Source organism: Sarcophilus harrisii, chromosome 5 (genome assembly GCF_902635505.1).
Source record: "Sarcophilus harrisii chromosome 5, mSarHar1.11, whole genome shotgun sequence".
Classification (NCBI taxonomy): Eukaryota; Metazoa; Chordata; class Mammalia; order Dasyuromorphia; family Dasyuridae; genus Sarcophilus; species Sarcophilus harrisii.
Window position 1 is genome coordinate 273,691,576 of NC_045430.1, and position 72,089 is coordinate 273,763,664.

A 72,089-nucleotide genomic window follows, 5' to 3' on the forward strand; every position below is an offset into this window, starting at 1 on the left:
AGGGGCAACAACTCAGCTCATTTGAAAAGGATGGGCTGCAAAAGTTATGCTAAAAAGTAGGATTTCATCTATTCATTAAGTATGCATTTTTTAAGTCCTATTGTGAGTCAGGTACTATACTAGCTGCTGGGGATACACATACAAAAATGAAAACGATCCACCTCTTCAAAGAGTTTATATTTTATGAGAAAAAGCTGTGTTTTAATAAATACAAATATTTTTTCATAGGTAAGTAAATACAAAATTTGTGAGACATCAAATACATAAGGTTGTAAGGTGGGATATCAACTGGAGGAACCATTATTATATTATATATAAATATATATATATATATATATATATATATTACTGAAAATGATGGTCCTTGAGCTGGGCCCTGAAGAGAGTTGGGACTCTAAGGGGCAAGAAGACATTTTACTCATGGACTTTGTAAAGGTATAGAGTCCAGAACATGGGTCAGTTTGCCTGGAAGTTGGGAAGCAGAGAAAGGCATAATCATTGTGTATTCCAGCTATTCTGGAGCTAGACCAGGAAGATCATTAATGCCAACAGAGGAGACTTGTTTAACAGTGATATTTTTGGGGGAGTGGGGAAAAGAAGAACCCCAGTTCAGTTGTTTAAAGAATACCAAGGTTTAGGAATGGAACAGGAGAAAAGAGAAGGCCTACTTCAAAAACTCAGGCAAACATATTGGTCAGAAGGAGAGAATATGGCACAGAGGAGAGCTTGGGGTTTGGATTTAGAAGACCTGGATTCGAATCTTGTCTGTGTGGTTCACTAGCTGGATGAATCGCTTGTCCTCTGGCCTGGGTTTCCTCATTTATAGATGGTTGGAGGTAGATTAGAGGCCCTAAGGAGTTGCTTTCAGTTCTAGATCTGTGGTCCTGAGACTTCCTGACTTTAAATGGATTTTGTTCATCAGTTGTTACCTGGGCCATATTCAGCAACAACTTGCTCCTAGATGAAGTGAAGATGAGCAAAATACAGTGATAGCTAATGACTTTAGGGATGGAGGGAGTCCAGAGAGCACCATTGAATCCAAGTCAGGAATTTTACAGATGAGAAAACTGAATGAGAAAATTCTGGGCTTAAGTGAAATGAGGTTATGCAGCTAATTAAGTGGAAAAGGCTGAGATTTGAATCCAGGTTTTTTAATTCCTAGTTGTTGCTATTCAGTCATTTAGTCATAACTGACTCTTTGTGATCCCATGGACCTTAGTGTGCCAGGCCCTTCTATCCTTCACTATATCCAAAAGTCTTCTAGACGCTCTCTATCTCTCCATCTCATCTTCTGCCATCCCCTTTTCCTTTTGCCTTCAACCTTTCTTAATATCAGATTTTTTCCAACAACAGTGCACCCATCTGTCTTAAAGGGTTGATTCAGCTTAATTTTATAAGACTTAATTCTTGGATCATAAGAATTCCTTCTCCATTGCTGGGTTAATGGTCAGGCCAATTCCTTTGGAAATCATTTTCCTCCCTTCCTTCAGTCTATCAACTGATGACCATTATTGAGCACTTGCCAAGTGCCAGTCACTGCATAAGTTGACGAAATAGTCTCTGCCTTCAAGGGGATAAAATTCTACTAGGGAAAAGAGTCTGATAGACAATGTCAGCAGATAATCTTATATTAAAGCTCTCTCTCTCTCCCTCCCTCCCTTAATGGTCTTTCTGGTTTCGCTGATGTTCTCTGGCAAAATGCTATATCTTTGGCTCTCTTCTTTGCATCTCATTGCTGGGTCAGAGAAGCCTGACAGTCCTGATGTTGAGTGCTGGCAATCTCCCAAGTTCCAGATCTTGTTGATAATTTTTGTACATCTGTGGTGACTAATGCTAGTGTGGTAACATCAGCCTCCAGATTGTTATCTCTTAGCAACGGAACGACCCTGGCTCAGTCTCATGAGAGGCCCAGGAATGTGGCCTTATGGTCCATCATGACACACCATCATGACAGACTCTTTTCTCCTGTTCCATTCTTGAACCTTGGTATTCCTTAAACAACTGAACTGGGGTTCTTCTCTTCACTCACTAGCACATTAGCAGGTAGTCAAGGTCACCTTTGGGTCAGAGATAGTGTTGTTGTTGCTGTTCAGTCCTTCAGAGATACTAATAAAATTTAAATCAAAAAACATTTATGAAGCATCCATTATATGGCAACTTCTGAGACAATGAGGTGGATCAGTGGATAGAGCACCAGGTCTGGAATCAGGAAAACCTGAATTCAGATCCACTTTTAGACACTCCCTAGCTGTGGGACTCTGGGAAAGTTACTTAGTCTCTGTTTGCCTTAATTTACTGAAGAAGAAAATGGTAACTATTCCAGTATCTTTGCCAAGAAAACCCCATGGTGTGCTATGGTTCACAGAGTCATGAAATCAGACATGACTGAATGACTGAACAGCTACAAGAAGTATGACAGCTACAAAGACAAAAGGGAACTGGTCCTTGGCCTCTGGAAAGAGTCTTGGGGAACATTTAGTGCTCAAGACCTGAGTGATACCATCAAAAAAAAGTCCCGAAGTTGCCTCTTTCATTTTACAGATTGGAACACAGAGGCTGAGAGAGTTCAGTGATTTGCTTAAGATCATCTGGGGTAAGACGTGACACTGGAAGAATCTGAATCCAGGAACTCAGAGCCCAGAGATAGTATTCTTTCCATATATGGTCCCATGGAGATGCTGGGGGCCCCGTCGCTGCATTTGTGTCATTTCCTGAAATCTTGGCAGATGGTCCTAACCCAAGAGGGAGACCTATTTAGGACCATCATCAAGAACTGAAGTGTCAACAGTTGTTGAAAAGGGTCATTAATAATCCAGATGTCAAGTGAGCTTTGACTTGGATTTAACTGGTAAACCAAATAATAAACTCATTAGAAAACACTTGCAATACTTTCGAACTTGTAGGACTTTGAGTGGTTTGGAAGACAACAGAATTGCTTCCTATTGGGCCAAAGATTTGCTTACCATTTCTAAAACTAATAAACTTGTCCAATAAACTTGTGATGGAGGGAGCCATCTGCATCCAAAAAGAGGACTATGGGGAATGAACGTGGATCCCAGCATAACGTTTCCACCTTTTATTTGTTGTTTGCTTACTTTTTTCTTTCTCTTTTTTCCTTTTTGATCCGATTTTTCTTATGCAACACAATAATTGTGGAAATATGTATAGGATAATTGTACATGTTTAACCTGTTACTTGCTATCTAGGGGTGGGAGATGGGGGACAGGGAGGGAGAAAAATTTGGAAAACAAGGTTTTATAAGGGTGGATGTTGAAAATTATCTTTGCCTAGATTTTGAAAATAAAAAGCTATTATTAAAATTTTTTAAAAGAAAAAAAGTCTTTTAAAAATCCCCTCCCAAAAAAAGAAAAAAAAATAAAACTAATGGCTTTGCTCGGACCTAAAATTTCCCTGCTCTTAGGCCCATGGACCGTACGTCTAAATGATCAGATTTCTTGGCATGTCCTGTAAACTAAACAACTCATCTGACAGGGTCAAGAGTAAGGGCATTTGGAATGAGCACCCTCTCTAAAACTAACGAGGCCTTTAATGGGTCATTAATTCTTCTCAAGCTGCACTGGCTTAGATTGTTCCAACTTTTGAAAAAGTTGGACATTACAATCAGAGGCATGAACAGGGAAAGAGTCCAAAAACTCATCAGTGTATTGACCAAGATTTCAAGGAGTGCAGGCAGTTGATCCTCAGGTGGCTACATGGTGTTTTCTTCTTTTTCTTCTCTCCTTAAATCCTCTCTATCTTCCCATTCCCCTAATTTCTCAGCCTGGGTCTTTGCTTCTTAATTTCCTGGGAACATTGATGGCATTTGCCACATTCCGCCTCTTCTCCCCTTTTCATCTCAAAACCTCTTGACGTCATGCCCAATCCTCTGACCGAGACATGCTGAGGTCAGCCCCTGTGCAAGTGCTTTTGATCCCCTTCTCTCCTGATTTTTTTGTCCCCCCCACCCTCACCCTCCACTCTTAATCTTCAACCTCTCATTATCTCCTGGTTCCTTCCTAATTGTCCTCAGACATGTACAAACCTTTCCCTATCATTAAAACAACAATAAGAACTAGTCACTTTTCATGAATCCCCACCACCCCCTCAAGTTACCATTCTCTCTCTCTCCTCCATTTCTAAGCCAATTCCTAGAAAACTCTGTCTATCCTCATTGTTTACTCCCCCTCATTCACTCCTCAGCCCTCTTGCCATCAAGTTTACAGCCTCATCTTTCCATGGAACATCTCTGTCCAAAGTTTCCAATACTCTCTGACAGCCTTTCCCCAGCCCTCATCCTTACCCTCTCTATTGCACCATCCTTTCCTGCTGGATGCTTTCTCCTTTCTGAGCTTCCATGACATTACTCCCTTTTGATTGTCCTAACTTCATGTTCATTACTCTTTAAAGAAAAACTAGAAAAAAGACAGTTGAAAATCATTCAAAAATTCATACATGCTCACCCCAGAAAGGAGACAATATTGGATAATGGCTAAGAGACTAGTGTGAACTCTGGAATTACTGGATTCAAATCTTCTTCTTGGGCCTCATCTATAAAACAAAAGGATTGTGTTAGAGGACCGACCACCTGTGATTCAATGAGTCCATCTTTGGGTTTGTTCTGAGCTCAGAAGTCAAGAGTGAAGCTGGGAAAAGCTTCCTTTCTTTAATTGTGGACCACACCCTTGCAACGAGAATTGGTGAAGACATCCTGGGGGGGGGGGCCTTATAGTGCATCTCCCAGATGGAAAGTAATCTTCTTAAAGTGGGAAAAGGGGATATCCTGCTTTTGTCTTTGTATCCTCAGTACCTGGAATATGGTAGGAATATGATTAATCAGACTGATTAATCTTCTGAGTAGGAGCTATGAGTCAGGTGAGAAATCCTGTACCCAGGCTTTTTGTACCTGATAAAAGGGTTATACTCATATGACTGAAGACTGAAGATATTTCAAGGTAGATAAATGCCCTTTAAAATTTATAGAAAAATTTTAAAGACTTTCTCCAGAAAAAAAAATCAAAGTTCTTTCTAAAACTACCCTTTCATTCTATCTCTACTGTACCTTGGAGCTATGAACTTTCATAGAAAAATATATCACCAGGAAATTTGATTAAAATCACAACTTGTGTGTAAGTATTTTTAAAATTTGAATGTGGCTTTTAAAGGTCAAGTGTGCATTATGTTAACCTTTTCAGGAAATGGGCAGGTTGGACAGCTTGGTGATACACATCTGCTCCAGCTCCCCTCAGGTAAAGAAAAGTGCACTTTTCAATCCCAGAATACTCCCTTTTAGAGTGTTCATGTCTTAAAGTCTATGGTGTGTGCCATATTTAAGTTGTCCATGTAAGCACCAAGAGAAGGGGGAAGAGAAAAGAGAGGTCAGTCAGGTTAGTGATGGAGAATAGGTTACTTTTGTGTAACATAGGTGTGGTACCAATTCCCTTTCAACTCCTTTTTTCTCTCTATTCATTCACCCAACTTTCATTCATAGACAGATTGGGGGATACCAGAAAATAGGCTTCTGCTCCAACTCCCTCTCAGGGCTCCCCACTCTGGTAGAAAAGCATACTCTTACTATTGTGTACCACAGCCTTTGAACCCCCGTTGATATGGTTCCCATTTATCAAGTCAATGTGCTGAACTCCATTAAATAAAAAAAAACACTGTTTTTATTTCATTAAATATTTTCCAGTTGAAAACTTCCCACATGTACAAAAATGTTCATAACAGGGCTTTTTGTAGTGGCAAGGAACTGGAAACTTAGTGGATGCCCATCAGTTGGGGAATAGATGAATATGAATGTTATGGGATATTATTGTTCTATAAGAAATGACCAGCAGGATGATTTCAGAAAGGCCTGGAATGATTTACATGAACTAATGCTGAGTAAAGTGAATAGAACCAGGAGAACATTGCACACAGAAACAAAAAGATTATACCACGATCAATTCTGATAGACATGGCTCTTTTCAGCAGAGAAGTGATTCTGACCAATTCCAATAGACTTGTGATGGAGAGAGCCATCTGCTCGCAGAGAGAGAACTGTGGGAACTGAGTACAGATCACAACATAATATTTTCACTCTGATCTCCTTCACTTCTCTCCAAACTACACTTCTAATTCACAGGGCTTTCCCTACCATGCCATAGAAACCTCTTTATCCTAGAATTTTCTGCCACCCCAGACTTCCCATATTAAAAGTACTCTCTGCCATATGGTCTCTCAATCTCTTTCTCTTCCTCTCCTTCTCCTTTTTCCTCCTCCCCCTCCTTTTCCTTCTTCTTCTTCCTCTTCTTCTTCTCCTCCTCTTCCTCTCTCTGTCTCTCTTTTTCTGTTTGTCTCTCTCCTTTTCCCTCTTCCTCCTCTTCCTCTTTCTTTTTCCTTCTTCTTCCTCCTCCTCCTCTTCCTCTTCCTTCTTCTTCCTCCTTCTTTACCTTTTCTTCTTCTTTCTGTTTCTCTTCTTCTTTTCAGCTTCATTTTCCTGTTTCTTGTTAAAATACAAGCACCTTGAAGGCAGAGTTTATTTCCTTTTGTGCTTGGATTGATACTCCAGCTTTTAGCACCAAGCCTGGCACAAAGAAAGTGCTTCATAAATGCTTGTTGAATCAATCCTTACCACTAGCTTTCACGGTCGAAAATTCTGAGAGGGCTGTGGGAGGTCTTGCTACCAGATAGCACACATTTGCCAGACAGATGGGACCGTTGAGACTATCACATCGTTGGCACCTCCTTGAAGTAGGGACCCTCCCAGATCTTGTTAGTTAGCTTTGGTATTCACTTTTAACAGCATATTTACACTTGCCAATGACATCCAACAGATTGAAAATCAGATTAATGTTCTTTTAACATTGCTGGAAATTAAGGACCAGGTGCACAACAGTACATCAATGCTCCCCTGTTTGCCTAATCTTCTCGTACCCATCCTCTTGGGCTCCTAAAGAAATTCGTGGTTTGGGAGTAGGTTGGCAGTCTTAAGATGAAAAATGTCAGGCTGGAGGATTATTCTGAGCAGAAATTAACCACGTTACTTTGGTCAACAGAATTTCTTTGAATAGGGAATTCTCAAGAACACTAACATCTCATTTAAATTTTCGGGGTCCCCAAAGTCAGAGCGGGTTAATGTGCTGGGAAATCCATGGCCCAGTAACCCCACAGATATGCCCTCTATCCTCACTGAAGCATCAGGGGGGTTAAATTGGCAGTCTGGCTTATTCATTTCTGAGGGGTTATAGAAGATGCCCAACCAAAGAAATCTGCAGAAGGGTTATCTTTGTTGGAGGGAGAGGGGTGATCAACATGAAGGCATCCTTAAGAGCGAGATGTTTCAGGGAGGAGCTGTCACAGTTGGAAATAGCGATGGAAGGAACGAATGGGCAAAGGGATGAGCCGAAGAAAGACAAAGATGAAGAGCTGAGGAGCCAAGGATGGGAATTTAGAAAAGAAAAAGAAAGGCAGATTAATTTTTTATTGGCTTTTCTGCATGTATCAACTCCACAGATCAAAATGAGACAAACTGATCTCTGAGTTAAGTGGAATATGTTGTAAGTTCTAAGACCTCAACCAATACTTTACATTTGATTTCAGTTCCCACCCACTTCCTTAAAGGATGCTCTGACTATAGACAATCAAGGAGTTGTTTTTCTTTTTTCCATTTATTTTAGGACTGTTGGTCAATAATAATGGTTAGCATTTATATAGCACTTCAGAGTTTACAAAGTGCTTCACATATATTGTTTCATTCAGTCTTAGAAGTAGGTTTTATTTCCCCCATTTTTCAGATGAGAAGACTGAGGCCTGAACAAGTTCCTTGAATTGCATAGAGTTACACAATAGACACACAGCAAGCATCAGAGAGGCTGGATTTGACCCAAGATTTTCTTGACTCCCAGTGCAGCTCTTTAGCCACTACCCCAATATACTCATACTTATAAGTGACCTGAGAAAGCGACTCAGTCATTGTACCCAAGATCCTTTAGACCATCAGATTCCTCTTGTCCAACTCTTCACTTTATTCTCCCTGAATGTGGATACTACAAATTGAAAGATTTAAGTGCACTGGATATTGGTTATAATTTAAGGTATGAGAGAGGGAGCTAGAGCTAGAGTTAAGGAGACGAGTTCAAATCCCACTTTTGGTACTCACTGGTTGTGGGACCCTGGCTCAATTAATTTATTTTCTTAAGCCTTGATGACCTCTTCTGTAAAATGGGGATATAATAGTCCCCAATTCAGAGGTATTGTAAAGCTTGCGTGAGATCAGGCATTTACTAGAGAGCTTTGGAAGTTGGACAGTGCAATGTCAACTTCAGTTACTCTCCCGGATTATTAGAAAGAATTACATGCAGATATTTAGAAGGATGAGAAACCAAACCAAAGGAGAAAAAGAATGCTTCGCCATTGACTGAGAAAGGATCCTAAAAGCTACCTCATAGTATAGAGGAAGGGGGGCTGAAATCTCATACTTTTGTCACCTTGAGAAAATCACGGATCATTTCCCTTATATGCTTATGACTTTCTAGACTTTGTTGTCATGATTCATCTGCTTTCTCATTCTGGAATATTTCTCCACTAATCTATTTTTCTTCTCCCACTGTTAAGTTCCTTATAGAACATCCATTTTGGAGAAAAATCTGTAGAGGATCACAGATATTGGGGAACTGAGAAAAGTATACTTGAAGCAAAGATACTTACAGCAGGATGTTAACTCAGTGTGATTAATGAGGTGATGGTTCTCTAGTTCACAATCTTAGTACTTAGTATGATGATGTCATAGTTCTACAGTTGGCACATGCTCAGTATGCTGTAGTGATGTAATTGCACTAAGGTTTATAAGAGCTGAGAGGACTTGAAATGACTCGAGAGAGACTCAAGAGTGGATTGAAACTCAGTCTCAGACTCCAGAGAGATCCTCGAGAAAGCTAGCCCGTACATTACAAAAATCCATGTTGGGCATCCTTCATTTACCTCTTGAATCTTTGGACTTGACCATAATGCCCCTGGGTAGGTACTTCTTTTCTCCCCTCCATCATTTTCCAACTCTGTTATATTGTTATTAGATCCCTAAAAAATAGCAACAAAGACAGTACTACCCCCATTTTGTATCTGAGGAAACTGATGCAGAGGCAAAATTTGAAAGTGGACATTCCTAATTGCAGTTCTAGTGTCCCATCCAGTATCTCAGTCTGTGTTTGCCAAGGTATAAATTCATTTCCCAGGAAAACAGAGCATACTCAAAATAAATAAAGTATTCCCATTCCAGTGTTTAAGAGAGCAAGTAGTTATCAACCTTGATTTTTGAAAGTTCAAGAAAGAAGTTCAAGGAGAAAAAAACTTTGGGAAGTAGGTATGTATACCTAGAAGCAGATAAAACATTTCCCCTTTCTATCTATTGAACTCTTAGTTAGAAAGGCCAATAGGATTATAGCTTTTCTTCATTGTAGCAATTGTTCATGTCCCATTTGGGATTTTCTTGGCAGAGATACTGGGTTAGCTATTCCTTCACCCACCCATTTTACAGATGGAGAAACTGAAGCAAACAGGGTGAAGACTTGCCCAGGGTCACACAGTACATGACTGAGATTTGAACTCAGGAATAGTCTTGAATTTAAGCCAGATAATCATCCACTGCACCACCCAGCTACCCCTATTATATCAATAGAGATCACCTAGTTCAATACCTTCATTTTACTGATGTAGAAACTGAGGCCCACAAAGTATTACATTTAGGTAGTAAATAGCAACATTTGAACACATTTTTCTGACTTCAGAGGTAGAAACTACTTTGAAAACTGGTATTAAGCTGATTTTTTCTTCTCTGTCTTTCAGGGAAAAGTGAAGGTGAAGATGGGACAGAGACACCAGATTTAGTGGATAAGAGTGGAGACTCAGGGATCCTGAAGGGTCCTAGTTATGTGACCCTAAGCAAGTCACTTTACCTGTTTGTCTCATTTTTCTATCTGTAAAATTAGGATACCTACTTCCTAGAGACAGTTGAAGATTAAATGAGATATTTGCAGAACCCTTTGCAACTCTTAAAATGCTATACAAAAACTAGCTATTATTATTATTATCTTTCACAGTTGTGATATGGCAGCAAGAAACCTCCCAAGCTGACAGCTTTCACATTGAAGCAAGAGAGTCAGTGTCCAGAACAGAGGAAGTGATTGTCCTACTCTGTAGGTTGCCCCGGTCAGTTCTCATGTAGAACATGCCCAGAAATTAGTGAGCAAGCGGCTGAGGAGCCTTGAGTCAAAGTCCTACACGGATCCCCAGAGAAGAGATGACTCAGCCATGGATTGGCTTTTTTTTGACATTTCTTTAGTTGGACACTCAGTCTGATCACTAAGGAAAATGGAAGTCACAACCCAAAAAGTTGCTAGATTTTCATTCACCAAAATGGCACCAGAACCAGGGTCTGACCCACAAGCTGTTTGCTTTGCTTCCAACCATGTCAGGTTTGTGCTTTAATCCAACTATTGATGAATGAAGACGAAGGAGCCGGTTACCCACCTGGTTGGTATTTCAGCACCAGAGAAACCTTCAAAGGTGCAGAGGGATGGAGGCACCTTCATTTCTTGGGCTAGTATCCTGTGGAGGCTCTGCCCCATAGATTGGATACAACATATGCTCCCTATCACCTCAAAACAGAATTACCTGCAAGGTGATTGAAAACACATCAGGAATAGGTTCTGTGACTGTTATTTATCTACCCTCCTTCTAGGACTCATGGACATGTATAATTCCTAGGCAACACTACATATATACTATAAAGGGTGTAGCACCCTCCAAACTCTATAAAGAAATAAGGGGAGAGGGATGGGTGGAGAGGGAAGCAAAGAGAGGGGGAAGAAGACAAGGGAGAGATCTATGGGTGGTGTATTTATAGTTCTATATATGTACATATAAATATATCCTTTCTTAACTATGGCCTGTTTGGGGCTAGGGGGATGAAAGGAGGGAAAATAGAGTAAAGAAACTGTGCAGCAAAGAACAAAAGAACAATTTACAAGAAAGTAAAGATGGACACTCATGAATATAATTTCTTCTACTAATATATAGATGTGTGTGTATATATACATATTATATATATACTTTCTTGAACTGATATTTGTTGATATATATTTTGCATCCTTCCTGATGTTCTTCTGGACACATGATAATGTATTTTGTTTTGTGTTTCTTTTTTTTTATTCTTTTTCTTTAAATAAATTTTGGGGAGGAAAGGAATTAGGAGGTGGTATCCCACTGTATTATATCCTGGTCAGGGCACACTGGGAATTGTGTTCACTTCAGGGTATTACAGATCAGGAAAGATGCAGATGAGCTTTCATCTGTGCTGTGCCTGGAACCTCTCCCTCATCAGCTTTGTCTGCTGACTTCCCTGGCTTCCTTTAAATCCCAAATAAAATCTCATCTTTTACAGGAAGCCTTTCCCAACCCCTCTTAATTCTAATTAAATTGTAAATTATTTCCATGTAGGGTGTTTGTACAAGTTTTCTCCTTGTTTCTTACATTGATTTGTAAGCTCTCTGAGGGCAGGGACTACCCTTTTTCCTTTTTTGTATTCCTAGTATTTAGAATAGAAGCCGACACAAAATAATGCTTCATTATTGTTGTCCTTCCTTCTTGAAAAGGACCAAAATCACACCACTATGTTAGAATTCAGGGGAAAACTACATATTGTAGGTGCTTAATAAGTGTTGGTTGACTGGTTGACTTGATGAGCCTCAGGCTTTAAAGCACAGGTTAGTCACCTATCACCTGTAGGACCTGTTGTTATCCTTCAACATTTCTGGGTCTGTTTCTTCATCTGTAAGAGGGGGTTGGACTAAATGTATCCAAGGGAGTAGTGGGTGTGCTAACTCTCTGCATCTAAAGAAAGGTTGTCAAAAGGACTTGAAACCATGCTGTAGGAAGACCAGTTGAGAGTATTGGGAATAGTTAGCCTGGAAAAAGAAAGACTTAGGGCAGACACAAAGCTAACCTAAAGAAAATGAAGACCTGTCACATGGAAGAACACTTAATAATTACCTGGGACAGTTCCTTTCCCTTTCTACCTCTCCAAGTGCTCATGGGAGAAGAGGGACTTGGCTGGGCCAGTGGCCTCTTGGATCCCTTACATTTCTAAATCTGATTATTGCTGAGTGAGGCGCTCTGATGCCCGACTCCAGCCCAGCTCTGCCAACCTTCACTCCCTTCTCAGCTTTACTTCCAGCTTTCTAGGCCCCAGCAGCCTTGGCACAAGGAGCCACTTACCTACAATGTCCATTTGGTTCTATGACCTTCTCACCCTAAAACGCTCCATCGTGCCTTCCTTCTTGTCTCATTGATAAGCTCCTCTCTGGAATCCATTTTGTGGAGAGTCCAAGTCATGCCCTGGCTTTCATTCTGACTTCTGGACTTGATGTTCAGATACTTCCCTTGGGTCAGTTGGGTGGCCCAATGGATAGGGCACAGGCTTAAAGCCAGGAGGACCTGAATTCAAATCTGGCTTCATATTTAGTTGGGTGAGCCTGAGCAAGTCACTTCCCCCATTTGCCTCGGTTTCCTAATCTGTAAAATGAGCTGAAGAGGAAAATGGCAAATCACTCCAGTATCCTTGCCAAGAAAACCCCACACAGGGTCAGGGAGTAAGATATAACTCAACAACAACAACATGGATACTTCCCACTTCTCCCTAATACTCCCCACTTCTCATCTCCCTTTCACGAGCCATTTATTAGAGTGCAAGTACCTCAAGACCAAGGTCTCTCTTTTTGTTTGAATTTAATCATTTTCCTTTCACTCTGTATTCAGTGCCTGGGCCATCCATCTAATGTTTTTGAATCCCAGTTTCTTTATCTCTAAGGTGGGTCTGGGCTAGAGCTGCACCAAATGTCTTCTAAGTGCCAGGACTTTTATTTACAATTAACTATCATATTCTGGAAAAATCACATTTAAAAAAACAACCCAACAAATTTAACCATTCTGTCCGGGTCCCTAGGAGCTTGCTTTCTCTGTTTCTCCATATTTTCTCCGCAAGCTACCCCTTAATCCTTCCTTGAAGTCTGAGAAAGAACTATAAGCCAGGATAAGACTTCACCAATGAATCCACAAGGATATCACTATTTACAGCTCACAGCAGCCCACATTTTCTAAAAGTATTTCCATTGTGATGGAAATTTTCCTTCAGCCCTCACTTCTCTCCTTTTTATTTTTGTCCTGGGTTTTTCTTCCCCCTCCTTTCCCTGCTGTTGCTGCCTCTGTATTTTGCTGCCCTAAGGTCAGGTCAAAGGTACTGAAGGGTTGCCTCAGGCCTCCTTGATTGATCATCTTTCTAAACAGTGCAAGCCTTATGTTCTGGGATTCCAACTGAACCCAGGGCCCTGGAAGCAAGAGGGTCCTGGCGACTGGGGAAGCAGGCACAGACAGCTCTGAATGCCTGGCATGTCGGAGGGGAGTCTCCAATAGACTGGGAACCTTTTAGGTCTTTTCCCATAACCTCTGTGAATATCCCCTTTGCCATATGCCTTGGTAAATCCATCTCATCCCCAGTTTGTGCCTTATAATATTACAGGGGCTCCATTAAAAGATACCATAAAGCAGTTATGGACAGGGGGAGAGTTATTGGCCAAACAATACAGACAATCACAAAAAAGAAAGTAGATTATTTTGATTATTTGATACTTGAAAAGATTTGGAATGAATAAAATCAATGCAACTATGATAGGAAGAGAAACTGTCACCTGAAGGGGGGAGAAACCCTTTGTATTATTTTGATAGTCACATTTGTAGGACTCAGTTTATTCCTCTAATGGAAGAAATGGTTTTCTTTTTTAAAAAATTCATTTAGTATTTTTTCTTCAGTTACATGTACAAATAATTTTTAACATTTATTTTTAAAACTTTGAGTTTCTAATCCTCTCCTTTCCTCCTTCCCCCACTTCATTGAGAAGACAAGCAATTCTATATAGCAAAATATTTCCATATTTGTCACGTTGTATAAGAAAAATAGACCAAAAAAGTCCCTCAAGAAAATAAAAACATTATGCTTTGATCTGTATTCAGATATCATCAGTCTGGGGGAAGAATAGCATTTTTTATCATAAGTCCTTCAGTTTTGCTGGATTGTTGCATTGCTGAGAATAATTAAGACATTCACAACTGATCATCTTACAATATTGCTGTTACTTTACATACAGTACATGCCACTTTCTCCCCCATTTAGTCTTCCCAGGTTTTTCTGGGAGCATCCTACTCATCATTTCTCACAGTGTAATAATATCCCCTCATAATCCCACATCACAATTTGTTTGACCATTCCCCGATTAATGGGTCTCCCCTCAATTTCCAATTTTCTGTCCCCAGAAAAGAGTTATTATACATATTTTGTACATATAGGTCCTTTTCTTTTTTGTGTTTAATCTCTTTGGGAATACAGAGTTAGTAGTGGTATTGCTAGGCCAAAGGGTGTGCATGGTTTTACAATACTTTGGACAGAATTCCAATTGAACAATTGAATCTGTTCACAACTCCACCGATAGTACATTAATGTCTATTTTTTCTCCACATCCCCTCCCACATTTGTGATTTTCCTTTCCTGTCCTATTAGCCAATCTAATAGGTATGAGGTAGGACTTCAGAATTGTTTTAATTTGCATTTCTCTAATCAATAGCAAGTTAGAGCATTTTTATATGGTTATAGATGGCTTTGATTACTTTATCAGAAAACCATTCATATCTTTTTTTTTTTTGCTGAGGCAATTGGGGTTAAGTGACTATCACATAGTCAGGAAGTATTAAGTGTCTGAGGCCAGATTTGAACTCAGGTCCTCCTGACTTCAGGGCTGGTGCTCTATCCACTACACCAACTAGCTGCCATTCATATCTTTTGATCATTTATCAATTGAGGGAATAGGTCTTACTTTTATAAATATAACTCCATTATCTATATCTTTGGGAAATGAAGTTTTAACAGAAAAACTTGCTTCATTTTTTTCACAATTACTATTGCTAATTGTATTTCTTCTTCTGTTTATTGTATTCTCTTTATTTTTCACTTTGTCCTTCCACTAAAGTTTTCCTTCCACTAAAGTTTTTAACTTCTGACTATCTCTTCTACAAATCACCCTTCCCTTCTCTTATTTCCTTCCCCTCCTACTCTCATGTAGGACAAGATAAATTTCTATACCCAATTGAGTCGATCTGTTATTCCCTTTGAGCCAGTTCTGATAACAGTACTAAACTACTACTAAACTGTAATTTACTAAACTTTGATTCATTTTCCATGATTTCTTGCATTGCTTTCATTTCTCTTCCTAGTTTTTCAAAATCGTTTTTGAGCTATTCCATAGCTTGAGAGCAATTCATATCTTTCTTGGAGTCATTAGATGTAGGAACTTTGACTTTATTATCTTCTTCTGAGTGTATGTTTTGATCTTCCTTGTCACCACAGTAATTTTCTATGATCAGAATCTTTTTCTGTTGCTTGTTCACTTTCCCTATTACTTGATTTTAACTCTTTGTTAAATATAGGGCTCTGTTTCGGGGGGGAGGGCACACTATCCAAAGCTTCAGGGGTTTTGTGCAGCTGTTTTCAGAGCTCCTTCTAAAGACCTGTAAGTTTTCAGTTCTTTCAAGGTGATATGATCTAAGGAGAGATGTTTACTAACACTCCTAGCCTATGCTCTGGTCTGTGAGTGAACACAAGCAATCTTTTCTGCCCTGGACTTCTGAAGAGGTCCCCATTCCATTATGACTACAAGCTCTGCTATGTTCGTGTTCCTCCCCACCATGAGACTGCCACCCAGGACTCTATGACTTGGATCTGAGTATAGACAAAGCAACAGAATCCTACCTCAGTGCAGCAAAGAGAATCTTATGATCTTCTGAGCAGGTGTTCAATCCTCAGGCTGTGGGCTAAATGCTCTGGGAGGATTCTGCTGATTCAGAGGCCCATTCCTGGTTTGCTGGGGCCTGCTCTAATCTGGTGTGGCTTCCACTGGATTGTACTACACTCTTATCCATGTGTAACAGACTTTTCCTTTTGACTTTCTAAGTTGTCGTTGACTGGAAACTTGCTTTAGCCCATTCATTTGTGCCTTCTGCTGCTCCAGAAATTTTTATGGCATTATTTAAAGTTGTTCAGAAGAGTTTGGGGAGAACTCAGGCAAACTGTTGCCTTTTCTCCACCTTCTTGGTTTACAAGAAATGGTTTACAAGGAGGAATTGAAAACTATATGAAAGATCAGTCTAAATCACTGTAAAATAAATGTAAATCAGAAGAACTCAGAAATTTCATCTTGCATTCAACAAATTGGTAAAATGATAAAAGAAGGAAATAGTTAAAATTGGAGGATGTAGCAGAAAGATAATCACATTAATACATTTCTTATTCTGTTGTTATTGTTTTGTTTAAGGATTTTTGGTCTTCCTATCCATAGAATCTAGCCTGATAGTAAAGTTATTAAATGCTCATTTAATTTAATTCAATTACTATTTTCTCTCCCAAATTAGATTATTTTGGAGTTGGGTTAACCTCGGTCTTAGCAAATATTTTCAAAGACTCATTTTTTAAAGTCTGCCTTGTTGTGCACATGGAGATCATTAGATTGCCAGCCAGTTAACCACAGCCACGCATGTCTTTTTCTCTCAAGGCACAAAATGGTTGAGTGTAGAACACCAGCCATCTGCAAAAAAAAAAAAAAAAAAAAAAAAAAGAGCCAAGTCTTGTGGAGGTGGCTGGGAATAGCTCCCTAGAATAATAATCAGTGTTAATGGACAGGGCGCCTTCTGTTCTCCCATTACTTCTATAGGGCCCTCACTTGTACCTGGGAGGTTTCATCAGAATCTCACTTAATGAGACCCATTCACAGGTAGCAACTGCTCCCTGGAACAATTTCCAAAGCCGAGATGGAGTCATTATGTTGAAGGCCTTATGTCTCTCTCCCCCACCCCCATAATTAATTTGAAAAGCTAAAAGCATCCCAAGCCAATTCCACAAGGAGACTCAACAGCTCTGTGTCCTTGGGGAAAGTGCTCAGCAGCCCTGTTTGTGTACTCCCCTTCTGGAGGGTTCAAAAGACACCCCTTGCTATCCAAGGCTGCCAATTAAACAGTGACATCAAGAGTAGTCTTCAGGGTGTCGATTTGGTTAATATCTTTTCAAGCATTCTGCACCCCGTCTCCTCCTGATTTTTTTTTCTTATTCTTGCTTTTATCTAGGGCAGCTCTAGAGGGAGTCAAACATCCTATGGAAAGGAAATTGGAGCAGGCAGTGAGGGTTTGAGTAAACCCAAACCATGTGGATTCTAGAGCTCCTGGGTCTTAATTGATCTGTGTCTTTGGGAACGTGCAAGGTTTGAGAGAGTTTCAGACTGACAGTCTCCTGGCAGATACTTTATGACTTTATTATGCATCTGGGCTGCTGTTCCCGAGTCCTGTTATTTGATGTCATTTGGGGGTTTGATTTGTCTCTTCCAAATACTTTCCTGAAAAAGTAATTTCTGCATCTGCATGATATTATGGAAAATGCTAAATCCATAAAGCAAAATAACTTTGCTATCTTGCCTCTTTGGGAACTTGCTATTCTCCTTAATTTCCCCAGTGGCTTTTTTTCTAAATCATTACATCCAAAAATCTTTTTTTTTCATTCCCTTTGAACTCTCTGCCGCACTTGATACCTCTGACCGTCTCTTCTTCTGTGAGAAGTCCATTTCTTTGTCTTCTGTTTTATCCAGTCTTCTTCTTTCCCTCCTATTTCTGACCACTTCTTTGTCACTTTACCTGGCTTTACCTTACCCTTCTCCCACTATCCCCTAAACAGGTGTGGCCAATCGGACCCTGTCCTTGGTCCTGACCTAGACACTATTTTCTTCTCTCCCCCTCAAGCATCGGCATGATCAAGGCTTCACTCACTCTTTCTATTAAAAAAAATGGCTGCCACACTTCGATCTGAGCTCTAGGGGCTTCCTTTAGCCAAAGCTTTGGTTTCCAATTGTCTGCTGAATTTCTCCACCTGCATGTCCTGCGGGCACCACAAGCAAAACACCTCGTAAACTCAACTCATCTCTCCCTCTCCAAAGCCAGCTTCTCCTCCTGACTCCCCCATTTCTATTAGTGGTACCAAAATCCTCCTTTACCTCCTGATGTCCCAGTCTAGTTGGACACTCTTCCCATTACCATCCTCCCAAAAGGTAGCCAGATCTTCTAGATTCTACTTTTGCAAGATCCCCAGAATCCTCCCCCCCTCGTTTCCCTTCTCTTGTCACTGTTTGAGCCAATAGACACAGGTGTAACTGTCAGAGGGGGAAAGTGGGACGGTTCATCTGCCAGCCTATTCCCCACTGACACCTTAGTGTAGGCAGCAGAGGGAGCACACACTGCCAGCTTACAAGAGGAGGCAGAGCTCGTCAACCTGACTGTCATTTCACTAAGAGCACTGATGGATTTTGATTTCTGTATGGGCCTCCCAGGTTTGATCACTGTTTCCCCCAAATCCCTCCTCCTTGCTCCTATGCACAGCTGCTCACTCCCTATTTCTAGCGCCATTGCCTCTATTTGGATTGTCTGATGAATGTTGTATGTTAATCAATTTTAAAGTCTGCTGCTGGTTTTGGAGTCAGAGAGCCTGGTTCTAATTCTGCTTCTGCTGCTGACTTCCTGTGTGACCTTTCCTCCTCCCTCCCTCCCTCCTTCCCTCCCTTCCTCCTTCCTTACTTCTTTTCCTTTCTTCCTTCCTTCCTTTCTTCCTTCCTTCCTTCCTTCCTTCCTTCCTTCCTTCCTTCCTTCCTTCCTTCCTTCTTTCCTTCCTTTTTTCTTTCCTTCCATGACACTATCATCTACCTTGTTCTCAAACTCTGAATCCTCATCTTATTTTCTAGGGAAAAGATTAAGGCACCATTCTAAGTCCTCTGTGATTTCACTCCTGGCATGTATCAGCTCACCCTGTGGGAGATCTAACAACCTCCCTCTAGTTCAGACCATTCCCTCTCATCTGTATCACTGGAATAATCTTCTGTTCCTGCCTCTGATCTCTCCTTTTCCCATCTAGCCTTTGCACCACTGACCCCATAATATTCCTAATTCAAACTTCTCTGTTCAAGCATAATCTACGTGGTTCCCCAATGACAACAGAATAAACTACATGACCCTCCACAAGTCTGGCTCCAACCCATATTTTCAGCCCCATTTCACAATGTTCCTCAAATGTTTTTTGCTGTAGCCACCCTCCCTTCTCAGTCTGTTTTCTACCAGATTTTTTGCCTCTGCTCACAATCACCCACCCTTTCATCTCCTCAACTTAAGTTATTAAAATCTTTCTCTTTCTTCATGGGCTACCTCAGATCTTACCTCTTTTGAAGTCTTCCCGGATAATCTTCCTTACATACAAGCTAAAAAGCCCCAAACTGCTGAATTTCTAAATGAGAAGAGAACTCAATATCCATATAGTCCAGCCCATCTCCCCAGAAGAATCTCTGCTATAATATACTGTACTTAAAGACATTAAATGAGAAGGAACCCCCATCTTCCATGGCTGCCCATTCTACTTGGGGGAAATTCTTCCTTGAACCAGACTTAAATCTGTCTCTTTCCAACATCTACCCATTTGCTCCTAATTCTCTCCTCTAGAGCCAGGAAGGTTAATATGGTCCCTCTCTCATATGATAGCCCTCAAATTCCTGACCACAACTAACACATTTTCCAGAGCCTTCTCTCATCCAGGCTAGATATGCCCACTTCCTTCAACTGACCCTCAGGTGATATGAACTCGAAGGGCTTCACCAGCTTAGGTGATGCTCTCCTGCTTAGGTGCTTAAACCGCCATGTCCCAAACCTAACCCAAGATTCAAGGGTTGTGTTTAGGTCAAAGGTCTATCATTGAGGAAAAATGTGAATAAGCAGGACAGCTCCCAAGGGAGGGAAACTAGGATGCTAGAAGGCTTGGGCACATGGGGACCAGATGAAAAAATTAGGGAAGATTAGTCTGAAGAAGAGAAAATTTAGGGCATATATCATAGCCATTTTAAGTACTTAAAGATCCCTATTTGAATAGAGTGATCAGACTGGTTTTGATTGGTCTACTTTACAAAGAGCTCAGGCTTTGCGTGAAGCTCTGTCTCTTGGGCCCACCTAGCCACCAAAAGGGTAGCCAGAAAAAACCTTTTCTATTAAAGCCAAAAATGGTTTCTAGAGAGAGTTTTCTGCCATGATATTTTAAGGTTGCTGATGGCATCACATCTGGATTGAGATCCCATTTCTGGAAGTCAGTTCCACTTTCCTTTGTCTTCCCCTAGATCAGAGTTTTTTTTTTCATTATTAGTTACTCAATCAGAAATCCATACATTCCCAGGTCTCAGAAAGTTTTTATTGATACAATCAATGCCAGAGCCCATTATCTATTACAAAATATGGACTAAAAAGCATTCAAAAAATCAGTTGAATTTAGTTTATTTGTACAAAAGTGCAACATTCTAAGTCGAGCTGATAATCAATTTGGCATGAGTCAGTGCCGATCCTGGCTTTCATTAGATCAAATGTTTCTCAAGAACAGCAGGCTGGTTTCGGTCAGAACATTTTCCAGTTCCAACTCCAGGCTGACATCAGGGATGGAGGCTCTTGACTTTGATGTCAATGTGACATTGACACGAAATAAGACTTTCTCAGAGTTTAGTCCTTCTCAACTACTCAACTGATGATGTATGGTCTCATCAATCAAATTATTCCCATCAATTTTGTTATTCCCTCCAATGACACAGAGTTCACAGCCAATCCAATATTCTTCTTGTCTTTGGCCTTTCATAAAAACTCATCCACAGAACTAGAAATTTCCAGGGGTTAGATTCAATAGACCCCTACTTTATGTGTGCTAGTTAATTTAGATAAAGAAAGGGGGGGTTTTGTTTTTTGTTTTTGCTTTTTTGTTTGCTTTGCTAAAAAATATCAACTGAACAATATATCAGAATTTGACAAAATGGTGTGTTTCAAGAGGGAAGGAATGATTTATGAAGTACCTACTATGTGCCAGGCACTGAACTAAGTTCTTTTTTTATTAAAGTTTTTTTATTTTTAAAACATATGTATGGATAATTTTTTAACATTGACCCTTGATAAACCCTGTGTTCCAAATTTTCCCATCCTTCCCCAAATGACAAGTAATTCAATATATGTTAAACATGTTAAAATATATGTTAAATCCAATATATGTATACATATTTATACAATTATCTTGCTGCACAAGAAAAATCAGATCAGAAAGGGAAAAAAATGAGAAAGAAAACAAAATGCAAGCAAACAGCACCAAAAAAGTGAAAGTGCTATGTTGTGGTTCACACTCAGTTCCACAGCCCTCTCTCTGAGGGTATATGTCTCTCTACATCACAAGAACTTTGGAAATGGCCTCAGTCATCTCATTGTTGGGAAGAGCCACATCCATTAGTATTGATGATCATATAGTCTTGTTTTTTTATTTAATAGCCTTTTATTTACAGGTTATATGTATGGGTAACTTTACAGCATTAACAATTGCCAAACCTCTTGTTCCAATTTTTCACCTCTTACCCCCCACCCCCTCCCCCAGATGGCAGGATGACCAGTAGATGTTAAATATATTAAAATATAAATTAGATACACAATAAGTATTCATGACCAAACCGTTATTTTGCTGTACAAAAAGAATCAGACTCTGAAATATTGTACAATTAGCTTGTGAAGGAAATGAAAAATGCAGGTGGGCATAAATATAGGGATTGGGAATTCAATGTAATGGTTTTTGAACTAAGTTTTTTACAATAATTATCTAATCTGATAGAATGACAATAGGACCCTATACTCAATATAATCCAATTCAACAAGCATTTAATGAGACATTTTATTAAGCAACAGAATACAAAAACAAAATAAAAAAACTCAAAGTATTATTTAAATCTATATTCTCTTATTTAATTTCAGTTCTTTTTATGGTATGGTTCTTTATCTTCAAATAATCAATATTCTTGAAATTTCATTTCCTCCAAGATTTCAAACACTAAGAACAATTCTTACATTAAATGATCTTACTCTTGACCCATATCCTGCTTCTGTATTGGGATCCTTCCTAAGCTTCATATCCACTCCTTGGAAACTCCTCTCTGTAAGAGCCAGTTAAATTGAGACCTCCTTAAGAGACTTTTCGTGTTTTCCTATTGCTTAGTGTCCCATACTTACTGCTGAAGCCACTGTATACATATGCTGTCTTCACTTATTTTTTAATAAGTTCTAATTTTTCCAATAGAGTACATATTCCCCAAGGGCAGAAAATCTTTTACTTTTATCCTTCTTTGTCACTTACCAGTCAACTCCAAACCAGGTATGTCCCTCCTTTTCTTCTTTCTAGATCTACTTTATGGATTGTCTTCCCTCATTACAACATAAGCTCTTTCAGAGTAGGAATTATTTGCTTTATTTATGTCCCCCGTATTTAGTACAGGGCCAGACACATAATGGCCAAGTTATAAATCCTTGTTGATTGATTGATTGATTCTTCTCTTAACTTGTCTCATTTCTGAGATCTCCTCACCACTCCCTCTCTCCCCCCAAAAGGGGAAAAAGTTACCTTGCATCATACAGCTCTCTCGCCATGATTGAGACATTTTTCTAAGTAGTTTAACATTTTCTCCACGTGAGGGCAGTTCTCAAATATTGTTCTATCATCACTATTCTATTCATGATGAGCCCACCTCTCTTTCTAGTTAGATATTTCTCGGATGCTCTCTTTTATCATCCTACTTTGCACACCAGTTAACGGTGGTTGGATTACTCCTACCCACAATACATGTTTCTATTGCTCTGTGAATTATCAAAACATCCGTTCTCAGAGGTCTTGGTACACCGTGATTTGCGGTCCCATAAGCCTCCCAAAAAACACTAGTAGTTTGTCTGCTCCAAGGATGCTTCTCGCTCTTTTTCAACTGAAGATCTCATAGACTTTTATCTCATTCACATCTTTTGAGAGCAAACATTTACCTTCATTGGACTGAACTTGGACTTGTTGATGAGTTGGCCAAAAGCCTTTTCATTCTTCATCTTCTGTGGCACATCTTTGTCTGGTGTGACCTGTGAGAAATAAAATCTCCCCCTTGGACCCACTGGCAACATCACAAAAAATTCTTCATCCTTCCCTTAACAGACACATTAACTCATGGATAGACTCCACTAGTAGAATGAGGACTTAATTAGCAAAAATAAAGTATTATCCTGATTTCCCCCAAAAGTCCTCCCTCGGGCTGCAGTAGAAGTCTGCTATAACCAGTCCTTAGGATGTCAAATTACTAAAAGACATCAAAGCAAGCTCAGCACCTTGAAAAACATTTTAAAAAATCATTTCCAAAAACCATCTCCTGAATGTCGTATTTATCAGAGTAGTCGGTATCTACAGAAGGGAAATGCACCAAGCTGGTTCAGATTCATCAGCCCAATTTCTTAGTATTTGAAATTTTGAGAAAATGAAATGTCAGAAATATTGTTTGTGGACAAGGAACTCTGTCACGGAAAGGGCTAGATGTGGAAGAAGAGAATGTGAGTTTATGTCTCTGCTCAAGTGCTTATGACTAAGTAAGAAGGTCACTTACTCTCCCAGGACCTTAGTTTTCTTTATAAATGAGAACCTCTGTGGGTTCTCTCAACTCTGAGTCTATGATTTAAAGAAGATCAATCACTTTTCTCAGAGCCTCCATTTCTTCCTACATAAAATAAAAGGGTCGAACCAGCTTTGTGACTCAGTAGCTGCAAACTTTGGGCAAGGCTAAAATACTCCGAAATTTCTCAACTGTGAAATCAATCAGTGGGTTGAAGTAAATGCTCCCTGAGGAGTCGGCAAGTTCAGCATCCATCCTGGGTGTCTGAGTTCTAAAAGCACGCTCTGGGAAGGCCTTCTGCTGGAGGGAACTGAACTCTGGCCTGCCTTGCCTTCTCATGTCCGGTCTCACTCTATTCTCTCTCCCTCTCCTGCCTCTGCCATTTTGGCAGATTTCTACCTCGATCAACTTAATCCACTCTAAAGGTTTAGGGGGGAAATGCTTTGCTGCAGGCTTTATGATCAGGCTGCTAGATGGCAGGCTGCCTTGCTGACAAGGGGGAAGGAGAAAGAAGGAGGGCAGCAGACTGACCCACAAAAAGGTCAAGGGAGACCGGGATGGCCGGAAATATGCAGACGAGGAGAGCTTTAAACGCATGAAAGGGAGGAACGACGTCACAGGATGGGCCCAGCTGGGCCGGCTGGGCCCTGGTCTCTTCCCCGAGGGTCGGGGAGTGTGGACAGAGCGAGCCGCCGGTGACCTCCCTTTGAGGGTTCGCCCGGGAGGGCCGTGACCGCAAGGAGCATTCGTTTCTCTGGCGCGGGTCTTTCCTCCCATGATGCATATTGTGACCCGCTGGTGACTCGGTAGATGGCCTTTGAGATCTGCTGGGGCCAAAAATCCAGCCCCCTTTTCCCAGACTCATACAAGACTCAGGGCGAGAACGGCCTTGGGAGACTATTTAGTCCAATCCCTTCATTCTCAGGTGAACAAACTGCCTCTCAGAGGGTCACGTTCCCTGTCCAAGGCCAACTGCAGGATTCAAATCCAGTCCTGGGAATTCTGGCCTATCACTGGAGAATAATCCCCAGGCAGAAGGCACAGAGGCCGGAGCTGTTAGCCCTTGTCTGCCCCTGCCAGAAGAGGCAAGGCCTTGGAGAGCCCGAGGTTACCGCCATAGCATGAACATCAGGGAGGAGACCAAGATTTTAGCTCCCAGAGGCACCTCCACGGATCCCAGTCAGCCCTGCAGGGATCACAAACCACGGAGAGTTTTTATTTTTTATTTTCAGTCTAAAACCATGGGATTTGGAGCTTGGGGCTGCCTTCCACTCTACAGAAGGAAGAATTGAGCTCTTCAGGTCACCAACATAGAAGAATAGTGGACCAGGTAGCCCCTGCTCGCTCTGCCTTGCCATGTTTCTCTGCCAAGTGCTGAGTGATTCCTGAGCAGGTCGTCTGTCTTCTCCTGGGAGTCTGACTCACCAGGGGAGAACGTGGTGTGACGGGCACCATCTGGGAGAATGGAGAAGCCAGCCTCCTTCTCTGGGAGTCCATTCCCTCGTATTTAAAATGAGGAGATGAGACGAGATGACTTCTAGGAGCCTTTTCAGGCCCTGATCCTGTGACATGTCCATCTGTTCTGACCCAAAGAAAACTAAAAATGGCAGCCTCAGACACTTAGTAGCTATGTAACTCTGAGCAAGTCACAACCCTCAGCTTCCTCAACTATAAAATGATCATAGCACCCATTTTGCAGATTTATTTTGAGGATCAAAGGAGATAATTTTTGTAAAATGTACCAAGAATAAATGTTGTGCCATGAGAAAGCTTCTCCCTTGATGTGGGACAGGAGACGCGAGCAGGGAAAGTGTTCTGCCTGGGCTGTCACTCTGGCAGGACCCCGAGGGCCCTGGCTAGTGGCTCTTTTTCAGTAATATCCAGACAGCAAGAGTCATTATTTAAAATAGGAAATGAGCAGGTGCCTCTCCCCGTGGCCCAATCCCAAGGGGGCACCTCCCAGGCCCAGACTGGTGCCGGACCTCCGTCACACAGGGCTTTGGCTTGGGCACATCCTGGCCACTTCCAGTATCTCCCCACGTGAGGATGTTGTGTCTCAGCTCTCGGGCATCTTTTTTCCTCTCAAATGAATTTTTCTGAGGGAGTTGAAGGTGCCCCCTGTCCCAGCAACCTCCAGCTGCTGCCCTGGTTGATGGAGAAAGAAGTAGGAACCTTCTTTCTGTAGCCACCCTTTCTCTCTCATGCAGTAACTGCTGCTGGGAGAAGGTGCTATGGCCAAGGTGGGCCTCGGGGCCAAGGGCCCCCCTGTCAATTTTTAAACTGCCCCCTCTGAGCTGATTAAGAGGAGCTGGGCACAGGACACCCAAGCATGACAGACTGCAAACAAAATCTAGGCCCTGGTGAGCCAGAGATGGGGGAGCAGATTAAGATTAATTCCCTCATTTAGACACCTTTTCTCAGGGAGGGAAAGGGCAGTGCACCAGTGTCACCTGAACAGACCTCCCCCTCATGCATGAGCAGGCGCTTTGTTGCGGGGAGGCTCGCCACCCCGTTACATTAACTCTGGGGCAGCTCCTGTGGGCACGGCAGCTGCGGCGGACCAAGAGGCCGAGCAGAATGGCCTCTCCTCAATTGGTTCGATTTCCCCCCCAGAAAGCAAAACTGGAAGTCTTCATTAAATCCAGGCTTTGTCACCAAACCTCCCCCATTAACTCGTTGCACCCCCACCATCCAAATGACCTACTGGTCCCTCTAACCAGCAGACCGGCAAGGAGCATCTGCAGTGTGTGTGCAGGGTCTCTCATGGCAGCGGTGGCGGGTTCAAAGGTCACAAGGCTGCCCCAGGCCAGAGGAGCCCACTCCCCTCGGCTGGACGTCAGGGCCTCTAATGGCCCATTGTGACCATCTCTATTCTCCCCCCTGCTCCATTCAGTCTGGCCGCATGCCAGCCTGGGCAGAGCCCGGGAGCCCAGGAGAGCCGGATCCTTTCACAGTGTCCCGTCTGCCCACACGTTGGCCTAGAGCAGACCCCGGTGCGCCCCCACAGCCAAGCCCCCGAGGAAGGGGAGCGGGCTGACAACAGCTGCACTGCTTGCTGGGACTTGACAAATGGGCCTGTCATCCCTCTTATTGATCAGCAATATTAAGATGTTTCCCTTCAAAAACACAGATGTGTCATAGCCAGTGACAGACAGGGCCAGGAGGATCCCGCGGAGAAAAGAAGCATCCTCTTCTTTGCCCTTTCCTCGATCTGCATCTGTTCATGTGCCCGGGTCCAGAAAGGGCCCAGCCTCTGGGCAATATGGACCGCTTCAGGCCAGAAAGGGTGTTTGCTGTCCCTTTGGAAGCGGTCCCTCCCAGATGAGGAGAGACTGCCTGACACAGAGTCAGCTGCCCCTCAATGGGAGAGAAAGAGAGGGACTCCGGGCTCTATTTCAGGAGCCAACAGCACTCCTTCCTCCCACCACGTCTGCCCCTCTCACCGGGGGCCTTGGCTGCAGGGTCATGCTCTGCAAAGTGTGAACACAGCGTCTGCAGCATCCACCTTTTATGGGGCCTCTGTGAGGGCCGAGGGGCTGTGAAGCACCACGGTGGCCTTAGAGCATGAGGCTCACCCGCCATTCCGAGCTCCCTCTGGGCGGAACAAAGGGAACCTCCAGGAGCTCAAGGAGACCCGAGGGTTCCCATGCTCAGCTGAGACCTGGAAATGGGGTGGGATTGAACAAAGTCACACAGGCAGCAGTGGTGGTGACAGTGGTAGTAGCAGCAGTGAGTGGTGAGAGAAGTGGGAATAGGGGTGGAAGGGATGGTGGTGATAATGGTGGTGATATAGTAGTAGGTGTAGTAGTAGTAGTAGTAGTAGTAGTAGTAGTAGTAGTAGTAGTAGTGGTAGTAGTAGTAGTAATAGGAGGAGGAGGAGGGAGAGGAGGGATAGTGGTAGTAGTAGTAGTAGTAATGGTGGTAATAGTAGTAAGAGTAGTGGGAATAGCAATGGAAGGGATGGTGGTGATAGTAGTGGTGGTATAGTAATAGGGGTAGGAGGAGGAGGAGGAGGAGAAGGAGGAGGAGGAGGAAGACGAGTAGGAATAGTAGTAGTGGGAATAGTGGTAGTAGTAGTAGTAATGGTGGTAATAGTAGTAAGGGTAGTGGGAATAGCAGTGGAAGGGATGGTGGTGATAGTAGTAGTGGTATAGTAATAGGTATAGGAGGAAGAGGAGGAGAAAGAGGAGGAAGAGGAGAAGGAGGAGGAAGACGAGTAGGAATAGTAGTTGTGGGAATAGTGGTAGTAATAGTAGTAGTAATGGTGGTAATAGTAGTAAGGGTAGTGGGAATAGCAGTGGAAGGGATGGTGGTGATAGTAGTGGTGGTATAGTAATAGGTATAGGAGGAAGAGGAGGAGAAAGAGGAGGAAGAGGAGAAGGAGGAGGAAGATGAGTAGGAATAGTAGTTGTGGGAATAGTGGTAGTAATAGTAGTAGTAATGGTGGTAATAGTAGTAAGAGCAGTGGGAATAGCAGTGGAAGGGATGGTGGTGATAGTAGTGGTGGTATAGTAATAAGTGTAGGAGGAGAAGGAGGAGAAGGAGGAGGAGGAGGAGGAGGAGGAGGAGGAGGAAGACAAGTAGGAATAGTAGTAGTGGGAATAGTGGTAGTAGTAGTAGTAATAATGGTGGTAATAATAGTAAGAGCAGTGGGAATAGCAGTGAAAGGAATGGTGGTGATAGTAGAGGTGGTGATATAGTAATAGTAGAAATAGTAATACTAGAAGTAATAATAGTGGCAGGAACAATAGTAATAATAGTAGCAGTGGGGGGGGTATGGCAATAATGATGTGGTAGGAGCAGTAGTAGTAACTTCACAAAATCCATGAAAATCCATCAGAGATTAAGCTCAGTAATTTGAGGTTCTAAGTAATTACTGATTTCTTTGTAATTTTCTTCAGTGTATTGTGAAGAAAATACTTCACTGCAGTGAGCCTCTGTTTCATCTATAAAATGGGGATCAGTTAGCCCCAAAGCATTTATTGAAGATCTGCTTTGTGCTAGGTGGACAAAAAAAGCAATAGCCGTTCCCTGCTTTCAAGGAGCTTCCAGTCCAAGGCAAACATCTACTGACAAACCAGTTCTGGACAGGACAAGGGGAGATAATTAACAGAGGGAAGGCACTAGAATTAGAGGGAATTGGGAAAAGGTTCTTGTAGAAAGGGGATTTGTGTTGGGATTCAGGAAGCTGGAAAATTCAGGAAATCAAAACAAGCAATAAGGCAGCACCAAGAGCTGGACAGGACTGGTAAAAATGGTGAGTGCAGAGACTAAGGGGCTGCTTGAGATCCGGCAGCCAGGCCAGTGCCTTTGGATTGCAGAGGGAATATCGGGAAGTAAGATATTAAGAAGGCTGGAAAAGGAAGAAGGCAAAGAGGTCATGAGAGGCTTTGAACAACCAGTAGAGAGCTCTATCTGTTCCTGGAGCCATAGGGAGCCAGTGGAGTTTATTGAGCATGGGGTCATGTAACCGTACCTGGCCCTAGTGGCCAAATGGAGGAAGAACTGGAGAGGGGAGAGACCCCCAGCAGCCCATTTTCCAGATGGGAGGTGCTGAGATCCCACCCCAGGGAGTGGCAGGGGCAGAGCAAAGAAGGGGGCGTGGAGGAGAAACGCTACAAAGACAAGATTGGTAAGACTTGGCTACAGATTGGATGTGAGGAGGGGGCAGTGAGAGATAACGAGGATGAATCTGCAGGTAGTGAGCCTGACAGAGTATGGAGGTGCCTATAATAACAGGAAAAGTAGGAGGGGGAGGTTTGAGAGGAAAGATAGATTCTGTTTTGGATCTGGTCAATCTAAGAGATGTTTATGGGCTATCCAGTTGAGCTCATATTACCTGTATCAAAGGATAAATAGACTTATCCCATTTTTCTTTGCTTAGATCGAGATAGGGGGGACATCTGGCCCGTTGGCTGCATAAAACCCATAAAATCATTTCCTAAAGCAATCGCAGGTGATGATGAGCTGAAAACTAGGGACAACTTCCCACTGCTTGAGTTCTATAAGTTGATAAATGTGTATGGCCCAAGAACAATGTTATAAATATCCAAACAGCCCTTGGCAGAAAAAAAAAACCACTTCCCCACCTTAGATCTGCTTAGAACAAGGGTCTATGACTTTTTAAAGCTATTTTGATAATTTTATATTGAAATCCAATTGACTTCCTTTATAATCCTATGTCTTTTATTTTATTATTTAACAAAATAATTCTGCGCAGAGGACCATGGCATTCGCCAGACTGACAAAAGGAAGCATGACCCCACAAGGGTTAAGAATCCCTGCCTTCCAGAAAAATACTCAGATGCTAAACATTCATCCAATTTCATTTGAGAACTTTCTATGTGGCATTTCTTTCCAGTCTATTTCGAATACCTATTCCCTTGGCATGCAAAACCTATATACTGAATAGTCATCCATTTAAATAGGAAAAAATAAGTCCATTTTCCAATAGAACATATGGTACATTTTGAGTTAAATTACAGGTAATTCATGAACATTTCCAGCAGGGAAACTGCCATCCAGAGACATTTGTATATCCATTTGGTTCTATGCTCATTTTTGTGGTTAAAAGAATCTCTCAGCCCTTTGATGCAGAGAAAGCCTTCCCCTGCACAGTTTTGTGCTTGGCTGGGGAATGTGATTGTCGGCCTTTACTCGGGGGGCTGATCTGGCAATTTGATTTATGCCAACCTGATGGGGAAAAGGCTGTAAAGGGGGCATTTGTGACCTACGTTTGTGTTTGCAGCCCAGGGGCTCTTGGGCTGGCGAGCTTGGAGTCGAGATGGGAAATGGTGAAATTTGAGCAAATTAGAAACTCTTGCAAACTCTATCAGATGAAAGGGAAAAGAGAAGAGAAAGAAAACATCGGGGAGGGGTGTGGAGAGATGGGGAACAAAGGAAGGAAGAATATTATCTGTTAACCCTAGAGGGAGAGGATGGAAATTAAACGAGCTAAATGGGATGTGACCAGTTTGCTCGGCTTTGGCTTTTACATTATGAGATGGAGTGAGAGCAGCCAGAAGGAGCCATAGGCAGGGTTCTCCTTGGCCCTGCTGCTTCCAGAGCCTGAGCAACCTCTCCCATTCACTGGTGGGATCATTTGAATAGAATCTATTCTTGGGGCAAAGCTTTCTTTGGTCAATCTGCCATGTAGTCAACAAATACTCTGTAAGTGCTTACCATACTCCGGGTGCTGTATTGAGGGTGAGAGATGCAAAGAAAGGCAAAAGAGTCCTGAAGTTCACATTTGTATGTGGGAGACAAACATAACAATAAATAGGTCTATTCAAGAGATACAGAATGGCTAGGAGCTGATTTCAGGGGGAAGATATTGGGGGGATCTGGCAAGAGAAGAGCAAGGCAGAAGCCAAGTATTGAACTGAGCCTTAAAAAAGGGAAAGTTATGAGACAGAGAAGTAAAGGGAGTTAGCATTCCAGGTAGGGGAGGCAACACAAAGGGCCCAACATGGGGACAGAGTAAACTTCGGCTCGTTGCTGGGTGTTTGGTGTGGGTGGGTGGGGAGATGAGAGGAGGACAGCACCCAGAGAGATAAATATTTGGCCACCCCCTGTGATTTGTAAAAACCTTTGTGTCTGGCCCTCGCTCAAGAATTACGCAATTTCTGAAGTCTCCTTCACATCAAAGAAGTGTTCAGAAAAGTTCACTGAGCCCTGTGACTGAACTAGAAAATGCCTCCCTAGTTCTAGTCCTAAATCAAGTTTTTATCTGCTTTCCTTTTTCCACTGACGCTAAGTGTCCCTGACACATACATCCTCAAAATAATTTGAACTTTATCCGAGTCTTTCAGACCATTCAACTCAAAAAAACGGTCTAAGATTTGCTTGGCTCTCATCCATTTCGGTGTTGGATGTGTGCAGAGCGGTGCTCGGGGACGGGCAGCTGTCATGGCGGCAAGAAGACCCTTGAAAGAGGGTTCCCTTCCCTTCTTTGGAGCGGAAAGAAAAATTCACCAGCTGAGAAAGGCTTTTGAGGAAGGAGAAGATGCCGGCTTCGAGTTTAGGAGGAGATGAAGGGAGAAGAGAATTGTAATTATGTGGTAGTCATGCACAGTGATTTGGGGCAGTCAAGAAAAACTCCATAAAGAGAGGCACAGAATTAGGGGATGAGGGGGTGGGCTTCCTTCTGAGCTCTGCCCTGGAGAGGCTACATTTAGGGCACTGTATTCAGTTCTGGGCATTATGAATAGGGGGCAAATCAGCTGAAAAAATGGAGGAAGATTGGACATCAGCTGAAGCACTTGGGGTTGGTTGGGAAAAGAGAAGACTTGGGAGGAAATGGTAGACACATTATTTATTTTAAAATATCTGAAGAGTCTTTCAATTTTCTTTGTTTTTTTTCAAAGGGTCAAACTGGAAACAGTGGGTGGGAATAGCAGATTCAGATTTGGGATTGAGAAAAGGACAATCTCACCAACAGTTATCCTTGCCTCAAGACAAGATGGGTGTCCTGGAGACACAGTGGCTTGCCCCTCCCTAGAGCAGAGCCTTTGTGCAAAGGCTGAATGACTACTTATTAAATATGGTGTAGGGAAATGATTCTTCAAGTATTGCTAGGTAACAGTGATGCCTTCATTTCTAAAATCTATGAGTTCATTGTGCATTATCTGCACAATCTGGGCAATAATCTATTAGATTAGAGGAATTCCAGGAAGGCCACATCACTTTCTCGAGGCCCTTTTGCTGCCTCAACATTCTGAATGCACCCAGAAATTCCATGAGCTTTTTTGAGGCCAGTCGACTGACTTTTTTGAAGAGGAGTAAAGTGGAGAGGAAGTTGACATCAGGGGAATTAAAGATGTTTCTAATGGTTACTTTTTTTCTTTTTTAAAATCTTCCTTTTTTCTTTTTTTTCTTTTTTATTGTAGCTTTTTATTTACAAAACATATGCATGGGTAATCTTTCAACACTGACCCTTGCAAAACTTTCTGTTTCAAATTTCCCCTTCCCCCTACCCCCTTCCCTAGATGACAGGTAGTCCGATACATGTTAAATATGTTTTTAAAAAATATATGTTAAATCCAATATATGTATATGTATTTATAGATATCTTACTACACAAGAAAAATCAGATCAAGAAGGAAAAAAACCTGAGAAATTAAACAAAAATGCAAACAAATAATAACAGAAAGAGTGAAAATGCTATGTTGTGATCCACATTCAGTTCCCACCGTCCTCTCTCTGGCTGCAGATGGCTCTCTTCATCACTAAACAGTTGGAAGTGGTTTGAATCATCTCATTGTTGAGAAGAGCCATGTCCATCAAAACTGATCATCCTATAATCTTGTTCTTACCATGTACAATGATCTCCTGGTTCTGCTCACTTCCCTCAGCATCAGTTCGTGTAAGTCTCTCCAGGCCTTTCTGAAATCATCCTATTGGTCATTTCTTATAAAACAATAATATTCCATAACATTCATATACTAATAGTTACTTTTAGTGATGTAGGATTCAATTCTGTTTCTCTGGTTATCTTGCTATAGTGGAATAAAAGCTGAGTTTGGAATCAAGGAAATCTGATTCAAATCCCTTCTTTGCCAGTTGCTACCCATTTGCCATTTTGGTAAATCATTTAATAATGCTAGACCTCAATGACTTCATCTATAAAATGGGGAGGCTGTTCTATATGTCTTAAAGTTGCTTCCTTATCTATAGCTATGGTATAGTGTGACAGTCCATGAATATATAAATAAACCAAATAAATAATATGTCTTCCACATATATACATGACCGATACATGTAACTACATCTTAATTACTACAAAACAAATTGACTTATGAGTGTTGCAGAAAATCACAGTTTTTTTGTCATGTATTTCTTCATGAATATTGACAAGAGAAGCAAAGGATTGGAAGATATGGATGGATTGTAATCGATTGCTTGAAGGGAATATCCACATGGATGAGTCCTAGGTCCCCCTGTAGAGTTGAAGCAGGTCCTGATGGTGGTGGTGGCAATGATGGTGGTGGTCTTATGCGATGATGACAATGACAGGAATGACTCAAGTTACAGTGTGGCATTGTGGGTCAGAGATGCTTCCTTATCAAGAAGATCTGGGTTCAAGTCTCTTTAGAGACCTTGCGTATGTGAGCCTGAGCAAGCCACTTAACTCTCTGTCCCTTTAAATAACCCTCCAAACCTATAAGCTGTAGAAGGCGCCAATCCTCTATTGGTCAAAGGGATTCTCCCTGGAAATTCTCTACATCAACAATGAACTAAAAATATAGCAATAATAACGGTTCTAGAGATAGCACTTTAAGGTTTATACAGGGCTTTCCACATAATTAGCTCATCCAAATATGATTATGGGGGATTCCAGGGCTTTGCCTAGCATTAAAAAGGGTCCCAGTTCTTGAAAAGCTGGGGACCCTAGTCTAGGAAAAATCAAGGAGGGAAACTAAGAGGGAGGATCCTCTGTGCTCGCTGTCTCTTGTCTCCTTTGCCCCGTTCCCCTCCTCTCTCAGCATTCCCCCTCTCTAGCTCCCCACTCTAAGGAAAGGAAGATATATGAAAGAGGAAAAGACCTTTAATCCTCTTAAAAACTTTATAGACTGCCTGGACATGTACAAATCAGATCGAAACATGCCGTCTTGAGCCCGAGCTCCGTAAATAGTGATATCACCAAGGGCAATTGTCTCAAGAATCTGGTTCCAGGGAAAGAACAGAAGAGAGATCTTAAAGCAGTGCGTGAAGAATGATGAAAGCTGCTTTGAAGTGGAGCCCAGAGCCGGGTGTTTTTCGGCAGCTTTTCACCCTGAAGCCCTTGAAATCCTATCCGCAATAAAAAGGGACCAAAGGAAAACAGCTGGTGGGATCTGTTAAAGGGGAAACATTGTACAGCCACAGCAGAGATGACCAAGGTGGGGTGGGAAAGGGATAGGGTGGGCAAAATGGGGATGGCCCTTTTGAGGGGGGTGCCACAGAGTTCCCTGGAACGTTGAGTTTGACCATCTATGGCCTCTTCCCGGGAGCCAGCATATGGCTGGAGGACCCCACGTCCAGATCTCAAAGGGATGTTGGAAAACACTATGTCCAATTATCATTTTTGACAATTGAGGAAACTGAGACCAAGAGACAGTAGGCGACTTTATTGTAGAACAAATGAAGACCTGGAAGGGACTTCCAGAAGTCTGGTTTCCTTTGTAATCTTATGTGTTTTATTTCATGCATTTAAAACAATTATCCTGAGGAGTTCATAGCCTTCTAGAAAGGTTTTACATTACCCAAAAAAGGTTAATAACCCCCATCTTAACCAAGCACCCCCACTTTAGAGCTAAGGACATAGAGAAGTTTAATGACTTGTCAACAGTAGGTGGTCCAGAACTAAGCCCTTTAACCCTAAATCCACCACACTTTTCATTGAACCATGGCAAAAATCTCAGACAAATTGCTGGAGCCCTCTGGGCTTCAGTTTCCTTACCTGTAAAATGAGGCAATTGATCTCTAGAGTGCCTTCTCTTTCTCAGTCAACAACTTGATTGGAGCATGTTTTTTAGAAACTCACTAATACGTCCTGGCACCAACTAGTTAAGTCCCCAAGGTCAAGTACCTCTGAAAGTCTAGGTTTCCAGTACTTTTGCTTATGAGCCCCCACTGGTGTGTCCCACATTGACAAATACACAGTTAGAACCTTTTAGAAAATTAATTTAATAAATAGGTAGTAAGAGCATTAGGTACAAAATTATATTCTCCAAACTATTGCACATTTTTCCTTGTACACACATCCATGGGTGGAGGCAGCTCATGTTTAAAGTATAAAGCTATATGGATAGAGAATATACATAGTTCCTATTTTCTGAGAAGTCCTTTATTTTTTTTTCCTTTTGTGGAATCTTCATGATTGAGTCAATATATTTAGCGTAATGCCTGGAACATAGTAGGTGCTTAATGATAAATTAATAATAAATGCTTGTTCTTGTCCATTCCCCAAGTGTCAGTGGTGTTGTAGCTCAGTGCAAGTGGCCCTACTCTTTGAATGGATATTCCCCTCAGGAGGCTATCTTTCTGTATTCTACAGCCATGTTTATCCTTGGTGTGTTCTCTTCACCCATTTTCTCTGAGCAGAACATAAGCATCCTGAGGGCAGAGGCTATCATTCCTTTGTCTTTCTATATCTGTAATCTAATAGAGGCTCTTGAACAAGACAGGGGCTCATCAAATAGTTATTGACTGTGTGATCTTGGGCAAGTCAACCTTCCTGGACCTCAGTTTCCTCATCTGTAAAATGAGAGGGTTGTCCTTCCAGTCCTAAATCTATGATCTTGTTATTGAAGGAATGGCATGGGACTGAACTGATCTGATGGCTCCGGGCCTTCCTCCACGTGGTCCTCTCCCAGAAGAACCCAGAGCAAAAACAAACAAAAAATATAAAAAGGAGGCAGCTAAGTGGTGCAGTGGATAGAACGCTATCCTTATCCTGGAGTCGGGATGATCTGAATTCAAATCCAGCCTCAGACACTTAACACTTACTAGCTGTAAGAACCTAAGCAAGTCATTTAACCTTATTTTCTCACAAACAAACAAACAAATAAATAAAAAATAGAGCACAACACTCCCTGGTGTCCATGACAGCCTCTGGTGGCCACCCACTGTGATAGTGCTGTGCCTTGTTCACCAAAGGAATTGTTCAAGCTCTGAGCAGCAGCTGGAGAAGGACAGGGAAGGGAAGGGAAGGGAGGTGTCCAGGAGAGTACTAAGCCAGAGTACACTCTATGAAGGGTAGACCTCATGATCTTGGAAGAGTCATTTCTCTAACTCCAAATCTAAGGTGGAAAATGACAATATATAAAAGGGAAGAGGTGAGGCATTTAATACATTGTTTATTTAGAGAAGGAACTGAGCAGCTGTTCTCTGATGGAGACATTTCAAGACAGCCAAGGGCAACAGGCTTAAATACAGACAGAACAGGACTCAGATGAGCTGGGTGTAACTCTTCAGCTGAGTTAATTAAGGCATATAAGGCTGGGGACTAATGTACCACATATGAGGACCGGCCAAGAATGTTCCCTGTGCCCAAGAATGACCCCTGGGCAAGACAGAAACCAGAAACCAAAAGCAGCTTCCATTTTGTTCCCTTTCCTTCTGGAGCTAAGTGGTCATTATAATCCTTTCCATGCCCTGGGCCCCTTGGGCAAAATCATATTTTTAAATGCCTGAAATAAAAGGTAACAGAAGACAAAGGAAACAAACTATATTGAAATGTTTATTAAAATATTTTTTAAAAAGACAATTTTAGGCACCGGGGTGACAACCCTGCTCTGGTGAGACATGGTGGGGCTCCCCTGTAATCCCAGTCACTGGGGAAGGTGAAATTGGCTGATCTTGAGCTCCAGAGTTCTGAAGCTCAGTGGGCAATGCCCATAAGATGTCCTCATTGAGATTCAATCTTTGCAGCGTGGGGTCTCTCAACTAGTCCCCATTTGTTGAGCATCGAAGGGGCTTCATGAAATGGAGTGTGTGGAAATTCATTTTAATTTTCTTAAATTTTTTGAGCCACAGAATTGACATGAGCACAAAGAACCCACTGTAATAAAGTAATGGGGATGTGGAGGAGAAGCTATCAGAGTGTAAGGGAAGGTAGAGGAGGAAAAAGTCAGAGAGATAGACAGGAACAGAAGAGGAGGGAGAGATAAAGGGTACAAGAGAAAGAGGGAGGTACAGTGGTTGGTGAAAGAAATTGGGAGAGAAGAGAATACTAAGGCCTCATTTTCCATATAAAGAAGTTAAAATTCAGCCAACATGGTCTGAATATCTCACCCTAAGGTCAAGCATTCTAGAAGTGTCATCAGGTACTCCAAGGAAAATCTCTTCTATGATAGGCGCTCTCTTGAGCAGGGTGTGGCAAAATGAGATCTTCCAAACACCCAGTGGGTCTTGGAGTGCATCTTGGGTCTTGGATGCATCTTGGGTCTTGGAGTGGGTCGTGGGCCTTGGAGTGGGTTGTAGGTGTTGGAGTGGGTTTTGGTCTTGGAGTGGATCGTGGGTTTACAGATACGTGGGGAAGGAGAAAATAGGCTATGATTCATAAAGGACAAAGAGTTTCCAGGAATTCTTGTTAAAGATAATTATAATCCTAGCTCCACTCCTCCAGAGAAGGCATTTACTCAGCCTTTTTTGTAGCCCAGCTTAGCACTTAAGCACATACTAAATGCTGAAGAAAAGCTTGTTGATGAATGGGTTGACTTTAGCCTTAGGAGCCCTGAGGAGAGAGACGTCCATTTCCTGCTCCTGCCCACTCGCCAGTTCTCATGTTTTAGACCAACTTTTCTCCAGAATTGTCTGTATTTATCTGAATCATCTGATGACTTTGGGTATGGAGACATATCTCTAGGGGACAATTCAGCTTTTCCACTGCTATCCATACGATGTCACGAGAGAGAAATCCATCCAACGTGGTGGGTGGCCCCTAGGTTGTAGTTTTAGGGTAGATGCACACAAGAGTCACCGAATGGGCAGGTGTGGGTGGGCGGTGATTGGACGGGGTAACCACACAGAGAAGAACAAAAATTCCGAGAACTGTGGGTGTATGGGAAAAACAATTTCTCCAGCGGAATGCCAGCCAACCCCATCTGCCATTGTGGGCCCCGCTTGTCAGCTAAGGTGATTGGAGCCTTTTCTATGGATTTCTACTGTCTGTCTACCTCCCCAGCCTCCCTGAGACTGCTCCAGCTGCTGGCTGGTTCCGGCTTGCCTCAGGCAACAAATTCACATGGCCTCATCTTATCCCTGAATTAGGAAAAAAAAAAATATGGGGACTATAATGGGCTGGAAAAATTCAGCTAGCAGATGCCAGACACCCAATTACACAGGTAGTAATCATGCAGATTATGAGACATAACGAAGACAATATTCAAACCCGGCACAGAGAATGATGCATTCAGCTCGGTACAAGTTTCTTGTTAATAAAAAGAAATAACAATTTTCTTCTTATTAACGCTAAAGTGATCTTCATTTCCAAAAAGATGCGTGTCAGCAAGACCTTCACCGCACCATGGTCTAGAGCTTAATATCTCCGGGACCAAATGGACTAATCTACTTTTCATCTGGCCCCTCTGTTATGGATGGCGTCTCCACTGGAGCTTGCTGCTGGATGGTTGGGAAGGATTAGGATTTGTCTTCATCTAGTTTCAAGTGTGTTATTTGCAGCAATCTTTAGACCATTTATAAGAATTTAAGTGCCAATTGTGTGCCAGGTACTGTGCTATGGTGCATTGTGGGAGGGGGGAGCAGGAGCACTGAGGTTGGAGCTCAAATCTCTGGGTGATCTTGAGAAGTCACTTTCATCACTATGAACCCATTTTTCCTCTTGGAAAACAAGGTGATCTCTGCTGCAGAGCTATCAGATAGAAAGACAGTCAGATCTGGGAGAAAATTTATAAGCTGGCCAGATCTATCTGCCTTGATTTTACAGATGAAGAAACTGAGGAAGATTGCAATTTGCCTTAAGTCACACAGGTAAGAGAGGCAGGTTTTGAACCTTGATTTTCCTCTGGAGTTTCATTTTCACTAGAAGCTGTTGCTTTTTGTCTCACTCTGGGCAAGACCCTCACAAGCTCTCAGTAACCCAGACCACTTTTAGTCAGCTCTAGACAAGCCACTAGTATTAGTGAAAGCAGTTTCCACACCGAGAGTTCGCCACCCTTGTGAAATAGCAGATCTAGACAAAAAAATGAAATAAAATAAAATAAAGGAACATTATTCTGAGGAGTTAGGAGCTCCAGTTCTAGATCCAGCTGTTAGTAAGTACATCACCCCCCAATTTCCAGTAAGTGCCTCAGTTTCTTCAAAGGTAAGATGAGGGGGATATCCTAACCAACTTGTAAGGCCCCTCCAGGGCTAACGTTCTGGGGTTCTCTGATTCTCTGCATCATGAGCTAATTCTACCCTAGTTGGGTCACCAAGGAGAGAGCTGAAGCCTCACACTCAGCCTCAGTCAACCAGAGCTGGGGTTACAAGCCAGATTCCTGCCTCCAGCCCACCTCCGTGACCCTAAGAGACCAGGCTGCCTGGAGGCTGTCAGAAAGAGGATGCAATTAATAATAATGAAAAACAAACGGCTCTTTGGCCAGATTCCCTAAGAGGAAGAAAAATGGGATGTGTGGAGGCTAAGATGATGCCCAGATGCCCCAAACTTTTAAGAAAACTCCAGGAAAAAAGGCCGAGCCCCAGCTGGATTCTCCATTTCCGAGCCGATTGGCTTATTAACCCCCAGGAATTTTTCTGGGAAGGCTTCCCCTTGCTCCCTCCCTTAACCGCCTTCACTGGGCCCCCGCTCCTGGGAGCAGCCTGGCAGGGTTTCTTGAGGACTGAGCATTTATCATGGGGAGTTCAGTTCACCCCAATATCTCTGTGAAGGGGACGGACAGACTGAGCTTTGAGAGGCCAGGGCCCCCAAAAGATCAATGTTCCAACTTTAATGATGGTCTTTGTAATTACTCAAGTGCTGACTCCATCCTGACTCTGATCCCCTCCCCTCCGGGCCCCTCATGTAGCTAAGGAGGACTGGTGGAAAGGAGCCCACTCTCCTTATTCAGGCAAAACTCAGGGGGTGGCGATGAGCATTCAGGGCCTGGTGGGCAGCTGTGAGCAACCTCACAGAGAGCTCTGGCCACTTTATCTGCGAGCTGCATCTGGCCCCGTGTTCCTCAGAACCGCCAGTACTTCACAAACTGTTCCCCAGCGCGTCCTCACTCCTTGCTCAGAATTAGACACTGTGAATGCAGAGCTCAGCAGGGCCAGGTTGCTGGCTCAGGCCCTAGGCAACAGCTCCAACTCCCCAGAGGAGAGAGTGGGCTCAGGGCAGCACAGAGGGGCTGGTCCTCTGAACCCCCTCCCCCCCACTTCTCCTTCATTTTAGCCCATCACCCTCGTTAGGCTTCTTTCCCTCCTGAAAATACTATGTGTTTCCTTTGTAGTCACTTTTCGGGGTGCTAACTATTTAATATAAGCCCCCTGAGATCAGGGACTGTTTTCTTTCTGTGCCTTTTCCTTTGCATAACCCTTAGAAAATAGTTAGATTGAGATTTTTATTCCCTAATCTTCAGAATTAGATTAGCTCAGATTTAGATTAGCACTATTCAAGGAAAAGCTAGGGGGTGCCATAGTGCACAGTGTATAGATTCGATTCCAGGACCTGTGGTCTTTTATTATGGCTGCTGATAAATCCTGAATAATTCTAATTGTAACCCCAGCCTTTTTAAACTGTTTTTTCCTTGTTTCCTGCAAAATTTTCTCTGTTATCTGGGGGTTTCAAAATTTGACAATAACATTCCTATGTGTTTTCTACAGAGGATCTCTTTGAACTGGTGATCCATGGACTTTTTCTATTTCTAGAAGCTTTGAAATGCAAAATTTGTCCAGGATGGGCGAGCTCAGGCTTCTGCCCCCTTCTAAGGTTTGTCATTTGTATGTTGACTCATAGGCATCCCACCTCTGTGAGAGATGTGCTATTATTAATCCTATTATACAAATGAGGAAACCAGGAGTTAGAAAGTTTAAGTGACTTACTTAAACTACCAGTTGTCAAAGGGAATATTTGAACCCAGGTTTTCCTGGCCCCAAATGCAGCATTCTATCCTCTATACCATACTGCTGTGTTGCATGTTATCCCAGGATCTTGCCAATTCTCTGCCATCTTGATTAGATTTGGTTTAATTCAATTTAATAAATATTTATTAATGGTATATTATATGCCAAGCTGGGCAGGGGCTGGTGATATAAACCCAAAAATAAAACAATCCCTGACTGCCCTCAAGAAGTTTTCATTCTATGAGAATATAAAATATTCAGAGAAGGTACTAACTATACTGTCTCCTATTCCCTGTGAACTTTCTACTCCTGGAGCATTTTGAATTACAGAGTCCAAAGAAAACCTTTCATAATAGAAGTAGTGAGATGAATTCAAATTGATTCAACAGATATTTGACAAATGCCTACTATATGCTGAGTCCTAAGTTAGAACCTGGGAATATAGAAGTGAGAATGCAACCATCTTGGACTGAATAATGGTTTTGTTATGATTCCTGTCCTGGTCTTCCATCAGATAGAAAGCCTAGGGAGTCACTGATTCTGGGAATAGGGGCCTCCTTGACCACCTGTGTAAGAACCTGAGTTCTTACCTGAGTAAGCACCTCTCCTCCCTTCTGAGTGACACAGTGCGTGAAGTCTCTGAAGAAAGGCCTCCAGAGATGGCAAATCACTACCTCTCTAAGTGGCCAGTTGTATGTATGACTCTGATCATTGGGAATTTCTTCCTTAAGTCAAGCTGAAGATCCATTGCTGTTAGTCCTGCCTCAGGACCTAGTGGGATCCCATTGACTTAGTAAAATAGGAGCTAAGAACATATTCTGCTGGTGTTTGCTGGGCTTTTGGACCCACACTTTTGGCTCTCTCGTTATGGCCCAAGAATTTCCATACTAAGGTCAATGCACCTTTGGAGACATTCTTAAATGGCCACTTATTTTGGTATCACTGCCTCATGGACCTGAGAGGAGCTCCTGGGAGAGCTCCCCCCAGCAATGCACATCCCCAAGCTATCTAAATCTGCCTGGATAAGTTTTGGAAAGCAGCTACATCACACTGAGGAAGGTTGAGTAATAAATCTATAGGGTCTCACCTACTAAATGCTCAGAGACAAAATCAGATCTTCCTACCTCCCCGTTCAGCATTTAAGCCTTCGTAAATGATAGCCTCTCATTCTTACTTTTAGTAGAGAGGAAATTTTAAAAAGGAAAGGAAAAAAATCTATTCTAGAAAAGTATGAATTTGCTGAAGACAGCTGTTAATGTCACTACAGAAGATTTCCTGCCCTTGAAATTAATAAAAAAGATCCAGTTTTTGTGGCAAGTTTGGGGTAAAGAGATTGCTATTATTGCTTGGAAAATGCAGTGCAGACTAATAATAATAGCTAATATTTAAAAATACTTTTATGGGTGATAAAATGTTTTAGAAATATTTTACTTGATCCTCACAAAAACCCAGGGAGATATTATCCCCATTGAGGGGAGATGAGGAACCTGAAGCAGAAGTTAAGGGACTTGTCCAGGCTCACACAGCTGATGTCTGAGGCCACAATTAAACTGGGGTCTTCCTGACTCTGGACCCAATGCTCTGTGCACTGTGGTACCATTTAGCTGCATCTAAGCCCTATTAAATGACCTGAGTCCAAAAAAAAAAATCTCATGCTGTTACTCTTTATGCAGGCTGTTTCCTCTCTCTAAGTCCCCCTTGGAAAATAAGGTTAGATGACTTGCCTAAAGTCACAAAAGGAGCAAATGGAGAAGCGGGATTTGAATCCAGGACCTCTGACTACAGATCGAATGCTTTTTTCCTACTCCATACACTTTTGTTTTAACGTGTAAATTCTTTATACAATTTCTTCTCCTTCCAAATCCAAACATAGAAATAATCCACCTTGAATGGAAAATAAATAAATACCCAAGTCCATCTTTAGTACTCATCTCTAGACACCCTGTTTGATTCAGTTGAAGCAAGAGACAGTGACTGATTTTATCTACTAGATAGGCAATCAATTCCCCCTGTCCCCCTGCCCTGGGCATCGGGAAAAGTCAAGCAGCAAGAGAGCTGGGGCGCCCGGACCCCAGTCCTGTTTCCTATTTATTTTGAACAACTTGCCGTCTGGTAACATTTTTCTGTTCTATTTTTAATGGCTGTAAAGTTTCTATCGCATTCTGTAATTATCTTTAATCTCAAAAGGAGAAAGGAAATTCCGTAATAAGAACTACATGAAACTTTGGAGTGTACAGGTGCCAGAAAACATTGTTTTGTTTAGCGGAGATTGTAAAAATATGGGTTTTTTCTAATGTGTATTCTCAAGTTTATTTATAGGCAGCATGCCACCCCCTTTTCAGCCCCCTTGTTTAATAGCTAACAGAAACATTGCCTTTCGAAAAGGAATTAGAATTGGGAGGTAGGGATGCGATTCAAAGTCGCTTGTTCCCTAGGGCAATCTCTCCATTTTGTATTACCACCAATCAATCAATCAGCATTTATTAAGCACCTACTATGTGTCAGGCATGGTGCTAAGCTCTGGAAAAACCACTTGGAAAATTGCAGACCAGAAACAGTCAGGAAGCAATTTAAATCACAATGAACAAAGGCTTGTTGATTTTAGTGAGGGGTGATGTTTATTGCCCTGGTGCCCAAACCAGTTAGGTCCAAAACAGGGTAGGTGCAAGAGAAAAAAGAGTCAGGGGTCTAAGTGGAGACCTGTTATAAATTGAAAAAGAGAGGGTTAATGCAGAGGAAAAAAAGATAAACTCCAAAGTATGAGACCAGTGGGGCTGGGTATTTGTTTTTCTTCTTCTCTTTTTCTTTCAAAAGAGTTTATGCCCAGGGGGCTTTCTTTTACTCTCAGATTCCTTTTTCTTTATCATTTTTACTAAACGGTTGGCATGAATTATGGAATTCTTGGCGGAAACCTTGGCAAAAACAGGCTCCATCTTTCCCTTGACAATGCTGAGGAATCTAGACAAGATGTGGATGTTGTCATTATTTCCAAGGCCAAGAGAAGGGCCCACCCAACTCCAGTGGGTTTCCTCGAAATGCTAAGAGAGTAAAAATGTCAAGATCATCAATATTAGGTCATTGGATCTAGTGATGAGAGATGCTACTTTATTTTGATTTAACTGGAAATGATAGGAAGAATGTTATGTCAGTCACCTTAAATGTAATAATGGTTTTTGAAAACTTCCCAGAGTACTCAGGCACTTGGGATCCACATGTTATTCAGTTACAGGTAAATAAAAATATTCTATTCCTAAATATGGCTGTGTGCTCCCGTTTGTTTGGGTGTGTGAGATCACAGGGAGAGACTGGCCTTTTTTTTCTGTTGTTAAAGAGAATCCCTTCTTTTTTTTTCTATCTTCTGTCCTTCAAACTATAGCTTTTCCATCCAATACTACCCATGCAAATACTATAGACATATCCTGGTGCCTGTGACAACATATACAAGACACTGTGATAGATTCTGGGGCACAAACACAGAAATACAAAACCATCTCTGACCTCATAGCCAGACAATGGACAGAGGTGATTACAAATGATAAAAGAGAAAATTCCAACGATAAAGTTTTTATGAACAAAATACATACAGCTAACACGAGAAAAGAAGAAGTTGATTGGAGAGAAAGTTTTCCAATGAGGATTTCAGATATCCAAAAGAAAGGAATCCATGTAAATGTAGAAGATGAATTTATTTTCCTCAGTAGATATTTAAGGATTATGACATTTTCAAGAGAAATCATTAAATATCTATATTTCTGACACAAATTCAATCACAGGATCTTAGATTTGATCACTCCTCTTTCTGGACCTCAACTTTTCTCATCTGTAAAAGTCAGGGATTGGATTAGATGGTGTGTGAAGGTTCTGTCAGCCCAGATTCAGGATGAACTAAAAAAAGCTGGGCTTCTGTATAGTTTTTAGGCTGAGTTCTGGTAATGGTCTCCTTCATATCCCTTTTGTTCACTTAGCCTATAACTGTTATTTCCTCCAGTTAGAACTTGAGCTCCTTTCAGGCAGACCCTCGAGTTTGTCTTTGTGTGACCGGTGCCTAGGATCGTGCTTGGCATATAGGAAAGTCTCCTGGATTGAGATGAAGGCAGGGTGTCTGTCTGGGGAAAGGCCCTCTAACTTTCAGTGGCCTTATCTATTCCCCAAGATGGCAACCCAATGGGAGAAGCGATTAAGTCTGAAGTAAATTTAGGTTAGCAAGCAGACTGCTGGCAGCTGTGATTTCACCTGCAAGTAGAAAAGAAACTCAAGGAGAGTATTTTGTCACGACAAATGTATCGGGAATCGGATCCCTTTGTTTTCCATTAAACAGGTAGGGGCCTCTCGTGCCTCGATTGGCCCTGGGGGGCTGTTTGTGTGCACTGGATACCACACTGCATGTTACCTCATAAACCCCCCACTCCACAAAACAGGCTGGACTCAGTGAGACAACTGGTATTATTTTAGGTGTCTGTTGCCTTGGTTCCCATGGAACTGGGGCTGTGAGCGCTCCATTAGGCCCAGACCTCCAAGTTGTCCAAGATGCTTATCAGGATACTTATCTTGAGGACGTTTACCGGGAAACAGTACAATTTTTCAAAAGCAAGTTCCACTTGCAACCCCCAAGGGCCTGAGGTTAAGTCTAAGCTTGTTGGAATTTTTCTTTGACAATCAATCTATGGCCTAGTTTTTGCAACCTCAGACTCTGGGTGATCCCAGAGATGCCTTAAGATGATGGACTGTGGGCCAAAAGCTGGGTTAACATAACAGGGATAAATAATGCAGCCCTTCTCCCTATCCCAAGGCCTCCCACTTAAAGATCAGGAATAAAACAACAGCAAAACATCTCAGATTTGATCATTTGGCCTGAGAACTGAGAGCAGAAAGCAGCTGACCAAAGGGACAGGCTTTCCCAGGCTCTCCAGTATATCCGCATCCAAGATAGCTTATGTAGGAAGAGACAAAACTTTCGGGCCAAGTATTCTAAAATGATATATGAAATTTGGGGAGTTTTGTTCAGGGGTGTGTGTGTGTGTGTGTGTGTGTGTGTGTCCTTGAGATAAACCTTCCTTTGTCCAGGGATGATCTTATCCCAGTCAATAAGCATTTATTAAGTTCCTGCTGTGTATTAGATATTGGGGTGTACACTAGAGACACAGTGAAAGACAAAGGACAGGTCCTGCACTCAAAGAGCTCATGATCTCATCTTGCAGTGTTAGTGTTATCCCTGAGTGGAGGAAAGAAACAAGTCCTACTTGTGGGAAACTTAGGCCAGTTGTCTTACTGTTCTGGACCTCAGTTTCTTGATTTGTAAAGTGAGGGGACTGGACTAGATGCTCCCGAAATCCTTTCTAGCCCCAGATCTAGGTTATCCAAAGATTGGTGACAAATCCTGATTCCTATTTGGCTGGATGCATAATGCTGGTGCTGTCCCACACCGAGCCGTGAGTCTCAAAGAAACTGGAATTGCAAAAGACGTCCCATTTTAAGGGATGTTTTCAGATCTGTGTGAACCAGCACTGGCCCTTGCTTGATGGGAAGCCAGTGTGTTTCTCTGGAAGAAGCCCTGGATTGGGGGTCAGAGCCCTGGGCCATACCCCAGCCCTGGCAGAGGAGAACTTGGTGAAGTTGGCCCATCATGCCACCACTGTGGACCTGAGTTTCCTCCTCTGTAAAACAAAGCAGCAAAATAAGGCTCCCCTGGGTCCTTCCTAGGCCCGAGTCTGTGATGGCCTCTGAGGGTCTGCTCAGTTCTACAGCTCTAATCGAAAGGGGGATGGAGCATTTGGAAAATGGCCCACGTCTACCGAGGTAGCCCAGAGTTCTCATTTGATTCCCCCAATTTCGATGAGCATTTGTTCACAGAGGAGGCCTGTAAGTCTGAAAATGCACAGAACAGGGCATCCAAAGGCTTCCTTTCTATTCCTTAAAATTCAGCTCTCCCAACAACCCCTGCGGACCACCATGGGGACATTACTTATGATGATGCAGCGCCACCGTCTGGGCATAGCCAGAACTTCAATGACACTGGCCAGTAGAGAAATCAGCTGAAAGTTCTCTTTGTAGTCACTGACTTTGAGAGCTCACCTGCCAAAGTCTCGGAACTAGAACCGCTTTTGATGTGGGAGCGCTCGGTACAAATGGAAGATCCGCTTGGAAAATCAATCCTGATTTCTGGGCTCCACTTTCTCCATCAGTGGGATGAAGGGCTGGGGCTAGAGTGTCTCCCCTCTCCCTCCTTGCCCTAAATCCAGCGCCCTCCCTAATTAACTGCAACAAATGCTCAGGGATGGCAAGTCTGCCATCTGGCCCATTTCTTTCCACGTGGAAGCCCTGCACTGGCCCAGGAAGGCCCTCTAACAGAGAGTTCGATTACACAATAGAATGGACCTTGAATCTGGAGTCACAACGTCCCAGCCCTGTCACTGCCCCTATGTGTGATCTTAGCAAGTCCCAGAGCCTCATTCTGCTCATCTGGAAAATGAGGATAGTCTCCTTTTCCCACTTCCCTCACAGGACAGTAGTAAGGATTTTGCGAGATGGAGAGTAGAGGGAAATCTGCTTCTTGGATTGCAGTGTCTTAGCAATAGGAGATCTTATTAGCTTCCTTGAAACGACCTGAAAGGGACATTGCCCCAATTCTCTGGTGACACACCATGAGGAAAGGCCAAGTTTCTTGGGCCTCCACAGTTTGGCCCCACACCTAACTGCTCAGGCTTGTATTGTCTGTCCTATGCACACCTTCCCACCATCCCCCCAAATGGCCCTTTCTCCCGTCCCCATCCCTTAGTTCCCTTTATCTCTCCTGAATGAGACTCTCTTCCTTTCTCTCTGCTTTTCCAAGCTCGGTTCTTCAAGACCCAACCTAGACCCTCCCTTGACCTTGAAAAACTCTGGATGCCTCTATCCATCTGACCTGATTATCTGCTCTCTCTGTCTCTCTGTCTCTGTGTGTGTGTCTCTATCTCTCTGTCTCTGTCTCTCTCTATGTGTGTCTCTGTCTCTGTCTCTGTCTCTCTTTCTCCCTTCCTCCCTACCACTTCAATGGGGGGGTATGGATTTGGATTAATTGGTGAGAATTCTTGGTGAGAAAACTACCTGCTTGCCTTAACAATCTGCCCAGGGCCCCTACACATGACGTCGTATGAAACAGGGGGATGAGTAGCTTCTTATCTTGTTTTTATCCAGGCCTATGGTTTCAGGAATGTTGGAAGAGCTTTGTGGTGAGATAATTCTGCCCCTTGATGCAGACCAGGAACTTACCTATAACTTAATGTCTTGCAAAATTTTCTAGGGCATCGAAGGGTTAAGTAACTTGTGATGCTCTACTAGACACAAGATTTGAAGGAAGTCTATTCATTCTGCCACCAGATTTTAGATGGGGAGACTGAGTCCTATTGTTTGTGCTAGTCATTAAGAACCCCCCCAAAAAACCCTCCAAATATGAGATTAATGGGGTTGAGGTTCTCTTGTTCTTTTGAAATCATATATACAGAGTATCTCTATTTTGTTCTGGCAACATATTTGGTAAATGGTTGGCAGAAATCACATGACCCTTGGAAGCTACCTTAGCAAATATCAGTCCCTCCTTGCCCTCATCAGCTCTGGGATATTCAGATAAGCTAAGGATGCTATAATTAAACCAGGTCCAATATGGTGGTCAAACAACCAGAATTTCCTCTCGGTCCGAAGCTATCCTTAGCTGTCTAGATCAGAAGAATCTAACGATGAGGCAAACTCTTATTTTCTTTTGATTTACATGAGGTGAGGGATGCATTAATTGGATGCTAAAGAAAATTCTGTAATTTCTTCCCCCTCCTCAAACTACACTTAATTGTCATACAGAAACTGTCCAGGGTACTCAAATATTTGGGCCCTGTGCATTCTGTAGTCAGAGGTAAATATGAAAAAGCTATTTCATTCTTAAATATGTGTGAGAGAAGTAATGGGGGGATTGATTCTTCTCTTTTTGTTGTTAAATAGAATCCCTTTTTATTTGTCCTAGTATCAATCCTCCTCAATTTGGCCTAAAAACATGGCAGATACTCATCAGATGCCTATAAGTTTTCTTTCAAGATTCTATGGCAGGTGCAGGGGATGCAGAAATAAAAATGAAACTAGTCTCCTGTCCTCACAACCAGACAGTGGACAGAGGTGATCATAAAGGATGAAATACAATTTAAATTTGATCAAATTGAGAAGTTCTTGAATGGACCAAAAAAAGCACACAGCAAAGATAATAAAGGAAACAACTGCCTGACTTTATATCAAGGATCTCAGGTGAAAGTTAGAAATCCAAAATATTTTCAAAAGACTAAACAAATATATCAGACTAAGAATCATTCCCCAACAGAGCAGTTATGAAAAGAAATAAAAACTTTCTTAACATTCACTCAACACCCACTGTGTTTCTGAGAGACACGGTGGAGAGAGAGATGAGCTTGGATTCATGGATGTGTAGGTTGTATTACGCCACTGTCCCATGCACACCTTCCCACCATCCTCTCAAATGGCCCTTTCTCCCTTCCCCATCCCTTAATTCCCTTTATCTCTCCTGACTGAGACTGGCTTCCTTTCTCTCTGCTTTTCCAAACTCTATTCTTCCTTCAAGATCCAACCTAGGGATTCTGGGAAAATCACGTAATCACTCAGCGCTCTAGACAACCAGATACATAGTAGACCAAGAGCTGAGCTGCCTTGTAGAAGGGGTTCCCTGTTCCAGAAATCACAGGCTCAGTTCCTGTCCCCAGCCCTAAAAACTCCTGCTTAGGGCTTACACTGAGGGAAGCTGGGAGAAGACCATAAAAGCTATAGAAAGGAGAGCCCGGATTATCACTGGGAGGCTTTCTCTTCGATCAGCCAGCAGAGGGCGCCCAAGGACAGAAGGAAGCCTACTTTCCCGGGAGCCTCCAGTGTAATTACTATGTAACAATATGAAGCAGTAATAATAATACTTAGTGGTTACTTTTCAATAACTGCAAAGTTACTGAAATAACACATTACAATGTTACAGTAACTGTAAAGTGTTTCACGTGTTTCCTTGTACGCAGTACCTGTCACAGGCCCGTGGTGATTATTATCTCCATCCGATTTTGGCTCATCCTTCAGCTCCCAAGCTCAAGCTGGAAGAGAAAGGAAATCATGAAAGTGCAGAATGTTGCCGTTGGGGCGGGGGGACAGTAGAGAGTTAAAATTCCCCTTAATCATTTTTTCATTCTGCAGATGAGGAAACTGAGGTCCGGAGAAGACGGCTGGCCGGAATCCCTAAGTCGTACTAAGAACACGAGACAGAAACGGGATTTGAACTGAGATCCTTGACTTCCAAGGCAGCCGTCTCTCTGGACAGCCAGCGGTTTGGCCAGTCTTCATTTTGCAGATAAAGAGATAGGCCCAAGAGGGCCAAGTGCTTTGTCCCGGGACACACAGCTGGTTAGGATCAGAACTCAGGTCTCCTGGATCTTAGACTTATTTAATTCCTGCCCCCCATCCTGGGGCCTTGGTGAATCCCTATCAAGGCATTAGAAATTTATTGATATAAAGACCTCATTGGAGCTTTTATATGACAGGAAGAGTGAAGACCTGGGATTGGTTGCCCCCAAACCCACTCAATAAGCATTTATTAAGCACCTACTAAATTCAGGCAGTGTGCTAGCCACTGGACCAAAAAGGCAAACACAAATCGGTCCCTGTCTTCCAGGATCTTCTAAGTAGAAAAGCCATTTAAGACTGGCGCAGCATCCTGGTCACTCTCGGCCTGTTTCCTCCTCTGTGACATGTGCTGGTTAGGCCAGAGGATGGCTGAAGGCCACCACTGTCATCATCTATGGCTCTCTGAATTCATAAGCTGCTTGACCTTGGACAATTTATTGTATCTCTGTTTTCTGACCTGTATTATGAGGAGGTTTGCCTCAGACCTAGGTGACCTCTAAGGTTCCTAGCACTAAAATTCTGCTACCCCATGACAAAAACAGAGTGTCCTTAAATAATGTAGGCAGAGTCCTGGCCTTGGGTCAAGATAGTCTGTGTGATCTTGGGCAAGGCAATCTCAGCCTCAGTTTCTCCATCTGTAAAATGGAGATAGGAACCTACTTCATGGGATGGCGTGAAGATCAAATGGCACAGATGTGAGGAAGGTGTTTTGTACAACTTGACTTTGTAAATATTTGTTCTTCCTTCTCCAATTTATTCCAGGCTTAGCTTGCACATTTTGTAGCCATACTTATTCAGATAAATGGCATCTCTTCCATTAAACCAGAAGCTCCTTGAGGGCAGAGACTGTGCTTATTCACTGTATTTGCCTTTCTCACTATCCCTAGGATTTGGTCCATTGCAGGTACTTAGGAAATGCTTGTTTTTTGATTCTCTGATGACTTGATTTCCCTTTTGAGGAAATCTAAGGGCATAACTAAGGAACTGAGTAGAGTAGAGCCTGGTCCCAGCATGAACCAGGCCTCCCTCATGCCCTCATCCTCTTCACTTGCTTCTGAGCTGAGCATCCGGAAAAGAAGAAGGGACCCTGAGGCACCTGCTGGCTGAGATGAGGCTGAAGCTGAGAAGGAAGGGAAAGTACTTCCTAAATGTATCAAGTACTTGGACTCGAGTACAGCGACGTACAGTCCCTGCCCTCAGGAAGCTTTCCTTATGATAGGGAGACACGACCCAATGGGGTGCCCAAGATAGGATGCTTAGCACAGGCCTAAAGAGCATTGTGCGGTCTCCCGGGCTCCTAGAACATTCTACTGAGGGGGATTGGCTGTTATAAGATCCTCACAAGTGGTAAAGGATTGGACTTGCACTCTCCTTCTCCCTAAAAAGAGGGATGCACCTTTAGGGAGTGGGAGCTATTGCTTCAATTAAATGGTGGCTCTGAGTGCTTTTCTATAGCTCCAAGGACGGGGCTGGGACCCAGCCTCTACTAAATGGAGTTAGAGAGTCGGGCCCCTTTTTAGCCTGAAACCCAGGGGGTTCTGATTGGCTCTGGTTATAGGAAGGGGGGCCTCTCTAAGTCAGGCTCAGCGGCTCCCAGCTTTACCTCGATTGCCTTCAGAGAAAAGAAAGAATAATCCTGACTTCCCTAAGGCCCAGAGAAAAGATGGGCGTGTGCATTTTGCAAGGTTTTGTTCTAAAGAGAGACGGTCCATCCCCGCACTGAAATGGGCCACTCATGAATAGGAAGCCCGCAGGGAGAGCATCTGTCCCCAAGTCATGGGGAAATCAAGGGACAAATAGAGTGACTTGCTCAGAGGCCCAGTGACAAGAAAGGTGTCTTCCCCCAGGGCTCTGGTCTGCCATCTGTGAGGCGGGGGCTGGCACAAAGGCCATTCCCAGCCAGCTGGGGTTCTCAGAGACGCCAGTGCCCTGCTGGGAACTCAGGGATCCGAGAGTCAGAAACCCCCATGATGACATCACCTGGACACCGGGCTTCTGGGCCTCACTCACATGCCCTGTATCGGTGCTGTGCCTGGGGCCCAGCCTGCAGGCAAGGTCCTGAACTGAGCAGTCACTGTCACCACCAGCAGCGGGCACCATGGACAGAGGGCCTGCACTGGGGCACGGCTGCGGCTCAGCCACCTGATGACACGAGAACACAGAACCCTTGGAGTGCATTTCCTTAGAGATTTATGGGACACAGGGCTGGGGGGAAGGAGGCGGCACCTCAGCTGCCGTGTCCCCATTTGTCAGACGAGGAACTTGGGGCTCAGAAATCTTGAGATGCCTGACCAGGGCCACACAGCCAACACCAAGGTGGTGTTCAAACCCAGATCTTCCTAATGCTAGATCCAATTCCTAATTTACTACAACTCCTGGCTCTTACAAGCTTGCGCAGTCTCCAACAATTTAGTCTCTTCCCTTCCCAGACTTCCATAGGAGGCCCAGTCTCTTAATCGAGCCCCTGCCCCTTTCCCAGAGCTTCCTCTGTGCACTAAAGGAGCTGGGCTGGACCAGAACCAGTTACTCAGCCAGGGTCTGCACCTCTTAGGAAACTTTTCTGTTGCTCTGTGTATGGGTGTGTCTGTCCATGTCTATGTTTGTATGGGGGGGGGGGAGGTGTTTGTGGATGTGTATTATGTGTTCTGTGTGCATGTATATGTGTTCACATGTATGTCTCTGTGTGCTTCCTGTTTGTATATGTGTATCTTTGTGGATGTGGATGTGTCTGTCCATGTACATCTATCTATGTATGTCTGTCTCTGTGTGCCTTCTGTTTGTTTGTATATTTGTGTGTCTGTGTGTTCTATGTGTGTATGTCTGTCTTTGTACATCTGTCTAAGTGTGTCTGTCTTTATTTGCCCTCTGTGTGTATATATATGTTTGTGGATGTGTCTGTGTGTATATGTCTGTCTGTCTGTATACATCTGTCTCTGTGCCTCCTGTGTTTGTGTATATATATTTATGGGTGTATGTGTATGTGTGTGTCCAGTGTGCATGTGGATGTGTCTGTCTCTGTGTATGTATGTGTATATAGGTGTGTGTGTGTGTGTGTGTGTGTTTGTGGATGTGGATGTATGTGTTCTGTGCATATATATCTGTCTGTCTGTGTACATCTGTCTCTGTGTGTCTGTTTCCATATGCCCTCTGTGTGTATATGTGTGTGTTTGTGAATGTGGCTGTATGTGTTCTGTGTGTCTGTCTCGGTGTGTCTCTGTGTCTCCGTCTGTCTGTGTGCTTACGGGGGCAGACAGATGTGCAGCTCCCTCATCAGATCAGTCTCACCGACTCCATTCTCCAGGGCCTGTAGCTGAGGAGACGACTTTGGAACGCTTTCATTTCTAAGCCGGTCTCAGTCCAAAGAAGCAGCAGGCAGGGCCCCGTTCCGACAAAACTGGCAGCCAAGCCATCGGGAAGGGCTAATGAGAAAATCAACCCCAAACGAGCAAGATATTTGATCTCGGAGAATGGAGATGAAGAAAAAAAAATCTATTAGGTTTCGATTGTTTTTTGGGAAAGTGCCTCTTAATGGGGGGATAAAAGGGAAATTTCTGTTTCATGAAAGTGAGTCCCCAAAGCCCAGTTTCAGCTGATTAGCGCTAAATTGGCCACAGCAAATGAGCTCTAGAATTGTCGGTGACCTAGGGCTTTACAAGCGCAGTGGGGCTGCTGGAGAACAGTTTGATGTCGGCCAAGCTTACTGAGGAAGGGAGGGATGGTGGCGACGCTTGCTTCTTAAAGCCCAAGGTGCCAACTGACACGAATGTCCTATGTACCCACGAAGCAGTGGGACTTTTGCTCCTCTGGTCCCAGGAACCTGGAGATTACCCCTACAAAGAGCAGAGAGCACAAGAGAGCACACAGCCATCTGTGCTCCCCAAGGAAAAACCCTTCTTCCATATGCAGGAGTCAAAAACAAAGAATCACAGAGCCTCAGTGCTCATTTAATCCATCTTGGAACTGACCAAGAATCTTCTCCCCAGCCCTCGGGGTCGGAGCTGGCCAGCTTTGAAGGGCTCAGTGAGGGTCACTAAGGTTCCAAATCCTTCTCTGGAAGAGCTCAGATTGTTAGCCAGGTTCTTTGGCCATCAAGTCTAAATTGAACCCTTGCTGGCTCTTCTCTCCAGACCAAACAAGTCCCTTCCTTTTCTACGTGGCAGCCCTTCCAACTCTTCCACTGGCCCTCATCACCCTTGGCCTTCTCTTTCTCCTGATGGAACAGCCAGAGGTCCCTCAACCAGAACCCGTATGGGACGAACTCGAGAGATTCCTCATCATCCACATCCCTTCTGTGGATTATAATAATAATAAGCATCAGACCAGCTAGCATGGACGTAGCACTTTAAGGTGGCAAAACCTTAAAAATAGATTTTAAAAATAGATATTAGCTTATTTAATCCTCATTTTTTAAGGATTAAATCCTCTCTGTCTCTCTCTTTTGTTTCTGTCTCTCTGTGTGTATCTCTGTCTCTGTCTCTCTTTCTCTGTCTTTCTCTCTATCTCTGTATTTCTCTTTATCCCTCCCTCCCTCAGCTTTCTTTTTCATTTGTATGGATTCCTGTCACATTCACCCCCATGGACTCCAAATCTCTTCCTCTCTTTTCAACCCCCCCCACTCCAATTCTGTCTTCTGTGTTCTCCACAAATGGCCTCGACTTCTGTCCTACAGAGAAAAGGGGGCCGAGTGTCACTGTGGAATGAGCACCAACTTCAGCCTCCAAGAACCTGAGGTCAACTTCCATCTTTGGAATTTATTCCCTGTGTGGCTTTGGACAAGTAATTCCCCCCTTCTCCTTGGACCCCGGTTTCTTAATTTGTAAAAAGAGGGAGTTTATTTTGAAATTGTTTCTAAGATCCCTTCTAACTTCCAATTGGGCCTCAGTTTTCTCATCTGTAAAATGGGAGGGTTGTCTTAAGTCCCAACCCGCTCTGCATCTGTCATGCTGTAAGAAGTGTAAACCTTGTGTTTCTCCCCCTTCTTCCTCCACTCAGAATTTGTGTCCTCCCTCATTCCCTTCTTGGAGCATGAAATGGCTTCTCTTTCTCATGGCCACTGTGCACAAGTGCACTTTCACAGGTGAGGAAGCTGAGGCTTTCCATAAGAGAGATAACACTTGGTCCCAGGTCTTCATTTCTGCTCCTCCCATCCCCACACCACGCTGCTTTGCCACTGGCACATCACTTCTCAACTCCTTATAATCTGGCTTCCATCCGCAGTCCTGTAGACAGGTCCCAGATGTTCCTCAAGGCCTTCTGGGTCCTTTCCTCTCTGCCGTCTGCTCAGCTTAGAACACTTCTGACCACGGCTCTTCCTGAATATTCCCTACTTCCTTACCTTCCACACTCTGCTGGGTTGTCTCCCTCCTTTCTATTCTCTTTCTCTTTCTAAGCCCTTCATGCTTGTGCTTTCCGAGAGTCTGTCCCTGTCTTCTCCCTGCATTGAATCCATGGGCTAATTGTCTTCCCTGTGGTTTTGCCTGAACCTCTGGCTGGTCCAACTCCAGCTTCCTACAGCCTTCCAGACACACAAGTGTCCTGTCAGCCCATCCATCTCAGCATGTCGAAATAAAAAAGTTCCATCTTTCTCCCTAAACCTGCCCATTTTGTGCACACTCTCCTGTCTCTTTGGTGTATTGGAGTACTTACTCACCCTTTGGCCTGGACTAGAAAGTTTGGATTATCTGTAACTCTTCTCTCTTCCTCGCTCCATATCAGGTGCCAAAACGAGTCAAACTTTCCACTTCTATGTCAAATCCATCACCTCCTTTCTACGCTCATTCCACCATGTGGAAACACCTATGGGGGCTCTTAGAGTAATCTGGCAACTAGCTCCAAAGCAGTTAAATTGGAGGAGGCCTTGATGGCCATCTGTTCTAATCTCTTCCTTTTACAGATGAGGATACTGAGGCTGAGAGGTTAAGAGCCCAGATTCATACATACTCAAAAATCCAATGCAGCTGCGATTCTCTCAACATGGACATTCCCTCCATGGATTCACATGGAGATCCATTCCCGCCTGACCATCTTGCATGAGTCTCATCCATCTTCCCACATATCGTCAGCACATGTGGAAAGGTGGTCCATCTGACATGTTGGGAGCCTCCCTCAGCTTGTCTTTCTTCTTAAGATACCATCGGTGGTCCATAATTTATTGACCGACACTGTTAGTCACTCAGCAAACATTTATTAAGCACTTATTATGTTCCAGGCACTGGGGATATAAAAAAGGTCCTCCGGGAACTGCCATTCTTATGGTGGAAACAATATGAAAACGACTAAGTCCATACAAGAGTTTTGTCATCTGCTTTGGACCATATGTTTCTTTGATGATATTCTTTACACAACTCAAAATAATATCCATGGCAAAAACCAAGTGGATGAAGAATGAATGTTGTCCAGACCATGGTAAATGTTTTTGCCCATCTAGACATACCTTGGACCACCATCATGTGACAAATCAACAAGGATCCAGAATTAAACTGGAGGATGACGATGAACTTTATTGTTTCAGTAAATCCTACAGTTCTTTCAGTGATCCCTGATACTTCTCCCTGAAACTTCCATCTTTTTTACCATTATTTTTCTTACAGTGATATTGTATAGTTTCAAGTCATGGCAAGTGACTCTGCAAGGAATTGAGATTGAGGATTATCCAAAGAGCAAAGAAAAGTATCTGTGGTGAGGTTATAAAGAAGAATTAAGCATAAAAAATTATCAGAATATTTTTTAAACTTAAAAAGAAATAGAATTTTAAAATGGAAACATATATTTGCTAAGTATTTATATTTCAAATCACTTAAAATGATTACATATTTATAATTTCAAATTTAATGAATATTTTAAATAAAAACCATTTTAAAATATAGATTGTGTTTATGTATTTATATTTTAAATTAATGAAACAATTCCATACATGTATATATTTAAAACTTAATGATTTTTTAAATTTAAATAAATAAATAACATGACCTATAGAAAGATGTATCTATGTTTAATATATTTATATTTTAAATAATTAAACATAAAGACACGTTGGGAGCTTTCCTCACTTTGTCTTTTCTTGTTACGATACCATCAGTGGTCCATCATTTTGGAGGTATATTTTCATGTATGTATATTTTTCAAACTTATATTTTGAATGTATATTTCATGTATGGATGTTTTTCAAACTTATTTTTCTAAGTTTTTAAATAAAAATAATTTTAAAATAGAAATATGTTTATGTTTAATGTATTTGCATTTAAAGCAATTAAAACACACAAGTATGGATATATTTTAAACTTAAAATGTGTTATAAATTTTAAATAACAATTTTATAAAGGTATGTTTTATTTATATTTAATATTAAATTAAAAAATATATGAATGTTTATATTTCAGACTTTAATATTTTCTTAAATTTTAAATAAAATAATTAAAAAATAAAAATATATTTGTTTTATATTTAAATTTGTAATTTATATTATAAATATAAACATATTTATAATATAATGTTTCTATTACATTTATAATAAATATTTATATTATGTTATAAATAAAATAATTTATTTTATATTTTCAGGTATAAATACGTACCTAATTATATATTTAGAACTTAATGAATATTTTTAATTGATTGGATTTTCCCTTTTCCAAGTGTTTTCTCATTTATATTCCCCCCTCAATCTATCACTCCTAACCTTTCAGGCCTTCAGAGGGGGGCATCCAATAACTGGTCTGCTGATCCAAAGTCATGTTACTCTGTATCTTCCTCCCTCTTCCCTTTTCCCCTCCCTCCAAGAAGATAACACTGATCATGATGAAGCCACATGCCCAGGGATTCTGGATCTAGGCTGACAGAAGGCCGGGTACCACAAGAACAGCAGCCCAAAGCACCCCATAAAGGAACCCACTGACTCCATATGTCCCCCAGACCATCAGTCAAGAGGCTAAATTATCCACCCCCTTGTGCGTCTTCTCTAGGCTTCCTAACCTTCCCGGCCATCGGTTCGCCGAAAGGTTCTCGTTCATAGCTAGATTTTCGAAAGTCTCCACACAAGCTAACTGGCAACAGCAGCAAACTATGTTAACGACGGCTGGTTTGCAAAGTCCCCGAAGACTTTGTACGCAATTAACGTTCTCCTCCTCTCCACAGAAACCTAGGGGTTTGCAAAGCACGCCATATGCTTGTCAGTTTGCCAATGAATCAAGATGGTTTTGCAGCCTTTGGAGTCTAAATAATTAATGGTAATGTCTAAAAGCTCACCCAAGGTTCAGGCGCTGGGGAGAAAGCCTCTGCGATTTCGGATGTGACTCAACCTCCACCCAAGCCAATATTCATATGATAAATGGCCAGTTGCACAGCCATGCCCCTGCCACGGGGCATGCTCTCTTTGAATATCTCGATTCCCTTTTCTGGTGCCCTCAGCTTTATTCCTCCATCAGGTTCCGTGGCTTGTCTTGGCTAAGTGCTCCATTTTCTGCTTAGAGTGTGGTGCAGCGGTCAGAGCACTATAGAATATGTCAGAAGTCCTGAGGCTGAGATCCAGCTCTTCCTTCTCTCTGATTGTGTGACATCAAGTAAGTCATTTAACCTGTCTGAGACTCAGTTGTCTCCTCTGCAAAGTGGGCATAGTAACACTTATCTATGGCACAGGATTGTAGTGATCAAATGAGATCATAGGAAAATAAACATGGATGGTGCAGAGGAGCATAGTCCTGAGCTGGAAGGCATCCCGGATGACATTGAGTCTCATGCATTCGTTTTATAAACAAAGAACCTGGGGGTTCAGAAAGGAGTGGTTTTGCCCAGGGTTACACAGTGTGCAAGTGGCAGAATGGGGATTTGAACTTATATCTAACCACATGGCTTCTCATCAGAATCCAATTCACTTCTTTTTTTTTAGATAAAAAAAAATGATGAAGAGAAACAAAATAATGTGATTTTACAATAGTAATGATAATAATTAGTGCCTTAGTGAGGGAGAAAAGATTAAGGGACCTATTCTGTTTCTGTGATTTTTAAAAAATCTTTTCTGATTATCAAACCTTTTTTCCTTCCTACCTATTTTTCCTCTGACAAGAAAGAAAGAGAGAGAGAGAAAGGAAGGAAGGAAGGAAGGAAGGAAGGAAGGAAGGAAGGAAGGAAGGAAGGAAGGAAGGAAGGAAGGAAGGAAAGAAGGAAGGAAGGAAGGAAGGAAGGAAGGAAGGAAGGAAGGAAGGAAGGAAGGAAGGAAGGAAGGAAGGAAGAAAGAGAAAGAAAGAAAGAAAAAGAAAGAAGGGAGGGAAGGAAGAAGGGAGGGAAGGAGGAAGGGAGGAAGGGAGGAAGGAAGAAAGGAAGAAAGGAAGAAGGAAGGAAGAAGGAAGGAAGAAGGAAGAAAGGAAGGAAAGGGGAGAAAGAGAGAAAAAGGATCACTTTTTGAGTACATTGTAGTAGAGATTGCTTTCATTTATGGGTTGGCAAGATGACTACTAAAGCCCCCAACTCTCAAGTTCTGTGATTCTTTTGAGTGATTGTGGGCCCAATTTGGATGTTCCAGGGCTTAATGCAATCAGCAGCATGCCATTCACAAATAGAACCCTCATCACCTACAGGAGATTTCTTCTTCCATTGGAAGCTGTCCTGGCTGGCTGCCACGACAGCAGCAAACACTTGTGGCAAGCATATATCTCCCTGTCTCACACTTTGCTTGATATTCACGATCAGGGGGTCTGCAGACAGGTTCTCTCTGTTCTTTCCTATTTCAAATCGTCTTGCCTGAATTTAATTTCTGCAGGGAAGATGCTGTGGTGGAAGGGATGGGGCCTTCAAAGCAGTATTTTATACTAGCAAACAAATACTATTTAGTGGTTAACAAACAATGGGGTTTTGGACTCTTTGTACCTCTTAACCAAATGCCCTGCCTCCCAAACCATCTTGTACTTATTTTGCATACAATTATACCGTATGTCATAAACATATTATCTGCACATATATGCACAGATATTATATATACATATTATATGTATAATAGTATAGACATATCTTCCATGTTATAACAGAAGCTATCTGAAAATTAGCTTCATCTCATTTTTTTTTTGTCCTTGAACCCCAGTGCCTGACATCTAACAGAGGTTTAAAAATACATGCATTGGGACAGCTGGGTGGTGACCTGGATAAAGCATGGGCCTTGGAGTCAGGAGGTTGAATTCAAATTGGCCTTGGACACCTGATAATAGATGTGTGATCCTGGACAAGTCATTCAACCCTGATTGCCTATCCCAAAACAAAACAAAACAAACAAACAAAATGCACTAATTTAATATTAAATTGGGGCAAGACAAAGGGGTGTCAAACTATGAATCCCCTTTGATCCAGCTGGGCCAGAACTTGTCCGTACAATAAAGAAATCCCAAAAGAGGGAAAGGGACCCACATGTGCAAAAATGTTTGTAGCAGCTCTTTTTATAATGTCAAGGATCTGGAAACTGGGAGTAGCTGAACAAGTTGTGGTACATGAAGTAACAGAATATTATTGTTCCATAAAAAATGATGAATAAGCTGATTTTAGAAAGGCCTGGAAAGATTTACATGAACTGATGCTGAACTAAACAAGCAGAACCAGGAATACGGTGTACACAGCAACAGCAAGATTGTGTGATGATCAGCTATGACAGACTTGGTTCCTCTCAGTAGTTCAGTGATCCGAGGCAATCCCAATAAACTTTGGATGGAAAATGACATCCAAATATAGAGTGAGAACTGTGGAGACTAAATGTAAATCAACACATGCTATATTCATTTTTTTCTCTCAGGTTTTTCCCTTTTGTTCTGTTTTTTTTTTCTCCTAATAAGATTCATAAGGAAATACGTAAAAAAAATTTAATGTCCATGTATAACCCCCAAAAATGTTGTTTCTACATGTAACTGGGGAAAATAAAAAAAATTTTAATGGGGTAAGAAAGATAAATTTGAGAACTCTCAGCATAATTAGATCCATGGGAGCTGATGAGTTTACCTTGTGCAGTAGTATAGGAGAAGAGAAGATTTGCCACTATAGAATGCTGAGGAGTTAGTTAGTAAGTTATGGTTAGTGAGCATGATCAAGAGATGGATCCAGCAAAAGAGACAGAGAAGAGACAGTTAGAGAGGGAGGAAGAGAACCAGGAAAGTTCACCAAAAACCCAGAGAGAAATAATATCAAAGAGGAAGGAATTCTCATCAGTGCCAAGGCACAGAGAGATCTAGGAAAACAAAGACAGGAAAAGGTCACTAGATTTGGCCACTAAGAGATTGTTGATTATTTTGGAGAAAGCAGTTTTGGTGGAACATAAAAGTTTAAAGCTGGATTGTAAAGGGTTAAGAAGAAGGGAAGGAGAATAGAAGTGGAGGCACATGCTGGAGATGGGCTTTTCAAAGAGTTTAGCCATAATGGGCAGGAAAGATGTAGGATGATGGAAGAGATAAAAGAATCAAGTGAGAATTCTATTTTTTTCAGAATGGAGAAGACATGGGAATGATTGTGGGCAGTAGGATAGATAGTTGGATAGATAGATAGATAGATAGATAGATGGACAGATAGACAGATGGATGGATGGATGGATGGATGGATAGATGGATTCATGGATGGATGGATGGATGGATAGATGTATGGATGGGCAAAGTACTTATTAGGTATTTATTAAGTGCTAGGTAGTGTGCTAAACTCTGTAGGTACAAATAAAAGCAAACAAAACAAATCCTACCCTCAAAGAGCTTACATTCTAATGGGGAAAAACAATCTAGAAAGGGTTTTGGAAAGCAGAGGACCACAGATGAGGAGATTGCAAGAACTGACACTACTTTCCAGCATTTACTTATTTACCTTACAAAAATCTCAGTTTTGTTCTTGTCCACCTAGCATGGAGTGTGTTTCTGAAAAGTCTCTCAATCTTTTTCAATTTTGTCAAATGGAAATGGGGATCAATTCCCAGGTGACCTGGCAAGTACCATGTTGCTTCCCAATAAACACGAAGGTTGGTTCATCAGGCAAGGAAGCCCCTCCATCTCTGCTGCTTAGACTTCTTTCCCTGTGAAAACTGGACTTCCACAAACCCTTTCCTCCCAAGCGCCCCAGACTGTGCTGTAATCGTGACAGCGATGGCCCTCGTGTTTTGCATCGATTTCTCCCTGATGAGAGGACTCGGCTGAAGCTGCCGACCACAGAATATGCCTTTTAATTTACTTCAAATAAATTAGCAAAAAGGTTAATGTTGACTGTCAACGGCTTTAATTCACCACCAGCTCCTATAAAAATGGTAAATGCCTATAGTCAGAGTCTTAGTTAATTTATTCATCAAATCAAGATTATCATTAATTATGGATGGTACATGGTAGCTTTTCACACTACTCATTTTCTTCTTTTAATTTCGCAATGCCTCAGAAATGTTAAGCAGGAAGGATGGTGATCACGATGATGGAATGATGGGGTTCACAGTCTGCATGGTTAGATATTAATGGAAGCTATCAGAAAGAGGCTGCCTTGATAGAGACCCATTCTTCCCAGAATTCAGCTCTCCTGCCTGAAAGAAATCTGCAGCTGTCTCTCCAATTTCCTGTCTATTTATAGTCCTACTCTGTGTTACAGGAGCCAAAGGAAGAGAATCCAGAAATATCAGCTTTTCAGTCTGTACGTGAGTAATTATGATGGCTTATTGGAGCAGGTCTATGGTTTCATCAGCAAAAGGAACCCCCAGGAAGAAACTCCACTCATTCCTTTACCACTGCAGAATAGGAAGCAATCCAGCCATGGGGGACAGTCAGTCCAAAGGCCTGGAGGTGGGAAATGGAGCTCCATGTATGAGAAATAGCAAGAAGATTATCTGTGGCCAGACTGTAGTCCATGGGGGTGAGAAATGTATGAGGCTGGGAAGCTAGGTTGAGGTCAAAGTGGGAAAAATCTGTAAAAGTCAAACCAAAGAGTTTAGAATTGAGCCTTGAGGTAGTAGGGAGCCACTAGAATTTCTGGAATAAGTAACATGTTCAGACTTAAATGTGAGGAGAATCCAGGAGAGAGAAGACATGATCCTTGTTCTCTAAGAGTGTGTCCTCCCAACTTCATGATGAAACACAGCCAAGGTTCCTGTTACTTTAGCATCTTCCATTTTATAAAACACTTTCTTCCCAACAACACTAGTGAGGAAGAAGCACTGGGTATATCATTCTTGCATTTGACAGATGAGGAGATTGAGCTTCAGGGGCTGGGTGACTGGTCCTGGGTCATTTCTATGAAAATAACAGAATTTAAACTCAAGTCTGGTATCAGAAGGTCAAAGTTGCCAACCCTGCTTCTTATCTGTGTGACTTTGAACAAATCACTTCTCCCTGTTTCCTTCTCCGTAAAACGAGGGGACTGCAAATGACCCTGAAATGATCTCCTCATCTTTAGGCAGCAGCCCCTCACCTCAGAACACAGATGAACACAGAGGTAATATCATATCATATATAATTATAACATATGTATAATCAGACATAATCATTCCAACCCGGGAGTTTGATAAGTGCTGTGTAAGTTGTATGATGCGAGGAGACAGACATCCTTGGTCCCAGCTCACTCTGAGTGTCGCCGATGGCTGTGAATCACAAAATTGTCAGGGCTGGAAGCAATATTAGAGATCTACTCACCCACCTGCCTCGATTTATCCTGGAGGAAATGCTAGGCCAGAGGTGCAGGGTCAATTCTTCAAACTCAGGGCTGCTGCTAAGAAGTTGGGCAGGATTGGCTTCTGTATCTGGCCCCAATCAGGTGGTCTCAGGCACCCCCATTTCACTCAGATTAGGCCTTTGGTTTCTGCAGGTGAAACTACTGACAGCTCGTGCTTCTCCATTTGAAAATGACCCAGCAGACATTGATTCATTGTTGGTGGAGTTGTGAACGAATCCAACCATTTTGGAGAGTAGTTTGGAACTATGCTCAAAAAGTTATCAAACTGTGCATACCCTTTGATCCAGCAGTGTTTACTACTGGGATTATATCCCAAAGAGATTATAAAGAAGGGAAAGGGACCTGTATGTGCACGAATGTTTGTGGCAGCCCTTTTTGTAGTGGCTAGAAACTGGAAACTGAATGGATGTCCATCAGTTGGAGAATGGCTGAATAAATTGTGGTATATGAAAATTATGGAATATTACTGTTCTGTAAGAAATGACCAACAGGATGATTTCAGAAAGGCCTGGAGAGACTTACACGAACTGATGCTGAGTGAAATGAGCAGGACCAGGAGATCATTATATACCTTCAACAACAATACTAGATGATGACCAGTTCTGATGGATCAGGCCATCCTCAGCAACGAGATCAACCAAATCATTTCTAATGGAGCAGTAATGAACTGAACTAGCTATACCCAGAAAAAGAACTCTGGGAGATGACTAAAAACCATTACATTGAATTCCCAATCCCTATATTTATGCACACCTGCATTTTTGATTTCCTTCACAAGCTAATTGTACAATATTTCAGAGTCTGATTCTTTTTGTACAGCAAAATAACGTTTTGGTCATGTATACTTATTGTGTATCTAATTTATATTTTAATATATTTAACATCTACTGGTCATCCTGCCATCTAGGGGAGGGGGTGGGGGGGTAAGAGGTGAAAAATTGGAACAAGAGGTTTGGCAATTGTTAATGGTAAAGTTACCCATGTATATATCCTGTAAATAAAAGGCTATTAAATTAAAAAAAAAAAAAAAAAAAAAAAAAAAAAGAAAATGACCCAGCAGAGGGATTCTGAAACCCAAAATTGCAGTCCCGAGCTGGATCTGATCTCGCAAGCTTGTTGGCAGTTAGCGCACCTCAAGGAAACCAAATCGATTGGGATATTAGCTTAAGTGAAGGCACTTCGACCGGGCCGTAATTTGGCACTGTAAGAACAGCCTTACCACTCTTGTTGATGGCACTCTGCCTTTTGGAAATTAGCTGGAGTGAAATCTCATTAGGAAGTCAAATTTGCTAGTCCAGAGTAACAAGTACATTTCTGGGCAATACAGACTTAAAAATTATCCTCTGATTTGAGTTTTCCTCCATCCCAGCTTCTGCTTCATTTGTGTGGATAATGGGGACAATGGAGAATTGACTATGGAAAAGCATTTTGGAGGTGCTTCCTCTGTGTCGGGCACTGAGTGAGACCAGGGTGTTGCTAGGATACAGTCCACAGTCCACCGGGCATCATGGCTGAAGTGGAAGGGCCCCGGTTGGGAGCCTTTCTTGTGAATGTCTAAATGTCGGGTTTGTCTCCTTGGGATCAGTGAGACCCCTCGGATCACTCCCTTGTCCCTCATTGGCTGCTGCTTCCTCAACTCTGAAAAAGGCTTGGGCTGAATGACCTTGAAGATCACTTTCAGCTCTGAATCCTAAAAGTCTGAGGGAGCTTGAGTCTCCAAGTGTAGAGTCTGAAGGGAGCCGCCATGACTTGGTGGAAAGGAACCTCGGACTAGAGTTGATTTCTTTCTCTAATTTAGTAGTGACCTTGGACATGCCTTCTTCTTCCCCCTTTGAACTGCCAACTCCCTCCAAGCTCAGCTTATCCTCCCCTCCTTTGGCCTTTGTGCTAGTTCCTCTGGGATAGAAATTTATATCAATATTGTATCATTTTGAATTTACTTTTAAGGGTAATCCTCCCCAAAAAAAATCATGAAAAGAATGGAAGCTTCTTGAGGTCAGGGACCATTTCCTTTGTTCATTTGTTTTTAAATCCCTGGGGCCTAGCGAAGAGCCAGGTACACAAGAGTATAAAACCCTGTTGGATTGGACCAAATCAAACAATATGATTCTAAGCAGGAAAATGAGGTTTAAAAAAAGCCTTTTAAGTAAAACTCCCTAAATTCTGGACATTTGAGAGCCTAAAATACACGGCCAATTTCTTTTGTTTCTACTTCAGTTTATTGAGGTAGGACTTACATTTAGGGCCAGCTTTGACCAAAATATGGGAAGGGAGAAGGGGAATCACACTTGACAATGGGAAAAGGGGGATTCAGGCTGACCGATAAAAAGAACAAACCGAATCCAGATAGGTTTCTACCAGTTTTCATTTCAGTTGTGAAACAGAATTCACTGTAAAACTTTCCCACTATTTGTCATAATCCATAAGGAGCAACCATGGCATTAATTAATTTATTTCCAAGTGGCTGCCTGAGAAATACTAGAAATTCCGTCAATCAGTCATCAAGCATTAATTAAATAACTACTGTGTGCTCGGCGAGTTCTGTGCTAGGGCTGGGGTTACAAAGACAAAATGAAATCTTTTTTTCTCTTCAGGGAGATTCTATTTTATGAAAATACAGCTTATGGAGGGGGGGAAAGTAATATAGAATGGATATTCTCCTTTAGGTTCTGGAAGGTCCAGCCCTGATCTGGCTGGTACAGATCCAATAGGGTGGGGGAAGTACAGATTAATAGTGCTCTCATTACAGTGATCTTTCTAAAAGCAGTGGATTTAAAATCAGAAGTCCTGGGTTCAAATCTTTACAATCCAGCTTAGTGATGAATGACTTGGGGCAAACCAGCAGTCTAATGGCTTCTCCTCACTTCTTCATCTATAAGACACAAGGGGACAAGATGAGGGGTTCCTTGGAGCTCTGGGTCTTCCTTTTAGTCTCATGGCACCATAGACTACTTTACCCTCAGTAAGGTTGTGCTGTTGGGCATCCCAGGGCTATGGGAGTTATCTTTCCAGATTACAGAGCTGTCCTTTATGCTTCAAGGGGAGACATATAGTGTCCTCTACCATTCACTTGCTATTGTTTGTGAGAGAGCTGGGGAGGGGGTTACCCAGAGTAATACAGCCCTGCAAATTTCATCATATTTTATAGAGGGCTGAAATGCTTGAGCTGATGCACTGAGGTCAGACAACTAAGCACTTAAGGCTAATTACCCATTGGACAATACTCTATAAGCATGTGCTTGGAAAATGGCCCTTCCCACTATTCTGTGCTGGCTCGATAATTGGTATATACAGAGAATTGTAGGAGGGATTAAGGGGTGGAGTAAGATGAACCAGGGTCACTTCTGGGCAGGAGACAAAGAGGAGAGGGCGTGGAGATCCTGTGTCCATCCAATTCACTTCTACCCCTAAAGACCAAGAATAAAGACCAAGGACTTTTGCTTATCCTGACTCTGGCTGATTCTAAGGTATCCAGGGGGCTAACGCGGTCATCACAATATTTATCACTCAGCTTTCCCAAAAATGGTCTCATCAAGTGGAGTTCCTTCTGCTGAAACCTGCTACCTCTCACTCCACCCATCAGTAGCAATCCATCAGTCACTCAACAGACATTTATTAAATGTTTATTCTGTATCAGTAACTGTGCTCAGCCCCAAAAATAAGAAAAAGAAAGCAAATACATTCCCCTTCCCCTTCCCCACCATGGATGCCCTCCATTCTAATGGAGGAGACAACGGATTACCTGAAAAGGTCTAGACAAGACATACACTGAGTAGATCCAGAACCACCTTAGAAAGGAGAGCAGGAAGAGATAGAGCAGTCAATCAGTGGAATAGGTTAGGTTCACAGAACAAAATAGTCAATGACTATAGTAATCTAGTGTTTGACAAACCGAAAGATCCCAAGTTTTGGGATAAGAATTCACTATTTGACAAAAACTGCTGGGAAAATTGGAAACTAATATGTAAGAAATTAGGGCTTAATCCACATCTAACACCTATACCCTTAAAAAGGGAGTGGGAGAAGGAGGGGAAAATTTGGAACAAAAGGCTTTGCAAGGGTCAATGTTGAAAAATTACCCATGCGTTTGTTTTGTAAATGAAAAGCTTTAATTTAAAAAAAAGGAAGGAAAGCAGGAGCTGCTGCTAGACCAAGGAAAGACATCCTGTAGAAGGGGAGATTGGAGCTGGGCCCTGAAGGAAGCCTGGAAGTCTAAGAGAAGATAAGGGGGGAAAACACCTCAGCCAACCATTTGGCGATCAAGTATTATTTTGGTCTGTCAATAGTCTGGCACTGTCCCATGTCACAAAGAGGAAGCTTGTTTTTATCAAGGGAAAGTCACCCCATTTTGGAGCCAATACACAGAGATGGGATGGGAAGTCTCCCCACTTCTTCAGCGTCAAGGTAGGCTGAACCCCAAGGGAAGTTCTCTTTTTCCTACTTGCCCCAAGCATCAAAAGGACCAGTTAAGGTTCTGCTTCACTGACCAGGAGCTCTGAAGGCCTCCACAAATTTCTCTTCGGGCCACAAAAGTCCTTTGTTCCTTCAAGCTGCTTCAACCAACAAGAAGTGTGAGACTGAACAGCCCTCAAGCCTGTGGGATTGTAGGTGAGCCAGGAGATCCCCCAGATGCTCAGTGGCCCACTGTTCAGCCCCCCACCTCTCTCCATCAAATGCCGGAAGGAGGCCGGAGCCTTTGTCCCCCTGGTTCCCCAAGTGAAGCAAGCATCCCTGCCGGCTGCCTTCTCATTTGTTCGCTCGGTTTCTCCTTTTGTCTAATTGTTTGTCTCTCAGACAGCGGCGAAGTTTCCCATCTTCCACCTGGCTCTTCCCCAGCCCCAGCTCCCCCGACCCCATCAGGACCAGCCAAGGATGAGCTCAGCTGGAGAAAACGTGCGGGTTGGACAGTGCCAGAGGAAAGAGCGGAGGCTGGCTCCCCGCTCCTGTCCCGGGCCTGCCAAGCCGGCCTCGTTTGGCTCAGCCCGGTCTCTCCCCGTCCAACTTCTGACTTGGGAGCTGTCTGCCAGTGGTTCCTCTCTCCTCACCAAGCTCTCTGGGCACTTAACTTCTGTGCGGTCAGAGATAACCTGCAGGTTCTCCAATGGCTGCTCTTGGAGGCATAGAGAGCGAGGAGCTGGAGGCAAAGGCAGCAGCTCAGCTTCTGCAGCCCCCTTCCACTGACTGCTTTTCTCTATGTCCCTTTGGAACTTGGGAGAAGAGCAGGAGAGTAAATAGGGGGGCTGTGCTTTGTGACAGCAGAAAAATTGCATTTTGGAGTCCCAGGCTTATAGCCTAGAGTTCTCTTTCTCCTTCTAGTCAGAGTCTTTCCTAGGGTTTTGTCCAAGAGGGCTCATCCCTGCAGCAGGGTTACCAAGCAGGCTTCATCTCGCAACGGTCTCCTTGCCAGCCTCCGACCTCCCAGCCTCAGTCCTAGCACAGGCCAGGCCCTCCAGCCCCACAGTATAACATGTAGTGCTTTTCCTTTTCCTCTCTCCAGGTATATGTGACAGAGGTGAGAAGTGGGAGACAATGGTAATAGTGAACTTCCCCTAACAACTTCAGGGATCAACAGTAAGTAGGGCCCTGGGTGAAACTTAAAGCCCTAGTAAATGGGAATTATGGTGAAAAAAGCCATGCTGTAAGATTGAAATTCCCTGCCCCCACCCTCCTGTAGCCTGGTTCTCCGCTGGTACAGGTGTGAAGGAGGACCTCCCATTCAGAGCCTCAAAGTACAAGAGAGAACGAGAGCAGACAGTTGAGGTCATTGCATAAAGATTCAGAAAACAAAAAAACAATATTGAGAGTAAAATAACATGATATGATTCAAAATGTTTATTTCATGTAGGATCTTAGATTGAGATCTAAAAGCGACCTTTAGTATAACCCCCCTCATTTTACAGATTGTGAAACTGAGGCTTGGATAGAGTCATAGGAAACAGAGCTGAGCTGAAGGGGCCACAGAGGCATCTCATCCAATACCCCTATGTTCCAGATTGGGAAACTGAGGTACAGAGTGGGGAGTAACCTATTCAAGGCCATATAGGCAGTGTCTGACAGAGCAGAATTCAAACATTAATCCTCTGATGTCTGATGTCCAGCAGAGTCAGTGGCTATCCTGAAAGAACAACATGTTCAGAGGTGTAGGTTCATACCCCACCCTGATATTTCCATCTGGGTGACTTGGGCCTCAGGCACCTCATTTATAAATGAGAGAATTGACTTAGAACCCCCTACCCCCAGTTCTAAAGCTAACAATGCTTAAAAGAGGCCACTGGGGAAGGAAAAGGAAAAGGAAAAGGATTCTACATTCTCTCTACTCCCAGGATCTCCAGACACAGTCTGCATTTTACAGGGAGATCTTAAGGGACTTATCTCACAGGTCCCAGACCCAGAATTACAAAGGGTTCAGAAGCCACTTAGTTCAAGCCTTCAATTTACTGAGAAAGATGTGAGGAACTTGCTTGTCCCATACAGCAAATGTGAGAGGCAGAATTGGAATCCAGATCCTCTATCCCCCAACCCAGCACTCTTTCCACAATATTAGGGCTGGGCAGAAGGAAGGAGAATCTAGTTATTGTTCATCTATAAAAAGGTAGAAATAGGAGGGAAAGCTTGGTCCTCCATGCAGACTGTGTCTGGAGGTCCTGGGAGTAGCATCTGATCCAATACTAACATCTTCTCTTTGTGAAAGAAGAAATAAAATGGAAGTACCCCATCCATTAGGGCAATTAGGGGACTCCACAGGACTCAAAGTGCATATCCCTGAGTTCAAATCTGGCCTTAGATACTTCCTAGCCACGTGACCCTGGGCAATCACCTCACCCTGTTTGCCTCAGTTCCCTCATCTGAAAAATGAACTGGAGAAAAAAATGCCAAACCACTCCAGCATCCCTGCCAAGAAAACCCCAAATGGGTTCATGAAGATTCAGACAGGACTGAAAAACAACAGAATAACATTCCATGAGCAATTACCAAAGGAGCTCATTCGTCAGCCTTTTGTGAATCTAGCCTTCTTGGACAGGCTTGACTGGATCCCTTGGTTGGTTAAATCAGATCTGAAATTTACTTTGGGATTTGCAAATCATCTCTACAGCATCTGCCCACTGTCACCCTCTCCCAGAGACTGAGGAACTGGGAACTTTGAGAGCCAGACCCAGAGCTTCACTCCTAAATCAAAGAAACTGCTGTTGATTTTAGCTCCAGAGCACTCTGAGGGGGAAAAAAATGACATTTCCAGCAGCTAAAACAAATCTTCACTGAGGAGAGAAAGAAGAGAAAGATACAGAAATGTCATTTGTTGCCCCCTAGTAAATAAACAGCCCATCTATTTGTCTCCACGGGAACATCTTGCCTAGTTCTGAGCATGCAAAGCAGTCATAATGGAAGAGCTCAAAACGGGAATTGATGAAGAAACAGCTCGCTTGGCATTTCCCACCCGCTCCCTGGAGCAGCCTTCCTCTAAACATTAACATTTTCCAGCCATGAATGTGTTTGCCTTGGAAAAAGGTGACGCATCTTAGAAATGTGGATGATATTTCTCTGCTTTTGGCTGCCAGAGTCATTGCTGCTCTCCCCTCCTTTAATCTGCTCTGGAGAAAAGATGCCCGGCCCACGTGGCAGTGATGGACTCCTAAAGGTTGCTTCCTTTAATGGATTCTACATTTAAAAGGATGGATTTAAATTCACTTAAGTACCTTATAGCGTTTTAATCCGGAGGCCATAAACTATACAGAGTCAAATATAAGTCCAGGCTGCCTTGTTTCTCTCTTCCCAAACTTATTGTAATTTGGGAACAACAAGGGCATGGTAGAAACATGATTTTCCCCTTCCCTTTTTTATTTCTAAAATTACCCCCCATTTTTTATTTCTAATAGCAGATTT